The 60,948-nt window shown below is 41.7% G+C and overlaps 1 protein-coding gene across 8 annotated transcripts; it reads right to left on the bottom strand.

Moving 5' to 3' along the window:
• Positions 1 to 1,063: 1,063 nt before the first annotated feature.
• On the bottom strand, positions 1,064 to 27,044 carry LOC125303009 (CUGBP Elav-like family member 2). Of its 8 annotated transcripts, none has more exons than XM_048256455.1 (14): positions 26,897 to 27,044; positions 19,111 to 19,307; positions 17,557 to 17,639; positions 16,843 to 16,891; positions 15,902 to 16,039; positions 12,615 to 12,694; positions 11,642 to 11,800; positions 11,200 to 11,266; positions 10,662 to 10,793; positions 10,283 to 10,399; positions 9,168 to 9,344; positions 6,060 to 6,203; positions 5,740 to 5,915; positions 1,064 to 4,625 (listed from the first exon to the last, which is right to left on the bottom strand). In XM_048256455.1, the coding sequence occupies exons 1-13, from the start codon at positions 26,947 to 26,949 to the stop codon at positions 5,788 to 5,790; spliced, it is 1,524 nt and encodes a 507-aa protein (XP_048112412.1). In that variant the 5' UTR covers positions 26,950 to 27,044; the 3' UTR covers positions 1,064 to 4,625; positions 5,740 to 5,787. The 8 variants fall into 8 exon arrangements, with proteins under 8 accessions (XP_048112412.1, XP_048112414.1, XP_048112411.1 ...); XM_048256457.1 differs by having other exon boundaries at positions 15,902 to 16,036; XM_048256454.1 differs by lacking the exon at positions 26,897 to 27,044 and adding an exon at positions 25,246 to 25,611 and having other exon boundaries at positions 15,902 to 16,036.
• Positions 27,045 to 60,948: the final 33,904 nt, after the last annotated feature.

The following is a 60,948-nucleotide window of genomic DNA, read 5'->3' as shown; positions in this document are numbered from 1 at the left end:
TCTTCCCCCATGATCCGGGGCTCCGTACATTACTGTAACCTGACCCTAGCCAGATGAATTTCGTTCCGCTTAGCTTCACTCACATCCATCTGGGACCTCTTCCATTGAGAGTGATTTCTGCAACCGACTTTATGGTTCAGGCAATCAGGACGCAGGGCGGGAGTTTCACAGATGTGACATAGCTTAGAAGCGACTGTGAGACAGTTATTAGCGTCACGGGTTGGCTTCGATGTGAGTGGTTGAAGTAGCACGTCAATAGATGACGGACAAGTGGCTTATTCAATCATATGCAAGCATTTTTTTTATTAGGCCCAGCCTTCTGAAGCAACACTTCAATGGACCGGTTCCAGATGGATGAGTGGAGCTAGGCGGAGCGAAATTCATCTGGCTAGGGTCAGGTTAACAGTACTGTGCTCGACTGGGTGAAAACAAGCGAACAGTCTCTTGAGAAATAGAAACTTATGTTTACCTCTTCCCGTAAAAGTAACCTTGTGCAATCAGCAGGGGGCGGGTAGGCCGAATTCACAAACGGGTCTTTCCTGTTTTCAAATCCTACATTATGTGGATTGTTTGACTGAGTTTCTCTCTACTTGCCAGTGAGATTTTTGTTCATAGCATAAAAATACTGGTGTGAGTGTGACACAATTACTGTGAAATTGCAAGGCTCAGGCTTGTCTGTATCGATGGCCAAGGAAAACAGTGCTGGTCAATACACCTAGTTGGCTGATGTGGTGATGAAGATGAATTAGGATTATGGCAGTGAGACACCAAAACCCACTTCACAACCAGAAGACAACAGTGAAATCAGGCCAAACATAGCTATACAAACCCTGATAAACATGTCTATGGTTAAATGTAACTGGATTAATGAGGGGAGGTTAATTTTATTCAAACCTTCACAAATGTTAACCATCAATTAGGTCTATACCACATATTGGTTGGTGAAATAAAAAGGGGGAGGCTAAAAAGACAATAAAACAGAGGTCATAGACAAAGACATAGCACAATGACACCACCACAACACTGGACAAGCACGGAAACTAAACACACACAGACAACTTAGAAATTTGGGGAAATGGTTTAATATTGGAGACAAGGGCAGAGAACACCACACAAGAACAAACATCTACCAAAAGAAATCTATACTGTCCAAACTACACACATTGTGACAAAACAGTAAAAAACCTAAAACTACAAATAATTTACTTAACACATTATATAGTGACGTCTATAATTGCCTAAAGCTTCAGCTGTACAGACTTCACAGAAACAAATGACACTTACCGCTTTTGAGGTGAAGTGGCACAAGCAAAAAGAGACACAGTATTGTGCTCAATTAACAGACATGAATCAACACTGAGGTGATGCATAAGCAGTATGTGAAAATCAAGGTTGTGTAACTCAAATTCAGAATCAAACTGTCCTTGTACCACATATATGCCAAACCCGGGGACCAGTAAAGACAAGGCCGCAGGAAGAGGCCAGACATTTTTTTCCAATATAGAATTTTTCCTTTAATTTCCAATATAAAAACGATCCACCGGTACAAAATGTGTTAGTACAACCAGCTGTATAAAGAGGAAAGCCTTATATCCAAGGTCATTTGTTATGCAGGCAAAAACACCAAAATGCAATTCCTTTGGCTTTTCTCAAAACACATGTATCTATCAAAATCTTTGAAGGATAATAAAACTATCAGATTACATACAAGCTTAAATGTTACAAAGGAGAAAGAAAAGAAAGGACATTTATTCCACAATATCCAAAAGAGGCAAAGCAACTACAAATTTGATTTGAAAGCACTTCAGAGCACCAGAAAAGGACACATAAACAAACCATACAAGTCGAGTGTAGGGGATGAGAAAGTCACCATTGCCACTTAATTTCATGACCCGTTTCAATATTGTGCTTTTATCTTCATTTATGACATAGCTTAAACAAAGGGATGGGTCACATGGCAATCACTCACTCAACTGATTGACAACTTCTAAGTTTTTGTGGCAAAATTATAACATTATACAATACCTAGTATGGTATACGACACTAATGGTTCTTAAAATCAGATATTTAGAGATTAAAAGGTCAGACACATGGGTCAGTTTCACTGCTCTATTCAATATGATGTTTAATCCCAATCAGATCTATCATTTGAAACAGACACATTGCATTGAACCAAGTTTTATTGATGGAGGCCAGATTGGTGTTTCACCTCACTTTCATTATTTGTTTATCATTTGAAAGAACATCCACAAGACACACTGAAAAGTGATGGTTCACAGATAAAATAATAAAAAAAGGTGCCCCTTTCTCCATAAGGATTCAGCTCAAGTCCCTACTACTACCAATACCTTCTAGGCAGTTACTCCAGATATTATGGCACTTACTTTTTTTTTTTTGTATTTTAAACTTGACATGTGCACCATATATATATATATATATAAACCAATAACTAAGTACTGAATGCACACACCATTTATTTCAAACACAGGAAAAATGTCATGCATTTGTGGTTGAGAACACATTTCACTCTATATGCACATGTCTGATAGTGCACATACCCCCTACCTTGTGCTGGGACAAAATTGTGATTCTTTATTGGTGATCATACCCCCTTTTTTAATTTTTAAGGTCAAACGACTGAAGAAGAAAAACCTTTTTTTTTTTTTTTTTTTTAAAATAAAACCAAGTTATGATTTGAGAGCAACAGTTTTCATTTCATCTTGTGTCTGATTCTGTGGTCCCAAAGAGAGATATCGCAGAAGGTCCATGATAAATTTACTTGTTTTCTAAACAGAAATGAGTTTCCCCAGACACAATAGACCCTGAGTGAATGTAATAGTGCCACAACTATCATAGACATATCCTGATAGAATGCAGACCACTGGGGGTACTACAAGGGTAGGGATGGCTGTGCTATGTAAACTAAGCTTTTTTTTTTTTAGATCAAATGGAATGCTTTGGTAAAATATCTGTTCTGGAGGTTTATAGCATTTTTCCTCATAACACAGGCTATGGGCTTTGTTTTATAGCAAAGAGAAACAATAAGCTAATTAAGGCCTACAGCTGTTTTGCAAAGAAAATCATCTGAGAAAAAGGTGTGGTGCTCCTGTGCGTGTATGTAAACATTAATTTCTGGCAACCAATAAAGTATGTGCAACATCCTAAAAGTTAACTATGACACCGAAAAACTGAGACGCCTCATATATCCTGTGACATTTCAACCAGGGTGGCTAATACCTAATGTGCTCCGTCTGTACACTTCCGTAGAACTAGAAAACGCGTACCTCTGTGCCTGAACAACATCTCATGTGTTCTCATGGTTATAGAGCTGTAGAATACAGATGAACCGTCTTAGAAAAACTGTTTACATGTGAGCATGCTTCAGTGGAAATCTATGTAGACTATGAGGAAAAACAAGAGACTTCACATCTGTATGTAGATGGTTGCACATTTAACAAGGGAGGTTTAAGCATGTCCATCCCATTCAAATGACATGCTTACTGCTATTTCCAAACTTTATCTCGCAAACATAAACTGTTCATTAACACACAGAAAATTAAAACATCCATGTTAGACCATATAAAAGAAATGCACTTGAATTGTTGGCAAACCATTTTCTATATAAATCTCACACTTTGGTACAGAGATTTACACAGTAAGAGGAAATCGAAACAAAGCACTAGATTTAAAGACAACTAAAAATAAAAAAGTTCACAACAGCAATAGCAGTATTGTTAGAAAGCCTGTCATTCTCTAAAAAAAAAAAAAAAAAAAAAAAAACCTTTCTGTAAAACACAACACATTGGAACATCACATACAAATTAAGTCAATTTTTTTAAATCCACAGACACCTTTGTTATCGGGGCAGTTAGTATTTATCCTAATATTCTCCTTTATTTTACATCTCAACAGTAAAAATATAGGTATTCTAGTGTGCATTAAACCACAGATTGTCTAGTTGTGAATCAGTTCTAGAAAAAAGACTATTGTAGGTAGCACGTTCCCAAAATGGGTGTATTTTTTACTTTAAAAAAATGTTCTGTGCTTCCATGAGAAAAAAATCCCAGTAAACCTAAGCATGCTCTTTTCCTTCTGAAGAGGCAATAGCAATGGCCTTGGTCAAAGTATGGCAAATTCAGATACTAACCTTCTCCTCTCTTAAAACTGCTCAGTGTTTTTCTTAAGTCAATGAACAGTATTGCTAGTGGCATTAGATGGTTGTGTGCAAATCCCTGTATTGAACGTTCAAGTTTACTAAGATCTGGGATTAAAAGAAAGAAAAAAAGTATCCCCACAGATTTTTTTTGTTGTTAAATCTGTTTACAAAAATCCAGTCTTGTACAAACACAGGTTAGACTTCAGACCAGCTTGATGTGAAATTAAGTTACATGCAAAACCAAACCAAAAAAGAAAACCAAAACAAAAATGAAGGAAAAAAAAAAAAAAAAAAAAAAAAAAAATTTCACATAACATCTGAACACAGATGGAAGTCAGGCAATGACTAAACTTAAGAAAGCCTTCAGACAATGATGTGGTAGCGAGGCCAAAGGTTTGTTTTTGGTTGGATCTGAGAGTCATGGAGACATGCTACAACAAAGATGAGCAAACAGGGATGGAGGTTTCTTCTGAGGGAAGAAAACAAGAAAATCAAGAGGAAAAGGGGGGAGGGGGGCAAAAAAGAGGGGAAATAAGACAACAAAGGACAGGTGGAAGGGAGAGAGAGAGAAAGAGAGAGGGAGAGAGAGAGTTAGACACATTGCGAGACCACGACACACACAAATATAAGTACCTGTGCACATCCTATTAGGCTACAAACGCAACAATGAGATGTAAAAGCACCAAGTAGCAAGAATGAGGACAATAATGTGTCTGCAATAATGTGTCTGCATGTTACCCTTTAATAGTGAAAAAGGGCCTACAAACACTTACATAGATGAAGTCATGCATCTAGTCTACATTAAGTGGCAAACAAAATAATTTGAAGAAATTTGGACTCAAGCTTCAGTCGATGGTAGCAAACACTTAACAGCGGACACAGTTGGCAATGTGAGGGAACAGGAGGGCATAGCAGAGCAAATAGGCCAAGAAGAGGGCCATACTTGGGCCTTGGAATCCGGGATTTTTTTATTTATTTTATTTTTTTATTTATTGTTGCAAACAGCATTATAATACTGAGCTAAAAAAGTGAGTCCACTCTGTAAATGGAACTACTGCAAAAGTCCAATTTGAGGCAGTGCATTTTTGTATAAAAAATATACATTGTATGTTTTTTTCTAAACCAAAAGGTCAAGCCAGCAATCTCACTGTCCATTTCTGAATACAAACACACATTTTGTTCAGTTTCAATTGAAAGGAAGAAATAACCTTGGAATGAACAAGAACAATTTCTATGGGCAACAACAAAAAATGGTTTGTCGTGCCATGGACAAGTCTTTGACTTGGTTAAGAGAAGTGCAAAGTCTCTTCTCTAAATCATAATACTGTACAGTCAGTACCCATATTCAGTAATCAAGCATAGAACTTAAAATAAGCATAAAACACCTGTCTAAAACATAATTGGATTGAAATGTAAAAGAACCATACTTTCACCAAACTCTGTATTTCATTCACAGCTGACTTCATAAAGAATAAAACAAACTGGACAAATAAATGACAAATAAAAGTAATCTTTGTCCAATACCACAGCTCCTGCCCTTATCTACAGCAGTGTGTGCCTCTGGAGCGTCATAGAGGACTTACCCTTGCAGTGCTAACTTGACAGCAAGGGGTTGAGAACCCCAGCTGACATCAGTAGGGCTTGCTGTCATTCTTGGATCGTTTCAGCTGCACCTTCAGCCTCTTCATGCCGATCTGGAAGCCGTTCATGGACTGGATGGCTGCCTGCGCTGATACTGGGTTGTCATAGCTGACAAATCCTATTTTTTTCATTTACAGAAGTGAAGAAACGTGTTAAGCGTCAGCCTAAATCTCACTTCATTTCAAAGTCAGAAGACAAATGATAACAATTGGTTACTTTGCAGTATGACTGAAGCGAACACTGGGTAAGGAGGCACACGTACCAAAGCACTTGCTTAGATTGGTCTGTTTGTCGATGAAGACTTTGGCAGATACCACATTTCCAAAAGGCATAAACATCTGTAGGACGTCCTGGTCCCCAAACTCCTGTGGCAGGTGGTAGATGAAAAGGTTGGCCCCTTCAGGCCCTGAACGCAGGAGTGAGAAAAGTGAGAATATTACATGTGCACAAAGATCAGATACATTTTTGGTTCAATTTTCTGTGCCAAATACTGCAAATATGAGTATGAAATTCAGTCAGAGCAACAACAATGTTATAGTATAGGGAGGCCAAGAAAAAAACAATATGTACAAAGAGGCTACAAAAAATACAAAAATATTGAGTGTTGCAGAAGCCGCATAACTAAAATCACATTGAAAACAAAACAGTCAAAAAAGGATGTAATAATGCAATACCGCTTGAAGGAGAATTCCGTGGAAATGCATGGATAAAAATAATACCGTGGAAATGCATGGATAAAAATAATACCGTGGAAATGCATGGATAAAAATAATACCGTGGAAATGCATGGATTCCAGTTGCTGCTACTGGAAGAAACTGGAACTTATTTTTGGAATCTGATCCCTTATCATACCTGTTCATTCTTACTCGTCGCTTGACTTATCGCGACTAAATTCAAGATGGCTGCAAACGCTAAACTCCATGAAGATACTGTCTGTATAAATCGTCTTCTAAGTAAACTACCAGTGCTTTTTCAAAGTTCTCAATGTCTCGTTTTAAATGTCAAGGCCCTCGGAAGTCTACCAATGAAGTATGGAGCTACTTTGAGCCTCGTAAATGGTATAAAACAGTGATTTATTTGCATGGCTAGGCCGATGCCCGAGGCACCCCCATCGAAAAACTGTTGGTAGCATCGGCTAACTAGCGCCAGATTGCTGAGTGCAGGGGACAAGCAGAGATGAGCTATGAGAGACATGATAGAGTGTGAACGTATGTTTCAACACACTTTAGGTCAAAATCACACCGGAATTCTCCTTTAATTTCATCCTCTGTCTCATTACTTAAAAGTGGGAACAATCACGTTTTGGGACTACCTCATACGTAGAGAATTTATGAGCCATTAACAGACCTGCCAACCTTAAAGAATATTTTTGAGTAGCACCCGAGAAAAAAAAAATTGCTGAAGTCAGCCTTTATGCATGCAGCCAAAAACAGACATACCTACATGTATGCACACAAGATACATTTTGGATCGCGACCCTTTAATGTCTTATTTAATGTCTTACCGATCTTTAATGTCAGATATCTATCTAAATTTGATCCAATGCAAACTGAATCTTTTATAGTTTCTCTATAATGTTGACGATCTGTTTTAGAGCCCAATAATCCTGACATATGAAAAACACTTGTGTTGGACTGATGTGGATATGTTGTCCATTTTCTTGTCTCTATTCAGTCATGCCTGGTCTATTATGACCTTGTTTCAATCCATTATTATTAGCTATTTATTTTGTAACGAAATACAGCTATCCCTCATGCCAACATATTTAATTCACCTGAATATAGGCTACAGTAGATAGAGACTAATGGACATATCTGCCGTCAGTGTGCAGTCTATCCCTTAACTCACAATAGTAAAAACAAATATTTGTTTTCTTTAGTTTTTTTTTTTTTTTATACATTCAATGTTAAATTATTACCTGCTGACTAATGCAAATTACTGATTGCTTTTAAAGAATTGCAATTTCACATGCTCTCAGTCTCTTTCAGAAGGTGATGCCATTACCCCAGCTAAAGCAATAGGTGCGGAATGTCCATCTGGAAGCCTATTATTTGTTCTCACTTGTTTTCGTGCTCATACACCAGAACAATGATCTACATGCTCCAAAGAAAAAACAAATTGAACACAAGCTCAAGGTCCACTTTCAGACTCGTTAATGGCTGCATTTGACCTTGGAAAAGTTTGCGCTCCCTGAGCGCCTTTTAGTTACGAAAACGTTAACCATCAGCGACACATGGAAAATATAATGCTAACTGAAACAACTGATGAACAAGTAATTACTTTCCAAGACTACATCAAACTATTAGGCCTAGGTGAATTCACAACTCAGTTGAGATGTTTTAGTTTCACAAAACGACACCTGATGGGAGAACGCAAATTTGCTCACCTCATCAAGTCTTTCATGTAACCCACTGTTGGCTGAAGAAAATATAGCGGCCTCTAGTTATATACATAACGAGAGGCCACTATGCTTTGCCAGTCATCCTCACTTGTCACTTTCTCTCTGTAGCTCACCCTTGCATGAAATAGATTTAGGGGAGATTCTAATTCACATGCTCCAGTGAGCTTTCCGGAGAGGTTGGAAGTCTGCTTGTTTTTACGTAGTTTTAAGTAAGAAATCGTACCCGCTTACTTTGATGTGAAAGTGCGTGGTTGCTACGCAAAATGCATATAGGTTGGCAGGTCTGCATTAAGGTGTCAGTCATGGTCCAAGCAAGAGTATAAGTTACAATGTCTTCAACAAGCTTAACATTTTAAGCATTGAATTAGCGTAAACTGCTGAAGACATGTCAACAGAACAAAAAGTGCATGGCCTTTCGCAGTTATTTTTGTTGGTACGCTTATGTGAGGTGTCGCACATGTCTATCTTTACAACACCAAACAAGGAAGTGAGTGTGGTGACAACTGGCTCAACATTTTGCATGAGGGACTGCTGTGGTTGGTGATTTTTTTTTGAGAAACTATGATTGGTCACATTTGCAGAAAAGTTGCAGTAATTGCAGACGAAATTGCAAGGTCGCTCAGAATTCACGGGGATTGGTTGAATTTGCCTTAATTGTTGTGATTGCAACATTCCAAAGTCCTGCAGGGACTGATAAAATGTTGCGTAGATTAAAATATTAACGTTGACCAATTGTCAACATGGCCATATGCTTTATGTAGACTAATCGCAGCAGGCGTATTATTATAGACCCTTTCAACAAGGTAAACAAAAACAATGCTTGAACATTCTATTTGGGCCCCAATCTACTTCCTCTGCATTAAGATAACATATGGAATGTTAAAAAGGAAGTATTGTGGGGCCAACTATGATGCTGATAATGGAACTCTTGAAAGGGTCCATACGGTGTAATGGGACGGTGGCCTTACCTTCCTTCTGGCTTCCTGCAGCACCCTGCTGCAGCAGAGACTGGTTGTAGAGAGAAGGCAGGGCAGAGGCAGTGTACTGCTGCATCCCTGAGTACGCCTGGGTAAGGGCATCCATTGTACCTGCTGACCCGTTGTTTAGACTTGTGCTGCCCAGTCCACCATTAAGGGCAGCCATACCTGAGAGAAGAAGAACAACAAAGTCATTAGGACAGAGTTTGAACAAGCACAGTAGATGGTACCTCAGCAAAATCGGGGTAATATGAAAGACCAATATTTAGTGTTTCCAGTAGACAGGCAGGAGAGTCCGCAACCTTCAAACAATATTGCGCACCTGGTCCAATTCTGAGGCAGCGGTGGTAATAATTTGTGGCAGTGGACCAAATGTACATAGAGGAAACACTGAATACTGTTTTGGCAGATGACACACCAAACACGCTCATGTCCAATAACAATGTGTAAATAATTGTGTGTGCGTGCACAGAACCCCATTAGAAGTCATTGCTCTCCAAGCATTACATATCAACTACAAACAACTACATTTTAAAAAAGATAAGGTCAGCAGTGCATCTCTGGTGATGTATGGCATCAAACTATCGCACACTCTTGGGATGTGACGTCAAAACACAGGCTCTCTAATAAAAAGTTTACAACACTTTGCACAGGTAAGTTATGTGTGTGCGCGTCATCTCCTAACACTTCTAACCACCCAACACGCCCTCTTCTCTACTCCTCTACCACGGTCTCCAACACTGGACTAGTACTAACGTCCGCACCCTTACAGGGAAGCTACACCCGGCACATGAAGCGTTCCATTCGAGAATGAAGCGTTCCATTCGAGACTGGTAAAATCCATTTTAGAAGACTATTGGAATATATAGTGGAATCTAATTGTTGAAGCAGACGCAACGCGACTGGAATGCTTCAGTTACGCACCCAGTGTAGTGTCCCCGTCATCCTCCAGTAATAGCATTGATTGATACCATATTAATTCCTACCCAACGTCTTCTTTGCACTGCATCTTGAATGTTATTCCTTACTTTGGATAAAAGCATCTGCTAAATAAATGTAAATGTGTGCGCACGCAAGTGCCCATGCATGTGTGAGTATGTACTTACTGTTGACATTTCCCTGGAGGGCGTTTAGGCTGCCGAGCCCAACGGATGCCCCTGTAAGGCCCTGAAGGGCTCCCAAAGAAGCCAGAGAGCTCATAGCACTAGAGTTGCCTGCGGCACCTGATGGTTCAGGGGGAGATACAAATGAATGGCCATTATGTCATAGAAAAAGAGAATCATTGGGTAAATCAGGCTAAATCATTGTGCAACCACCAATTCTACAAATTACTTACATTAAATTTTAATGTAGAGAAGGTAAGCATTTCATATGAACTTTTAAAGTTATGTAGAGTGGTTACCCTAGGCCCTATATTTACACTGAACTGCATACAATGTGCACAGTGTACAAGAACACACAATGAAATAAAGGTATTTTCCGCACCTTGGCTAGCCAGACTCCCAAGGCCACCTCCGTTGGTGGAGGACGACATTGCGCTGGAGGGGTTGGACGTCTGAGCAGCGGCAGCTGCTGCAGCTATCGTGGCAAGGTTCTGCAGCTGCATGGCACTCATACCTGAGACATGTAAATAGTTTGAAATCAAGGTGCTGCATTTTCAACACGCTCTCAATCATTATCACATATCTTCCTATTTGGCCTTCTTCAATCCTGTACACATTCATATTGGCCTGGAAATAAGGTGAAATGGCTGCCATGTTACAAAAGAAGAGCTCTCTCCCAAGCAGTGACAACATTAAATAACAACGTGAAAGTTACAAAGTGGCTTTAAGTAGAGGTAATGGCTCAGGGAAAATACGAGAAAAAATGATGCCACTCAGCAGGGAGCAGTCACCCAAAGGGGCTCATCTGACGACAATCCGACTGTGAGGCTTGTTTCTTTTTTGACTGGCATGTTGGAGCTCACTGGTGGGTAAGGATTTTAAGTCAGGGTTTGCATTCTGTCTTAATCCATGTGACTCACCACCAAGCTGCTGCACGCCACTGAACGAACCAAGGCTACTGGAGGAGGCTGCTGCCTGCTGGAGCAACTGCAATGAGAGAAGAGATCACATGCTTCACCATATGAAATCCCCTCCATTTCAATACACAAACCCATTATCAACATGGGGACAAATGCCAAGTCATGTGGCTCATAGAGTGCTTGCAGTACTTATGATACATCATGCACGAGCACAGCTTAACAAGGTTAAGAGGTCCATCATCGCCCCGTTAATGATTTAGGGTGGGGTTTCTCAACCAGGGGTGCGTTTCCCAAAAGCATAGTTATTAACCTGTTAGCAACTTAGTTGGTTGGCAATGGGAAATTGCATTGCAACCAACAAAGTTGCTAACTTAGTTAGCAACTATGCTTTTGGGAAACGCACCCCAGGGTAGTGGTGACCATAGAAACGGCCTGCTCTTACTGCAAGGTATTGTGGAGTGAGGCCGCCCAGGCCTGAGAGGTTCCCCCAGGAGGAGGTGCTGTTGAGCTGCTGCATCTGCTGCAGCTGCTGCTGCAGGCGCCGCTGCTCCTTGTCCTTTTGGGTGTCTGCGAATTTCACCACCATGGGAGAGGAGCAGCCCTGCGGAGGACAAACAAAACAACACACACTCTTTTAGGACAGACAAAACACAGCGATTCCAGTGTTGTCATAGCTACCAGAGATGAAACACAGGCCTGTGTGTGTGGGGGGGGGGACCAAAAGCTCCTCACTAATGAATCAGCAAAATGGGACCAGTGGTTAGATAAGAACAGAGTGTGAACTAAAATCGTCGCTTTCCCTAGTTGTGGTAAAACATTACATCACAGCCACTTTTGTCAAGACATCAATTATAGGCCAAACACAACAATGCAGACTGGAGCACAGGCTGCGCTCTCACACACACACAGAAGTTGAAACCAGGACAATTACTGAGAGAAAAATTGGGGGAGGGGACACACACGGACACAGACACACAACACAAAAATGTACACAATTTCACAAACAAACACCATCAAAAGGTTCAGACAGATACAAAAAGGAGCATCTCGACACAAAGTATTTCTAAAGTCATTCATCAGGCACTTCTCTAATTGTCAGGCGCACATGGAAATGGCTCTTCTCTATTTCCCTACTCATTTCCATGCTTACTCTGAACACCTGACCACTGCAACAGACAACCGATTGAAAGCATGACCTTCGATCTTGGGCATAAGAACTTGTTGTGATCAAATCAAATGAGCAAATAAAGTGGCCTAGAGGGTGCTTGCACAAGAGTCAGCTGGACTCCCAAGTTTTGCATAGGTGACCAAACTGTGCACTGAGCTACTCTGGAATCCCAGAGGACCAGATAAGATGAGGTGTGTGTGTCTGAGTTGGGGGGGGGAATCAAAGAAAGGGCTGAGGGGTACAGTACCTCCATAGTCTGAGAGTGATGCATGGTTTTGATTGCATTCTGTGCCATTGCCCTGGTAGAAAACGTAACAAATGCACAGCCTGTAAGGGGAGGGGGGGGGGGGAGGGGAGGAGGAGGGACAATAGGAGAAAGGAGGAGGAGACAAGAGAGAAACAAAAACAAGACAAAAGGTTTTGACAAGCCATTATGAAAATAACATGACAAAAACAGAGAACAGAGAATGGCATTGAAAGCACACAGAGCCGATCTCATTGGTTAGCACACAGAGAGTAGACACACTCACACAAAGTTTGCGTAAAGATGTTTGAACATGCTGCCACTGGACTGGCATTAAAAGGTACAGTATGAAGTAAGCAAGGCACTCTCAGTTCCCTTTTAAAATCGCCAACAACGGACATTTCGGGCTGTGCGCCCTTCTTCAATGTATAAATGGCGATTTACGAAGTGCTGAAGAAGGGCGCACAGCCCGAAACGTCCGTTTTTGGCGATTAAAAGTTTGAAAGGGGACTGAGAGTGTGGTCCTTGCTTACTTCATACATTATCACTATATGAGGGATTCAGCACCTAGTTAAGTTAAAACCAGTAAGTCAGTTAGTGTGAGCGTGTTGCTTCAGATATTATTAAAAGGTACAGTCCGCGATTCTATCACCACCATACCCAAACTTTGCGGTCCCCTATCTGCGCTCCACCCCCGCGAGATTCATACGCACCCCTGGCTCTGCTGAAGCACACATTAGGCTAACACATTCGACTAACTATCCCAGCCAATCGATATGGTGCTTCAGAACCTTTGAAAGGAGAGGTGCAATGATTGTCTACTGAGCTCCAATAGCCAGTAGTTTTTGCAAAACCAAATTGCAGACTGCAAATGTACTAGATTTTTCCCTTTTACTACATAGAGAGGCCATTATCATGGACATGATCACTACTGCAATTTCAGGCTATGTGAGAAACAGGAAGTGTAAGCATGGAGGCGGTTATTCGAGAACAGGAAGATACTAACCAATGAAAGTCATCCTGGCTCTAAAATTTTTAAAAGCTCATTATTTAGTTCTTGTGAATGTATCATGTTGGACAGATGCATGTGCAAGTGCAGGGGGGACAAAAGACAAGACAACACAAGAGAGGCTTTCAGCATCCACACAGGTCTACAGTGGTCCAGGCACGAAGTGTGCTTTCCACAAAGCCCCAAGAGGTTGGTCAACACAAAGATAAACACCCAATGAGGAGAGGTCACATGTAAGCGACTGACTAGCAAATGTTTAACTTTCCACTACCAGCATAGTGAGACACCAATATTCCCACACTGCAACAGATAAAACGGGATGGACTTTGACTTCATCACATGAGGCATGAGGCAGTCTACACGTTTTGTGCCACTGGAAATCTAGCAGTGCTTTAGAAAAACAAACAAACAAAACAAAAAATGGTATAATGAGAAAGTATGTTTGCGTGATGGACTTTGATACACTGGGGTAATTGGAAGTTAGGGGACCATGTGTTGAGATATGAAAGCGACACAGCGAGCAAGTATGAATCGTATCAGTGGGGTTGAGACTCTGTACGTTTACCAGAAGCCAAAAATAACCTGGTGTACAAGAAAGTGTCCACAAATCATTTGGGGAACGTCTTACGTGATCATGACAACCTTAGCCTAGTTCAACACAGCAAGCACAGACAGACTGCCCATGCTGCAGCAGAGAATAAATCCACAGGCACGCAGTTGACTAGGAGTCATGACGTACACTAAAAATCACCAATTTAAACTACTGCACAGTTCCTGTAAAACTATTCTGATAATATTGACTGTTAGAAAAGAAAAACAGAGTTTCATTACTAAAAAGGCAATAATTATTTCATTTAATTTTATAGTTTCTATTTTAGCACTCATGTTTTAACAAAAGCAAACTCAGGCCTAGATGTTCTAAGAATTACCGTCATATTACTGCCCGTTTCTGACGCCATTTGCACCTTAAAACATGGCATTGTATTTATAAACAGACCGCACATGGATGAAAGAGCATTTTGCCTGCCACTGGAGTGCAGAATGGCAAACTGAGCTTTTCTTACTCATGCATATGCATCTGGTTCTCACAACTTTTTCTGTCATTCCTTGAGGTGGGGAATTTTCAAGCCCCACTTGACCCATCAACCCGGCAAAATGGTAACGTTCAAATATTATTTTTTTTGCATTTTGGTTCCAAGTTACATTTCCCGTCTCGGTCGGCTGGATCGGATGTTATTTTAATTCATATGTTCTGTTTATGTTTTGAATCTATGATAATCCTTGTCAAAAAAAGAGAGGCACATTTTTTTTTTATTATTATTAGCATTTCTTCCTGTTCCTGGCACCCCACCTGTCTATTCCCCACTAGTTGGGCCCACCCCACACTTTGAGAACCACTGATCTATGGGAAGGTCGAGGGGAAAGTGGGAGTATCGTGCGAAAACATGGGAGAAGTGTAATAGCAATTGATTAGGTATTCCGGCATTCATATGAAAACAGTGCAACAAAGTCTGTTTTGTGGTGAAAAATGTCTGCCTTTTAAAAGCAGATGTAATACACATTGCAGTTTGCATCAATTAAAGAAACTTTCAAGAACAATAGAATCAGTCTTCAGTGCACCAGTTTTTCTTACTAGGTCAAAAGTAATCTTAACTTTGGCTTGCCTTACTAGATTTGTTGGAATGAGACCTAGTGGGGGGCATCATGGTCATTATCATTTTTCTGCATGGGCATCAGAGTGTTGATTATCACTTATGAGCAAACAAGTACACAATAATGTACTGCTGTCATATACCGGTACAGCTCGCTCTCTTAAAATGCCCTAGTTCCATGTTAGTTTTTCTACTTCTTCCTTCCTGAGGATGGTTTGTAGTGCTAGGTTTAATCAATGCATCATATCAGAGATATTGCTTATAACAAATTGTTGAAGACAACTGGATGTGGATCTTTTTTTTCAATTTTCCCTTCCTACCCAAAACATCTGGGGGGCTGTATGAAACCTGCTGGTGGGCCTTATCTGGCCCCCGGGCCTCATGTTTGACACCCCTGGTCTAGATAGACTGTACATGTCTGTGTACGCAAAAATGTGAGCGAATTCTGCTTGAGTGTTCATGGTGAGCTGATCTGGGGACAGAATTGAGGCCAGAGCGCTCAATGCACGTGACAAACAGGATGAGGGCTGGCAGACCGGATGGTCAGAACAGATGATGGCCATGGGAACGTGATGCTGCAGTGGCCATTTTCCCCCCACAAACCATCAGAGAAACTGCAGTTTACCCACCTCGGCTTGTACCATCAGGTCCACGCAAAATCCGACATTCTTCGATCTGTCCGAATGGGGAGAACATCATCCGCACCTCATTCTCGCCATACTTTTTGGCCACCATGCCGATGAAGAGTTTGCGGTCCTCCACAGCTGCTGAAAAACAAAAAAAAAAAAGTACCGGAATTGAGTTCCATACTGCATGCTTGTAGCCTGTGTACTCCTGCCATTATGAAGCCTTCTCTTAAAGGAGAATTCTGGTGTGATATTGACCTAAAGTGTGTTGAAACATGATACCGCAACTGCTAGCAACTGGAATCCATGCATTTCCACTGAATTATTTTTGGAATCTGGTCCCTTATCATACCTGTTCATTCGTACTCGTCGCTCGACTTATCATGACTAAACTCAAGATGGCGGTGAACGGTAAACTTCATGAAGGTACTGTCTGTATAAATCGTCTGGTAAATAAACAACCAGTGCTTATTCAAAGTTCTCAATGTCTCGTTTTAAAATGTCAAGGCCCTCGCAAGTCTACCAATAAAGTATGGAGCTACTTTGAGCCTCGTAAATGGTGTAAAACAGTGATTTATTTGCATGGCTAGGCCGATGCCCGAGGCGCTCACATCGAAAAACTGTTGGTAGCATCGGCTAACTAGCGCCAGATTTCTGAGTGCAGGGGACAAGCCAAGATGAGCTATGAGACATACGTTCACACTCGGCATCATGTTTCAACACACTTTAGGTCAATATCACACCGGAATTCTCTTTTAAGTCTTCTGGGAATCCCCCCCCCGCCCAAAATTCTTTAGCCCTTCCTCCAGTCTCTTTGTAAAACCAAAGGCAGCTAAGCTCATCATTTAATCCCAGAAATGAGACCCAGAGAAAGGCTTCAGTGAGGAACCAAAATGTGCTGACAGGGTCCACAACAACTTCATGTTCCTAGCACAGCCGCTCACCATTTGTTTTGTCGGTGTCTGCAGGCTTCATCTGAATGGGATGATGCATCTAGTAAAATAGAGAAAAAAAAATTAAATGACAATTTCAGTAACTGTTGAGGTTACTTTTCAATCACTATACCAAAAACAATGTGATTACGCTCTGCCAAGGACTTATAGAATGTATTTTACATCCTAATGAATGCATTTAACTTCATCCAAAGGCGCTTCAGAGAAATTCCTACTGATATGCACCTGAAACTGTCCACACATCATGATCTTTGCTTAATATCAGCACAAATGTTTCACTGCTACTTACAGGCTGGCTGACACTGCTCTCAAGAGCAACACAAAAAATAAAGCAGAGCACCAGAACTGGCAATGTGCTTTTTTGGGGGGAAAACAGACCAGCATGGAATACAGATGGTCCTCTCAGCACGAGCGCTAACGTCAGGAGCACAACAATGCAGAGTTCGAGTTACGCCTTTACAGCCAATAGCACACTGCTCTCTGCACTGCATGGTTGAAAATGACGTCAATTATGTATTCTACATTAAACTATAATGAATGACTCATGTAAGAAAATAATACTAGATAGGTATAACTTGGCTTTGAGCTGTTCTATTAAGATTGTGGTGAAAAGCAAGATACATGAAGGCACATTTACTACATTGCACATACTACATTGATTTATGTTGCTCAAATGAGATGTAAAAAAAAAAAAAAAAAACTTACCCCAGCTAAGGTTTTTATGTTATGCAATGCATTCTGGGCCTCCAGAGCTGCCTTTCTAGTATAAAATGTAACAAAGCAGCAACCTGCCGGGAGAAGAGGGAGCATTTACAGAACAAGACTTAAAGAGACGGCAGAAAAGGAGCACAGAGTGGAGGCAGGATGCATACAAACACATGACAAGACAAACGTCAAAAAGGGATGCTATAGAAAGGATTACAAAGAGCACTGGACACAAACTGGTACAATGCTCCTGACCGTTTCAAACCTGACTGAATTAAAATCATGACAGAGGCCTGAACACTCAACACAGGCAGCAGTGTTTTACATAACGCAAGGGTGCTCATGCCCACACTCAGAGCAGGAGGAGGGGGATGCGGGTGGGGGTGGGTGTGTGTGTGTGCAACAGAGCAGGCAAGAGAAGAGATGGAATGCGCTCTACATCTTGGCGTCCCAGTAGAATGCCAGTGGCGACTCAGGCTGCCTGTCAGTAGCGCTGTAAAGTGGAGCACTGCAGAGTCTCTGACCTACATAACAGAGCCCTCCACTGCTGCTGATTCTGCCAGCCTCCACCGACTGCAGGAGCTACCGACTGGTGAAGGCGGCAATGAGCGCATGGTTCTCTTTGTGCGAAGGCTTCAATGGCTGTTATATTTAGCCGTTACGACATCAAGGTGAATAGGTGTGTTTATTCCTGCCTCTATTCACAGGCTTACGCTATATCTACATATTCAGTTCACATTAGCCATGGAAATCAATGACCGGTTATGCACATATGCAAAATATGTGGTCGTCATGGTAACGGCCTGCAGGAGAAGAATAGGAACATCTCGTCAATGGAAATTCACCAGCAAAATCAATCTGGATAAAGCACATGTTACGTACTACTGCAGATCCATGCATGTTGAGCTGAAAATGAGACAAACCAGCAAGAGCATTGAGTAATGAACCAGAGCTCTGCTGCTGGAACTGCTATCACAAGGATACAACTTGTGTTATTGAATTTCTGGTGAGAGATAATCACCTGCCCTGTTTAGTCGGTGGTATTGCTATGGATGTGACAGTGACACCTTAATCAATTTTAAAGCTCTAAAAGATCCACTATTGAAACCACTCCTACTAATAACATTGGTAATCACACGGTCAATTTAATCTAAAGCAACACAGAATCACCTGCCAATGCGTCAAAAAAAAAAACTTTCCTAAATAGATTTACGCACACTGACTGGAGGGGCACGGCTTGGCATGGCTTCAGATTCCATGGCATATAGCAGAGGCCAACTATGCCCTGGCATCTATGGACACCCTGCAGCATGACAGCCATGTGAAACTACTGCAAGCACGGGGTGAAGATCTTGACACTGTTGGTGTTATGGGCTTCACACATCAGTAAAGATCACAACAACAGTACGACACAAAAAAAAAAAAAAAAAATAAATAAATACTGGCTGTGATGTAGATACCCAGACCAGAGATAGGTCAGGATGAAATGAAACGAAAGTAAAGCAGGCCAGATGTGGTAGCAGCTGTGGTTGACATCAGCTAATGCAAGCTTACCTTTGCTCTGGGGCGGGTTCTGAGTGCGATCGCGAAGAATGTTAATTTGGTGAATGGCACCAAAAGGCTCAAACAATTCCTTCAGCTCTGTTTCTGTCCAGGACCGCGGGATCTGCCCAACAAACATCTTGATTGTGTCTGGATCGGGCTGGTCCAAATGCTCTAAAGACCCATTCATGTTGTTGCCAGTGCTGTTGCTGTGAAAGAGCAGAGAGTGGATTTTGTTTTACATAACGATAGCGACACATCAATTGTAAGAAGGGAAATTCGAGTTTATGTGCTTTCCTATTTAAACATTCAGACACTGACACTCCATCTAAGATAAATAAGATAAGATTTTATTAAATCCCACACCTGGGAAATTTACTTGTCACAACAGCCCAACAATGCATAAATAAAAAGTAAAAAAGACAATTGTAAAAAGAAAAAAAAAACATCTTTAATAAAAGTCAAAAAAAGTCAATGCAAATGTTACCCCCGACCCAAAAAGTAACCCCTTTCATATGATCGAGAGGAGAGCTGGCGTGAGAAGGAACCTGACTAACATGACACATCATACATGTCAGACTCACATGCCTTCATCTCTGACTGAGATGACATGGGGAACGTAATATTGTGGTAAGATGGGCAGCCATGAAATAGCCTTGAGTCTAGAAATACCTTTGAGTACATTAAGTGTTGGAAGAAAACATGAACAAATCAAACGAACCACACAAAGACAGAGGCGATGGGGAAACATGGGACTCAGATAATACTATACAGACCTTTGTGCTCGAGTTATCCATCTCTTACACATAGAGCTCAAACGTTCAGCTGAAACACCAAGATCCTTAAAGGACTTAAATGACATCGCCCAGTTTAAATGCTAACAAAAGGTAGCTGCTAACACCACAAGTGTGGCTTCCTGTTAGTCCAGAACCTTGCAAGATGCAGTCAAGTAATCAAACACCACAAAAAATGCCTGTGTCAATGTCCTCCAGAAGATTGGTCCTCTTGACAAACTCAATAACCATAATCCAAACATTTGCGGAGATGATGCTGGACCATATCTTCCTCAGTGGCTTGGTGACAGCACAGGGATCGACTTATGGCTCCCCTTACAGAGAAGGGCTAACAAAAGGGTATTGTTTGAAAAGGCTGGCAAATACCATTCACGATTCCCAGAGCAACACAATAGCCCAAGTGAGAGATGGACGTCATAAACACATCGAAGGCTGCCCCTGCCAGCCAGTAGTCCGGCTGCCCATGACAAATGTGCTGTGTTAGGGGGTCGAGTTGTCAGTGCTCATGCCCAAACGTGTGACAAACCCAGAATGCAACTCCCTAGAGGTCACCAGGTATGATCAACTTCGCCCTTAACAAATGTGTACGTTGTCTAGACCAAATACTACTCAGAGCCAGTGAGAGCCAATCCAAAAGCACAAGGCCTGTATAGGCAGCCCATGGCATCATTTCCTACTGCCAGCTGTGCTGTTGGGGACCTGCCAAAACACACCTAACAAATACATTACAGGTTGTGAGCCCTTGAATTTCACAAAACTCATCTCAATCATTTCAAGTTTTACCTGGAAATAACATGTTTATATGTAAATCAACTTTAGAGAACATGGCGGTTCGCAAAATGAGACATTTTGCCTTTTAACCTGGACTCATTAAATTGTAAAGACTAAGTTCTTCTACAAAACAGTTTTCGATTAAGAAGGCATGGTCTTAAGCAAGAGACAGATTTTTTTTACTTGTGGTTTGAGACAGGATTCACTCACAACCTTCTTCTACCTCACAGATTGTTGAAACACGCACTGGCACACCAGCCCACAAGTTTCTATTACCCAAAAATGGGTTTATATCAGAACGCGATCAGATAAATAGTAACTGCCATCTTTAATAACTGCCATACTGTATACCCCAATTAAAGTCTATGTCACTGTTTAACTGGCTTCCTCTCAAATACTTGTTTAACTGCAAGCAAATGACACCTCGTGCCTGGATAAGGCTGCGAGCCAGAACAGAAAGGTCAGGTTACTGCTACATACTCCTCCTCTCTCCTCCACACTCCTCGCCTCAGGTCTGATGAAAGCCTTGGCAGATGACTGTCTCAAAAGACTGTTGAAACTGAAAGGTATAGAAACAGTCAGCTTTGCCATCAAACTACTTGCTTTTGTTAGAATACGCAATAAATCCATTCAATTACAGCACCAAAGTGAATAAATGTAAAAGCTACTTCTATCAAAACTGACAAGTTATCAAAAAGCCTTCACCATTAAATTTGCATTGCACATCCAGGCATGTGGAAATTTGCCTTCGACTGTTGAGATAGCTCCTAGTTTTGGCTGTTTGCATCATCAGGTCATTACAGTGCCTTGGGGTTTTGTTTACCTACATGAACCTCAAAAACTCACCTACAAGCCACTGCATTGTCTTTGTCGTTAATGAACTATAAATTTAAGTGGGGAAATACTTCCACCAGTTTCACCTTGTAAACTTTTCGATCGACTTCATTGTTACCCCTCAAGGGATTTTTACTTTTACTTACATTTGATGCAAATTTGTCTTCAATTCAAGCACATCAGCATTATCTTTGTCATCCCATTTATAATCACTATCATTTTATCGATGTCTAATATATGTCTCCCCTTTGACCTATTTATTTATTTATTTACTTATTTAACTTTTAGGAACAAAGCCATACACCACTCAGCATCTTACCAAGCAAATGTATAGCAGACTAGCCAGCCAGAGCTTCAAGCATGTGATGCATCATTAATATATTGTGCACACATCTTCAGATTTCAGATTATTTTAAAATCATGTGTGTGACAATTATATATTTCAAAGTTAATCGAGTAAATAATTCCACACACTGGTTGCTTGCAAAAGAATGGAGTAGGCATAACTAGGACAGTCTTCCTGTAAACAGTGGCCTATCAAACCGTGATTTAAATCATTTAGTAGATTTGTACCAAGGTACTTGTATAAACACCATGATTGTGTCAAACGGTCAACAATCTTATTCAGTTAAATCAGTAGGCTTATTCTATTGTACGCCCAGGTGTGCCTTCCCAATAACACGTTGACAGTATCCTCAATGGCTTTATGGCTCAATCGACCTGGAATTGGCGAACCTGGGAATTGCTATACTTTCTACTTCCCCACTAGCTGAGCAAGCCGATATACTCAGCTTTTGTCAATTTCTGTTGACAGTATAGTGGACAAGAGATGCACTGATATGGAATTTTAGGGCCGATAACAATAATCAATATTTATCTGTTTGTTGTGGTAAAAACAATACAATTGCTATAACTACAGGGAGTTTCACAATCAGGGTAAGTGTTTTGACTAAAAATTAAACCTTATTGAAATATCATTAGTTACATAAATGAGAAGTTGCAATTAGAACGCCCCCTTGAAGTTGTAACTCTTTTGAACCCTGTGTACCCCGAATTCAAATGCCCAAGATAGCTGTGCCCAACTGTAAATGAAAGCCATAGGAATGTATTGTTTATTAGCAGTTCTGTCCTGTCTCCCATTTCATCAAATCAATTGTAGAGACAATAATGTTCAACCTCCATAAACCCAACAAAACTGAGCCTGGCTACAGTAGAGTCCCATGTGGGAAAGTTTCACCAAAAATAGTTACTGAGGCCTAGTGGAGGGTAGGCCTACTTAGCCTCATGACAAATTCAATTAAAACAGACAATCTAATTAGGTCTTTCACTCACTAAGGAATATATCAACGTATGAAAAGTTCTCAATACAAGATCAAAAAGATGAGGCAACTGTATAACTGAAAGGCACAGAATTGTGTTTACAAATAGACATGTAGACTCTTAGAGCAGTGAATGAGGTGGCTACATGCAATGAGTTCCGTCTTAAACACAATCTCATATGCTGCAATAACATAATTTTCACCAACTCCTGTATGAATAGGTCTATACCCTTGGCATTTTCGTGACCTTTGTCAAACATGAAGACCACTCTCTGGTTAGACCTAATTTTAGTAGTCTATTAAGCACTCTGAAGTTCACACTAATTAATCTGTTTTATTGCTATGCTTGACAGCTACATGCTCGGTCCTATGGTGTTAACACAAGGTATCGTGTGCAGTTTCATGTCTGATTAGTCTGGAGGCCTGGGAGAGCCAAACCACAGCATTTTAAACTTAAAACACAAGATCCTCTCAAAACCCAATGTGAATAATACAAAGCCCACAAAAATAACAAAGCTTCCATATGGAGCAGATATTCCCCCACACTGCTGTCAGCGTAAACAAGCTCTTACATTAGTGTACTGAACATTCACAGATCTACACAAATTATTGAAAATACTTCAACTGAATCTCAGACAAAACATGAAGACCCATGATATGAATTTTAAAAATCTGAGAAGAAAAAAAACAAGCACAAAACTATCTCTGATCTCTACAATGTTCAGGCTAAGAAACGTGCCTAACACCTTTTCTACCACTCATTAATTAACAACATTAATTAGCCTACATTGTGGAGATGCATTTCTATTTCAAAATAGGCAAAACCCAAGCTATACAAGTAGGAATCGTGAATCTAACCTACAGAATTCAATTCAAGTTGCTAACAGCCCATATGCTAGAGACTATTGATGTCACCAAGCATGTGGTTTGCAATGCTATTGCACAAGTTAAGTTAGGCTCTCACACGTCCTGTAATGTCAGCAAAATCCATTGCTTTACTAGTGCCTTAATATACAGCACTTGAAACAACAAGTTCTTATTTAGCTTCAAGAATAAGTTTACATGTAAGCTTATACATATAAAAAACATCTCTTATGATCACAATGTTGTAATGATCACGATGTATTCGTGCTGCGTGGTGTGGGAAGACACGTGTTATGAACAGCTGTGGGTTGACATCAAGGTGAAACCAGAACCCATGGACAGCAAAGAACTCCCAACCTTAATGGACATTAGCTAGATAGACTGCATTACCTACATTACCTGTCCTATATCTGCTCCCAGGGACAACAAGCGCACAGTACCCTAAACAAAAGCAGTGTAAAACACACCCAACTGAAATATTTGGGGAAAATGACACATAGTGGACGTATATAACACAGTTTGACAATAATGTACTGCAACAATATATATATGCATTGAAACACCACTTACACAATTGCATTAAGCAACTAAGTTAACACGTGCCCATGTGTCCCCAGCCTCCATTACGTGAGCCAAAGCGAGCTAGCCAACCTCAAAGCCCAAATAAATGCCAAGTTATAGATATCGTTAAATATTCGTATGAGCACAACCAACACATCCATTTAAATATTTTAAAACGGGTGTTCAGTAAACACTACAAAAAATATTTGGGTAACGTTAACGTTATTTCCAGAATACGTATATTATGTAGCATCATAGCTAGTTAGCTAACGTTAATTTGAGCAAAATAGGGGAGGTGGCCGCGCGGGCTGGACATTAATTCGCTTAACCACACACAGATGGACCGAACTGTTTATTCATATGAATTAAACAAGTTACATTTTCCTTTAAATCTATCAGGTGATCTTTTATTTAAATGGTAAATCATATGTTTCCTAATAAACATAGCAACCTCCATATCTCGCCCTTCACACTACAGTTAACGTTAGCCACTTCAGCTAGCATGTTAACAACGCACTTTAAAGTGAACTTAGCCAGAAGGTTAACGTGACTTCCTCATTTCCATACACAACCCTCAAAAATGGCTTTCGCCAATGCGCTAGTCTTCTTGATACACCCATCTTAAATCGGTTGATCAACACCACCGTGAAAACGACAGGCTGAATCACGAGACGCTGACTGCTAACAAACGTTAACATAACGCTATGCCTTTCACACATTGAAGTAGAACTAGCGAGCAAGCCAGACAGTCAAGGATTGATACGTTTTAACGACATAAATCATATTGGCCCAAATAATCCTAACATTACTTTTAATTCTATTGCAAGTTAAGATGTTCAATAACCAGGAGTTTCAAGTAGTTAGCATTTCAACATTAGCTAACGAGCTAGCTAGTGAAGGGTTGATACCGTTACGCTCCCTGGATAATTTGGGTAGCCCAAAATAACGCCACGCTATTACCCTCAGTGTGTTATTATTAAGTTTAGAAAGGCAAAATTACTTACATGGTATCACAAGAACCCAGCAATCGACTATCGGCTTTCATATCCGGATGGTATTCAAGACTATATGCAGAAGTCATGGTTGCATGTAGCTAACTAGCTACCACTGTGGTATACGAAACACGCGCGACTGTCTCCCCCCGCTTGTGTGATTCAGCTACTGCGCTAGATATGTCATAGAAAGACAGGTGCAAGGCCTCCCCTCCTCAGCCAAAGATTCTTTACTACTACCCAGTCCCTTCTCTCCGCTCTTTCATTGTTGTTCCCAAAATCCTAACCGAAAATTTGTCCTCATGGCGAAAGATGATGTTAGCTAAACTAAATGGGTCAGAAGAATGGCCTTTTAACGGAGGCGTGGCTCTCTCTCTGCAAACCATAGGCTACCGAAACACCCATTCTGAAACCACAGGGGGATTTGAATTATTTAAATATTTTTTTTGTTTTACAAATAACATTGCGATGTTATGCAAATGACGTTACTTTAATCGTGGGCACCATTGTAAACTAGGCTACATAGCAAGATGTTGTTCCGGATAGCACCTCGTGAAATACTGGAATAGACTGAAACAAGCTGCTAAATAAAGCAGGAGTGGGGATCAAATCATTTTGAAAATCTAAAACAACCTATCTTCTTAAAACAGCAAACAAATCATACACACACACACAGTTTGGACGTTATAGACGTTGTGGTGCTGGGGGTTGGGAATAGCCTGAAAAACCCAGCGGGACACTTCACAATTAGCCACTCGGATTATGCCCATTTCCAATACAAAAACATCAAAATGTAGCCTAAATGAACTCGCTGCGCAATCAATTAATGATTTGTTTAGGTTACTGAACCTGTAGCCAGTCTGTGATCTCACCTAATCCTATTTCACCATATTAAACCTAGGCCTACTAATCCCCTTACATTTATCCATAGTCTTACAATGTTGTTCATGTTTATGTTTTTGTTAACCTAGGTTACTCTACAAGCCTCACCACTAGTCTAGGAACCTTTAACCCTCTACATTTCCACATGACCGGCTCTGGCAAAGATGACACAGAAAACCAGTCACGCGTGTTGGTTTAGTTAGTCCATCCTTATGAATACTAGGCACCAATCACATAACATCAACCACACAAGTTCAGTAGTTCTTCACATGCTTAGGCCTATTTGTGGAAGGCAGAGGTTAATTAAAAGGTGTTTAAAACTGAATATTGTCTCACCCCTCAGCCAGATGTCATGATAGATGACATTTATCAGGTAATGTTGATTCAAATGTTGCTGATTACATGACAGGCAACACCATGATTCAGCCTAACAATGTGCATTATAACAACAAAACAAGGAGATACTTCAGTTACCTAATCCTGAGAAGAGATATATGCATCTTGTTATCTTTAAACAGGAAGATATTTTCACATATTAAACAGGACAATATTTTTAAATGTTATGCCTTTCAGGGACACTGTTATTTTTCTGTCTTTTAAGATTAACAATAGCAATTACAGTCCAGACCACAGTAAAATGCATGCCCAATTTCCATTGATGATGAAAAACAAGGCCTATAGGTAGAGAGCTGAAAGCAACACATCCTCAGACACAAAGAAAACACAAATCATAGGCGGGAAACCAGATTCTGCAACGATGGGAGGAAATGTGCACCCGTACCTTAACAGTAAGTCCTCACTTCTCACAGGAGTACAAGATGGGGGGCAACGCATGCTGTCAACATTCAAGCTCTACACCGAGGCCAGATAGTGGAGCACTCCAAAAGCACTGCTTAGTGTGTGATTGCCTTGAGAAATGGCTCCTTTCTTTGCTGTCTCTCTCTCTCTCTCTCTCTCTCTACAATGAAGAAGCCTAGATTCAGTGCAGTGAAGTGGAGCCCAACCCCTCTGCTGACTGGCCTGGCTAAAATAATCCTTTCTGACAGCTCATCCTGCACTAATGCATTGTGCTGCCTAAGGCAACCACATTCAGATACCATGAAACCTTTTTAAATCTTTTTGAAAAACAAAAGATTTTAAAAAATGTTTTCATATCACTACATTGTTATTATTATTATTATTAATAAGCATTATTTTAAAACATCATTTATGGGAGTTTTCATTTCTGATTTATTCATGAATTTTGATTCTGCTGCTGTCTCGCCATTTTTATGTCTGTTTTTAATTGCAGTAATACTACATAAATAAAAAAAAACATTTGTAAAGTATGGCCCATGCACTATCCTGTTTCATATCACCAAAGGGTAAAATGTCGACACCTGGTGGTAGCTTTAACTGCTACAACTGAGCAGAAGAAATACTGTGAATTACTCACTTTGAGCCTGGTTGACACCAAACCAATTCTCAAAAGAGACACTTTTAGCTCACTTTCAATGGGTGCTCTTTTAAGGGGCTTTTAATATAATTCAGCCAGCACTGTTGAGGATGAAGCTGGAAGGAGATGGGGTGGACTGCCACCTGGCTGCATGGATCACCGACTACCTCTAACAAAGTATGTAAGTGACTTTGAGTCTAATGTGGATCTAGTTGACTTGGATCATACTCAGGTATTCATTTGGAAGCCCAGATCCTACCCTAGACTAGTGATATGTATAATTCTTCTATGATATTACACCACCATGTTGCCATGTAAAGGATAATGGACGACACGCCGTTCGACTACTAGACAAAGTTAATACACATTCTAAATGGTAAAACGGCCCGACGCGAAGCGTAAGAAATCTGGACTGCATACAGGCCATTTTAGCACTTGGAGAGTGCAGTTTGTCACTGTTTTCCTGTAATATCCAAAGTCTTCCCTGAAAAAGACGGGAAAAGATTGGAGAATATGCTGCTCAAAACCTGTGTTCCAAAGACTGTGTTCATAGAGAATGGTTATCGGTTATAATAATTTTCTAGAAACAGTTCTGGTTTTGATGCAGTGCCATCTGAGGCCCAAAAGACCACGGCCATCCAATATGTTTTTTCAGCCTGTCCCTTGTTTAGAAAAAAAATCTCTGCATTCTCTGAATATTATGTACCGTACTAGAGATGATGAAATCCCCTGGATCAGGCAGGTAGGAACTGGCAGGCAGGCTCAGGACGACTGTCCAATGGGGCAGAGCAGGAACAATCATGGCAGACTTGAGCTGGGCAGGGCGCAGGCAGACTCAGACACAACAGACTCAGGCACGACAGACTCAGACACAGACACAACAGACTCAGGCACGACAGACTCAGGCACGACAGACTCAGACACGGACACGACAGACTCAGGCACGACAGACTCAGACACGGACACGACAGACTCAGACACAGGTTTAGGAATAGAGGTTGGGACAGCTGTAGAGATGGGAACGTAGACAGTGACTGGAATGATTACTGGGATGGTGACTGGAAGAATAATGGGCATAGGGACGGACTGGGAACCGAGACATCCAGTATAAGTAAGTATAAGTATATATACTCTTTTGATCCCGTGAGAGAAATTTGGTCTCTGCATTTATCCCAAGCCGTGAATTAGTGAAACACAGTCAGCACACAATGAACGCACAGTGAGGTGAAGCACACACTAATCCCGGCACAGTGAGCTGCCTGCAACAACAGCGGCGCTCGGGGAGCAGTGAGAGGTTAGGTGCCTTGCTTAAGGGCACTTCAGCCGTGCCTACTGGTCAGGGTTCGAACCTGCAACCCTCTGGTTACAAGTCCGAAGCGCTAACCAAACACAGCTGCCCCAAATCCTCGTCCCTCCGAGAGTTTAACAGGTGTGATAATTCATTTGCGTTGGCATCATTTTGTCTGCCTGCAAATGAAGGTTTAACAAACTGCAAATTCACACTGAGTGCAGATCCAGCTATCCACAAGTTTCTTACGTCCCATGTCTACTTAATTATAATTATATTTTAATTGGAAAGCCTACACACTGTTCGCAGTGCTCAGTCCGAGGGGCGGGATAATTGGTTGTCTTTCAAATTCTCTCTGCACGCAATAGGACAGCGCTATGAGTCCTATGCGTTTCCCACCAGCGGAGCTAGTTGGCTAGTTCAAACTTTTGCCAACTTAATAAAAGCTTAACTCGTGTCACACTGTTCGCCAACAGCAACATTATCTTATTTGTTTTCAAGTAGCAGGGAATTAAAGCCAAACCGTTGCAAATCTGCCATCAATCATGATATTAAGCCCGCCTAACGACTCTATACACGATTTGATTGGCCTGATAGAAGTTTAATTTTTCGAGCTCACAAGCCAACGGAGAGTTGCTAGACTAGCCCTGGCAGCAAATTTAATTTGCTGCCGCTAGGGTGCGTCTAGATTTCTAGGCTATACATATTGCACACTTAAAGGGATATTCCTCTATTTGGGAAATTACACTCATTTTCTTTCTCCAGTTCATCCAGCTGTTTTTGAGTCTGGCGATACCAGTTTTAGGTCCAGCCTAGCATAGATCATGGAATCTGATTAGACCATTAGCTTCTCACCTGCTGCTAGCATCACGTTTAAAAGATTTCCGGTAATTTTCCTATTTAAAACTTGTCTTCTCTCAAGTTAGAAAGTGTAATAAGACCAACTGAAAATTAAACGTGGCGATTTTCTAGGCTGATTTGACATGGAACTACTCTCATTCCAGCGTAATAATCAAGGAACACCATGGGCACAGCAGCACAATGATATCATGCAGCACCTGAAAATAGTCCCCGTAGGCTAACTTCCAGCAACAAGGTTGAGCTGCAGCAGACGAATTGGTTAGTGACTGGATTATTACGCCTGAAGTTCCATGCCAAATCAGCCTAGAAAATCGCCATGTTTCATTAATTTCTCCACTGAACTGGGGAATATCCCTTCAATAGCCAGTCCAAAGCAATTAGGTATCATTATTTGTACACCGTGTTCCAAATTATTATGCAAATTGTCATAAACATTTTTTTTTTTTTTTCAATTAAACTCATGGATGGTATTGCATCTCATGGCCACATTACACGAAACAACTTTGACAAGATTTGGGAAAGATTCTTGAAAGATTGTAGTCTTTTAACTAAAGCCCCCCATTCAAGTTTTCCCTCAAAAGACTCCAATCTTTCAAGAATCTTTCCCAAATCTTGTCAAAGTTGTTTGGTGTAAGGAGGCCATCAGGGCTCTGGATCATTGAAATCAATCTCAGACACCTGTGATAATTAGTTTGCTAGGTGAGCCCAATCAAAGGAAAACTACTTAAGAAGGATGTTCCACATTATTAAGCATGCCACAGGTTTCATGCAATATGGGAAAGAAAAAGGGTGAAAAAAAAGTGTGAAATTGTGCACTACCTTGGACAAGGTATGAAAACATTGGATATTTTCTGAAAACTCATGTGTGATCATTGTACTGTGAAAAAATTGGTTGCTGATTCAGAGCACAGGCGGGTTTGTGCAGACAAAGGCATGATAAGGACGGTTTCTGCCAGACAAATTCATAGGATTAAGAGAGCAACTGCTAAAATGCCATTGCAAAGCAGCAAACAGGTATTTGAAGCCGCTGGTGCCCCTGGAGTCCCGTGAACCTCAAGGTGTAGCATCCTCAAGAAGTTTGCAAGTGTGCAATTTGACCACACCTAAACAATGCTCACAAGCAGAAACGGTTGCAGTGGGCTCAGGAATACATGTAGACTAATTTTCAAACAGTTTGTTTACGGATGAGTGCCATGCAACCCTAGGTGGTCCCTAGGATGGTCAGTGAATGGCCACCATGTCCCAACAAGGCTGAGACGTCAGCAAGGAGGTGGTGGCGTCATGTTTTGGGCCGGAATCATGGGGAGAGAGCTAGTAGGCACCTTTAGGGTCCCTGACAGTGTGAAAATGACCTCGGAAAAGTATTAGGGGTTTGCACGGACGTCACGTTCTGGCCGGTAACCATGGTAACCCAGCACGCACGGCCATATTGGCGATACTCAGTGAATGGAGTATTATGCAATTTGGATATCTTACGTGATTGTAGCCGTTTCTAAACAACAGATAAGCTCATCAAAATGCGTCTAAGATGCAAAGGCATATAGGACAGGACTTGGACCACAAGAAAATGTGCGATATTTTGAGAAATTACGGTTTATTGGCAGCGCAGATCCATATGAGTTGGGTGAGGGAGACGAAGTACCAAGTTTAACCACAAGTGCCCGCCTTCCTCTGATAACTTCTGACATTCTCCTTTCTCCCTGGTTTTTTAATAACTTTTGGAAGTCGATACCTACACCAGATGTTTTTCTCAGTCGGACCTATTGGTACACCTAAAACACGGCAATAATTAACCATTTTCCTTGACTGTGTTTGGGATTTACTTCAGTGCCTAATGCTTTCTAATGAGGCGTGTATCTCCAATATGGCAACGTCCAGATCTGATGACACGCCGTGCAAACCCCTAATGTTTAGAGTTTCTGACTGACCACTTTCTTCCGTGGTACAAAAAAAGAAGAACGGTGCCTTCCGTAGCAAAATCATGTTTATGCATGACAATGCACCATCTCATTCTGCAAAGAATACCTCTGGGTCATTGGCTGCTATGGGCATAAAAGGAAAAACTCATGGTGTGGCCCCCCATCTTCCCCTGCCTCAACCCTATTGAGAACCTTTGGAGCATCATCAAGCAAAAGATCTATGAGGGTGGGAGGCAGTTCACATTCAAGCAGCAGCTCTAGGCTATCCTGCAAAGACATTAAAACAGAAACTCTCCAAGAACTCACAAGTTCCAGGAATGCAAGAATTGTGAAGGTGATATCAATGAAGGGGTCCTATGTTAAAGAAGCCCTATGCAGGTCTGGTTATTCCTTCGCTGTTTCTGGGTTTTCGCTAGCCTAGAAATCTAGACGCACCCTAGCGGCGGCAAATTAATTTGCTCAGCCTGTACGTCTAGTATCAAACCATAGGGATTTCTATTGGCTAACACCGTGGATGTTATTCAATCACAGCGCTCTATTTTGTTAGAGAGTCTTAAGGCGGGCTTAACAAGATAACGACAGTCCTGCGACGGTGAACAACAAGGAAGGTGGCTATGGCGAACGAAGAGCGGTTGTTTGAATCGGCATTGGCGTCAACTTTGGAGAAGTTGGACTTGTGCTTCTCTTTGTATATATATATATATATATATATATTTGCATCAACTATTTATGAAAATCTGAGAATGTAATTTGGAACGCAGTGTATAGCATAAAGTGAATCCTTACTCAATGCTCGCCGTGTTTATTATATTATCACATTATAGGATTTCGAGACAAGGGGCAAACTTCTACTAGCCTGGCTCCGCCCTCTTACATACTTCCGCTCAATTTTCATTTCCCTTCAGTACGTCGTCTGGGTCTGCGGTATATTCACAGGTTTTCTCCTGCAAAAATCTGCAGGTCCAATCAGCAAACAGAGGGAGTAGCTGAGAATGATGACGTAGGTCGTGCGCTAGTTTGAGCCATGACATACGCCACGACTAAACGTTAGCGATTGGTTATGGCCGATCCAGAGTGTCTCTGGGCAGATCCAATAGTTAACGCTTGGCAATGCAAAGTGGCCAGACTCTCCGTACATTATGAAATGTACGGGTCTGGTAGGACCAGGCTAAACTTCTACACCACCATCCCCAAAATGTTATCCCAACCAATGAAATACATTTGCGCCTGTAACGAGGGTAGGTGACCCAAAAAAATTATTTTCCTCTGAGGTAATATCCAATCTTCATAAACGACATACCATTGTACCTTATGTTGGCCCCGTCTGTAACGTGGAACCTAATTGGCTAATTCTAGCTGGTGCCAGAAACGAGCACCCATGAAACGCCATTTTCATAAAGATGGCTGCGGTCAATTTCAAACTTTATTGGCTGAAGTATAGACAGTAAAAGAAATGGACAAACAGATCCCATAGACTTCAACAGAGACAAGCGAAGTCAATTAGAAGCACTTTTCCAGTTGATAGCCAAGTGTACTGCGCAGTCTCACCTAGCGTTCATGGGCATCGGAAAAATCTTTTTCCCAGTGAAAACGTCATCATTCCGCATCATTCATGTCACGTAATGTGTGAGTCGGTTTACGGCAAGGGGGCAGGCGAATTCCCGGAAGTAGAAGAATCGACGTAGGCTGGAGGGACCACCTCTCTGCTAACTCCAATAGAAGCCCATTCATTCTAGGATTTTTGTGAAATACCATAACTTCATATAACATATATCCTGTGCCGATATTGTAGCTTCTGCGTAATCTACATAAACACTACAAAGGCAAAACAGACTCCACTACCTCGTCCGTAACGTTGGTTACCCGTAAGAAGAATGGTTAGCTTGTTTGGTTGGAGGGAAGCTAGCTTTGACGTAATCTCTCTTTCGCGCCGTAGGGAGATAACCGTATTGTTTGGATTCAAGTATAGATAGATACTTTACTGGGACCCCAGGAGGTCTCAGCAGAATCATACATACAACACAAACACATTCTTTAACAGCAGAAAGAGTAATTAATGTATATAATATAAAAACACAACTAAGCAGTAAGGACAGTAGAAGATAAAGAATATATTAAATATAATAAATAAATATATTAAAATACAAATTATACTAACACTTAATACAATATATAAAAATATACTAAAATACAAATTATACTAACACTTAATCTAAATCAATTCTAAAAACAGTATCCACACAGTGGTGATTAATAAATCAGAGGCGCTTGCAATGACTGAGGCAGGGACTGAGCCTGTGATTTCTGTGCATAGTAAGGTATGGTAAGGTGATCTGTGTGAATGAGTGTCATGGTGGTAGTGCAATGGTGATAGTGGTCATGGTGATAGTGCAAATTAGTAAGTCAACAGTGCAACAATGCAGAAATAAAGTAAAGTAAAGTCTATATATCTATATATTTAACTATTTAAGAAAATGTATAAGTGTGGCCACAGTTCGGCTGTGGCATGGAGGGGGGGTTATGCATATGTGCTGATGTGCTAATATAGCACGCAAACAGTGAGGCATAAAGACAGTGGTACAAGTGGCTAGTGGACAGACAGTACCAAACATGGAGGGGGTGAAGAGGCAGACAGACTATGCAGAGAAGTCTATCTCTCCTCTTCCCTTAAGTGAGGCATTGAACAGTTCAATGGACCTGGGGACAAATGCAGCTGTTGACGACTTAAAATAGAAAAAGAAAGAGGGAAAAGGAGATTGCATGTCAAGGGATGCAACAGCAGTTAAATAAGTGGACGGTAAAAGGCAACAGGTAGGATTTAAAGTGATGACGTCTGTACTTGGAGGCTCGCAAATATGACTAAATAGCATTTCTTAAGCATAATGCGTAGCTTAAGCGTAGCCTATTTCATTCAGATAGCTAGGTGGCTACCATGCTCATACTGCACTTTTAATGGCCAACTGCAAACAGAAATGTCATGCTAGCAGCAACTCATTACATGTTTCAATATCCTATATAACAATGAAGGCTCTTTGTAATAACTTAATATTGTGTTGTCAATGTGGTGCAAACAAACAAGGCTAGAGTGCCTATCAGCCTCATCCATTGTGAGCAATAGCTGGCAAAAGGACATTATGAGAACCGTTTAGACTCTCTTAAAGTGGCAATGCACCATTTATCGATACTTATCAAGTTAAACATCAAATTGGCAGCATTTCTTTAAAAACATTCAATAGACACTAATGCACAGTAATAGTGTAAATTATTGGCCTTTTGTTTTGCTTTAGTTGTTTGTGTTTTTTTTTTTTTTTGGGGGCGCCAATATTGTTGCATACCCCTCAAAAATGGGTAGCTGCGCCCCTGGATGGACGCAATGCTTACTGGTTAAAAATCCTGTCCGACTTCTGTCAGCCGGGGAGGGACTTACGACCGTGTCACCAGGAGGAGGTCATCGCGGGAGTCTTCGCCTACAGACAGATCTTGCAGTTGCCTTCCACGGTCTGCACGACCCCCCCCCCCCCCCTCATGACGTCGGTTCAAAGATGTGATCGGGCCATTTGGGAGGAATCTCCTCCATGACTATTTTGACGGGTGTCTCATGCTGCTTCCTTATGTTGGAATATGCGATAATGAACCAAAATCGAAGGGATACCTTCTTATATGGGATTTCTGCAACAATGGTAGGCTAGCCTACTAAAAACGTTTGGATTCTGTTATTTTCTGCTGTTGGTTAAATAGATAGACACACATATAGGGAAAACACTTGATATTGAATTTATGTGCTACAATGCAGGCCAGTAACTGTATGACAACAGTGGTTTATTTAGTTATGCTGTATTTATTGCAAACAAAATTCCGCGAGTCACGTCAGGCAGGCCTGTTTGTCCGGGATGAGCTGCCCTCTGTTGTAGGTCCTCCCGCCTCTGAAGATCACGTTGACGTAGCCAGACAGGCACGTGCAGAGAAGGCGGGCTACAGGGGCTCTAGCACCTGCCCTTTTGCCCCTTTGATGTCCAAGTGCTCTTTTGACAAGACCCGTTTTTTACTTTTTAAAATTTGTAATACTTCCACTAGTTCCAATGTGAATATTCGCTAAAATGTCTCATTAATAGTTTGTGAAATTTGAAATTTACAAAAATAACAATTGTCTGTGTTAATTGAAATGCCTTGCGGCCACCAATCCGTGACGTCATACATTCAGTGAACTCTCAGAAGGTGCACGCAGGCACAGTGCTGCAGGATACAAGGATACAAGGAAGTTTATTGTCACATGCATATAGTTACTGGAAGTAAGAAATGCAGTGAAATTATGTCTGGTGTCAGCCTATTTGTGCATTAATGGGGGTAAAAAGTGCAGTAGAAGAGGGGTTTAGTAGATTAAGTGGCAAAGGGCTGCATAAAAAAAGGTGGGGAGGATTGGGATTGGGTGGGGGCACCAACAAGGAGCACCCAAGAGCAACAGGGGCAAGGAAAAACTCCCCTTACCAAGGAAGAAACCTTGGGCAGATCCACGGCTCAAGGGGCTAACCTAACTGCCAGGGTCTTGGTGTGTGTGTTGGGGGATGACAGGGGAGATGGGATAGTGTGCTGTGTATGTGGGGAGAGGGCAGTGTGCAATATGTGTGTTGGAGAAGCTTCCTCATGAGACAATGTGCTGTGTATTGGGGGGGGGGGGGGGCAGTGTGCTGTAAGTATGTTGGGGATGTGTGTTGGAGAAGCTTCCTGATGAAATAATGTGCTGTGTATGTAGGGGGCAGGGACTTACTATTGCAAGCAGAGTACTGTATGTAATGTATGTGAGTGGGGCAGTGTGCTGTAAGTATGTAGAGGATGTGTGTTGGAGAAGATCCTGAAGACAATGTGCTGTGTATGTGGGGAAGTGTGCAGCAAGTATGTAGAGGAGTGCTGTATGTATGTGAAGTGATGACAGTGATGATGTAAGTGTGTGTGTGTTGGGGGTCAGGGACTTACTATTGCAAGCAGAGTACTGTATGTAATGTATGTGAGTGATGACAGTGAAGATGTGTGTGTGGGAGTGGAGTGGAGCAGTGACTGTGTGTGTGGGTAGGTGTGGGCAGTGTGCTGTAAGTATGTAGAGGATGTGTGTTGGAGAAGATCCTGAAGACAATGTGCTGTGTATGTGGGGAGGGGAGTGCAGCAAGTATGTAGAGGAGTGCTGTATGTATGTGAAGTGATGACAGTGATGATGTAAGTGTGTGTGTTGGGGATGGGGGTGGGGTGGGGGGGCAGAAAGGCTAGGCAATCAAGGACATGGGTAGATGGAGGAGAAATCAAAAGTAATAAATAAAAAAGTGTGCAAAAAGTTGGAGAAAGTCAGATATGTGTGTGTGTGTGTGTTTTGACGTGTGATGAAATAAGAAAAATAAATAAAAGGTCTGTAGCATAGGGAGAGGGATGTAAAAGTGCTAAAAGTCTTGTAGGTGTGTGTGGGTGGGTGTGTGTGTGGGGGGGGGGTCATGAGTGCTGAGGAGTGAATGAGTGCAAAGTCAGTATAGTGTGAGTTCAGAGTTCGGATGGCCTGGGGATAAAAACTTCTCCTGAGTCTCTGTTCTGGCTTTGTGACTACATAGGCGTCTTCTTGATTTCAGCGGTAGCCAAAAGATTCTGAAGGACTCTTCTCATCCTAACAATAATCCATTGTTAGGATGAGAAGAGTCCTTCAGAATCTTTTGGGCTCTTAGGAGTACTCTTCTGGAATAGATATCTTGTAGAGCAGGGAGTTGAGTTCTTATAGTACGTTCAGCTGAGCGCACTAATCTCTGCAGAGTACTACAATCTCTAACTGTGGAGTTCCCATACCAGGTGATGATGCTACCAGTTAGAACACTCTCAACCGCTGAAGTGTAGAAGGCCTTCATGATGGATGTAGAAACTTTGAATTTCCCTTAGCTGAAAGGAAGTAGAGTGGATTGTCTGGACTTCTTCAGAACATATTGAGTGTTAACAGTCCATGTTAAGTCTTCAGTAATGTGGACACCAAGGTATTTAAAACTTGTGACTCTCTCTACAGGTTGCCCGCTGATCATTAGTGGGGTGTAACTGTAGTTCTGCTGCTGCCTTCTGTAATCCACTACCATTTCCTTGGTTTTATTGATATTCAGTGTCAAGCTGTTAGATTGACACCACTGTGCCACCTCATCAACCTGATCCAAGTAGAACTGTTCATTGTTGTTACTAATCAGGCCCAAGATCACTGTGTCATCTGCAAACTTGATGATGGAGGTATGACTACTGTTGGCTTTGCAGTCATGTGTGTAGATGTTGTACAGCAGTGGACTCAAAACACAGCCTTGGGGAGCACCAGTGCTGATGGTTAATGAGTCAGATGTCAGACCCCCACTCTAACCACTTGTGAACGGTTGGTGAGGAAGTCAAATATCCAGTGACACAGGGTGGTGTTCAGTCCTAAGGCCTTCATCTTTGTGACCAAGGTGAGAGGTACTATCGTGTTGAATGCTGAACTAAAGTCAATGAACAGCATCCTCACATAATTCCCATTCCCCTCCTCCAGGTGAGTTAAGGTGGTGTGCATGAGGTTTGAGATGGCATCCTCTGTAGACCTGTTGGCTCTGTAAGCAAGCAAATTGGGGTCGAAGGAGGCAGGGAGGGATGAGCAGATAATGTTTTTCACAAGCTTCTCAAAACACTTCATCACTGTAGACGCCAGGGCTACTGGGCGGTAGTCATTCAGACATGATGGACTTTTGTTTTTCGGTACTGGAACAATAACAGACTGCTTGAGGCAAGTAGGAACTGTCTCTTGAGCCAATGATGTGTTAAAGATATAAGTGAACACAGGAGCTAACTGAGCAGCGCAGGATTTCAAAACCCTGTTAGAAATTCCATCCGGTCCAGTAGCTTTTCTACAATTTACCCTCCTAAAGGCATTGCTCACATCGACCTCAGAGACACAGAAAGGTGCATCCTCATTTGCTTCACATGCTGCAGCTAGTCCAATATAGTCTGTGTTTTTCATGTCAAAGCGAGCATAAAAAGCATTAAGTTCATCAGGGAGGGCTTTACTCACATTCATCATAGGAGGGGACTTTCTTTCAAAGCCAGTGATGGTTCGGAGACGTTTGGGAGCACGGTAAGGTCACTTGGCAGTTAGCCTATCTGAACATGCAATAGTATTCAGCTTAGAGATAGAGAATAAAATGTTTAAAGTTGTTTCATGTTTAATGAAGTAGGCTATCAAACCCGTTTTAACCATGTCATGGTCCATCCATTTCAATAACCTGGCAGCTTCGAAGGCTGAACGTTCATAACATATTCTGATTAGGTTACTATGTTATAGTAGTTTAGGTTAGTAGACCTAGTTCATAAAACAGAGTAGGCAAACCTTTTCTAAATTGTCATAAGCCATTTTAACTAACCCAACTCCACACGTCGTTGTTTACAGTAGGCTACATTTCACTCAGTGGCCACACGCACAGCACGTGAATCTGCAAGACACCAGTTTTCTAATGGTGGTAGTTCACTGTGATAAACATTAAAATTATAGCCTGACAAGCCAGACTAGGCAATAACATATTTGCTGCCGCTAGATTAGCGTCTAGATTTCTAGGGCTATTAAAATTAGCTTTGAATTTAATCAGTAAGATGTAGCCTTATAGCCTATGATCTCTGTGTAGACAAGAGACTTTTGTTCCATGTGCTCTTTTTTTAAATTTGAGCCCCTGCCCCTTCAAAGGTCTCTGCATGCCCCTGAAGCCAGACAAAGTCAGACGCAGTTGATTTCAAACAAGCCTATTGAGCAGTAGGAGTTAAAGGAACCGTATGTATAGAAATGTATTTCAGTTAATCATAAAATGGCCCAGATGTGTCACAAGACATTAAGAAATCATGTTCATTTCAAATACTTATATCACTGACAACAGCAGTCCGGCTAGGACATTGTCATTTCAAAAGTGAAGTTGCAGCCCTCAACTGATGTATATGTTGTTTTTTGTCATGTGGTGTTTTGGCCTGATGCGCCACCCTCCACCTATGTACTAATCACGAAGTCAGTAGTGTTTTGGCAACCTCGAGTCGAGGGGGAGGGGATGCACTGCTCTACAGTCATTTGAAAGTGATTGCAGTACCAGTTTTGACCACAATCTTACATATGGTTCCTTTAAGTCATTTAGAGACCGCAGACCTTCCGCAGACGAGTCCAGGAAGTGACGTCAAACACGTCGAAAGATCTCATACCTGGAAATGGGATTCCGGGATTCCGTAAGTGACATTACATATAAACAGCGGGAAAACTAGTAACAATAGGCTTGTTTGAGATCAACTGCGACTACCCAGCATGCATCACATCAAGTCAGATCTGAGCAGATCTGCATGAAGTCGAACAAGCCTAGTCCAATGGCGACGCACGCAGGTAAGATATATCCAATGGCGACGCTACAAGATATATAATTGGCATTGAGTAATCCACCACCTTTATAACATCCCTTTAGGAGGCTTAGTTTTAAAAATAGTTAGTTTTAAAAATAAGTATTATGTTAAATGGTTTAGGCTACATTGTTTGATTGTTCATTGTTTATTTTGTTTTTTCATCTTTGGTTGTTTGATTAGGTTATAGTATATAGTTTGTCTTACTTTCATTTAAATGTGTAAATAATACATTGATGGATTGTTTGGTTGGTTGTTTGATTGAGATTATAGCCTGTATATTTTGTCTTACTTTCATTTAAATGTGTAAATAATAAAAGGATTCATTGATGGATTGTTTGTTTGGTTGCTTGCTTGATTTGGATTGTATTGTGAAATATTATAAAGTAGGCTAATGTTATTAAGACTGAAGTCCTAAAGTATATTTTCTTAATTAATTAACACATTACATCACTTTACACACATTACACATCACTTTGACCATGATTTGGGGGGAAATATCCAAAGGTATTAATGCTTTTTATATAGGCAGGTTACCTCCGCTTCAGATTCTAATGCCTATGTTTGTGCAGATTGCTTTGAGTTTCTGAGAGGAAGAACTGCATGGAGGCACTGAGAACTGCAGGTACTGCAGGCAAACTGTCTTGTGCACAGCAGAACATATACTTCGACACTTAAAATATGCCATATATTTTGTTCGTGAGTATATTACAGATCCCATTCTTTAACAATGTAATATTCTTTTATTACTTTTTTATTTTATTTAACTACTTACTAGTCATAGCTAGACTATGGAATCCATGTCAGCAAAAGAGAAGGAACTCTCTTTCCTTACAGTTAAATTCACCATTCCCTGTCTTTGTGCCAATGGATGGCGGGAGAAGAACAGGTGCCACTGGCACTGTCCTAAGTGTCAGGAGGTTTTTCCCCGTACCAATGTCTTTAAGAGACACCTTTCCCATCACGGTTTGTACAAATGTGAGGTTCCAGTACTACCAGTCAGGATTTCACAATTATAACAAGACATTTTTAACAATTCCTCTTTGTACTCTGATGACATCTGGGCTAGGGGTAAGTGACTTCAAAATTCATGTTCATGGCATATACATCTTGACACATGTTGATATGTGGCCACAAATACAATTGTTGTTTATGGAACTTATTTGTAGACTCATATTGCTGTTGGGCGATTGCTTGAGATGATGCAGCACCATTTACCTTTATTTAACCAGGCAGATCATTAAGAACAAGTTCTTATTTACAGTGATGGCCTGACAAGAAGCACAGTAAGCCTCCCCACTACTGAGATTAGGAAAGCATTCCATCATTCCAGCGCATTGAGGGAGTATGAGTACTCCTATTCCTGTGTCAGATGTGGCCACAGCCCTCCTGTTCTCATTGCTGATGCCAATTGGGAGGTTGCGTTTGATTTGCCAGGTTGGACAAATTATGGAGTACTGTAACATTTACTACTTTTAGACTTATTTAAGTTTGTTCTGGTTACCCAGCAAATTATCCTTTACTGACATATTACAATTGACATGTAATACTTAACTTTGTAATGTAAATGGATACAGTATGATTTGTGCTTTATCATCATATTCCAGTTCACCTCTTTAAGCGTCCAAACAAGGACAACATTACCTCTGAGGACACCGAAGTAAATGTGCCCGATAGATGGCAGACCCTTGAGAAACGCATGGTGGCCTCAGGTTTTTGTGATGGTAAGAATTATGGCAAAGCTATGGTGGTTATACTGTAGCTATCACATTACACCTGAAATGGTAACTTACATTTGTATCCCAAAGCTCCGGAGGTTGCCAATCCATACGCAGTTCCCTTTCATACTCCACCTTCACTCCATGGCTTGGCGAGAATGTCAGAGTGAGCGATGTTGTCCCAAAGACAGAAATGCTGAAAGGTTTGTCTCAAAAGAACCGGACATCCACTTCAGGGGCAGCCACTGACATAGATGAGGACACCACTGAAAGTGTTGGAATCAAATCCAGTGAGGTTTTTTTATTTTTTTATTTATTTATTTATTTTCACTGCTGTCATAATGTTAATGTTGATATTCATCAAGCCAGTACCTTTCCGGAAATGTTGCTGCTGCAGCTGGTGTCTTTAGGGGAAAGTCCGTAGGAGTCGATTGCCGAGTGTGGAGTAACACGTTCTGGAAATTCACAATTTTTTTTTTTTTTTTTTTTTTTTTTTTAAACAGTCCAGTATTTCTTTCGAAATTGAAATGAAGTTGTATGGACTATGTTACTCCACACTCGGCAATCGACTCCCTACGGACTTCCCCTAGCCAGCTGCAGCAACATTTCGAAAGGTACTGGCTTGATGAAATTCATTCTGGACTCTCTATTCGACCACATAAAGGCGCCGGGATACTTCGGGTTTGGCTTTAGGGACCCTCTACTCACTACCACGTAAGTGTAATGTTGTTTGGAACTGTAGAAGAGGTATAAAAATAGCGTTTTGTAGCGTGAAATGACTTGCCCTGGTCACTTCCAGGCTAACGAAGTTTTGACTAAAAGCGGTAAAGTCGAACGTTCTCAAACGCGATCGAATGACATGATTTTGATGTCAACTCAACGTATGTACTCCCAATCATCTGTAAATTGATCTAAAGTGCATTTTACTCCGGATAATTCCTTTAACCAATCAGCAATGTTTGGTAATGATGTATGCTGTGCGCCGGAGTTCAGGCTCTTACGCTTACCACTTCCGCTTCCAGTTCAGGCTCTTACGCTTCCCACCTCCGCTCTCCGTAGTAAACAGACCGCTGGCTAGTTTGTAGGCTACCTGACCGCCAGGGCAGTCTCTTCGTAGTGGATATATCGCTGTTGCACCAGCCACAGACCGAGAGTTGTATACCAAAAGTGTCACGTCACCCGGTGACTTCATCGGAGCTACGTAGCTTACTTCGTCCTCCACGGGCTGTTCAGACAACACTCTCGGATAAGTTGGATTGTACTGACGACCTACGTGTTATTTAACCTGGAGCTTGCTCGGTTAAACTAACAGTTGTTCGGCATAAAACAACGCAGCCTCACCTTGAGCCATGCTCGGTGACTGGCTAACGTTACGGTCCACAAGCACGGTAGCCTCGCCTTGAGCCACAGGCTAGCCTCAACGGTTTACCTTGAGCCCAGCTCGGTAACCCCTAGTCCCAGTCAAGCACAATCACAACAGCCTTGCCTTGAGCCCCGCTCGGTAATCGGCTAGCTCACGTCAAGACACCAACCGCCTCGCCTTGAGCCCCGCTCAGGCTAGCTAGTAGCTAACATTCCATTCCCTAAGTAACATTGCCGCATTGATTTTGTAAAGGTAATTTGAGAGTAGGGGGCAGAATAACGAGCAGCAAACTTTTATTTGAAAACATAAGTACTGATGCATGTAGTACACTTGTGCTCAACTCAACTGTTCGCTGAATGGCTCGGTTTAGGTTTAGTTATCACCATCTGATAAATAAAACTTTTCCCAAAGCCAGTTAGAAGGAGAGCTACGACGTCCTTGCCATTTATAAAATTGACAAGACAAGCCTCTTGTTCTTGCTTTAATTGCATGATGCTCTCGAGAGTTGAGACAACTTCGCGGATAGCTTCTAGCGTCTCTTCCTCCGTCGCCATTGTTGCTATGCTGTTGAACGACAAGCTTCGCTGGACTACAAGCAACTCTGCAGGCGAGTTTCGCGTCATCACTCAACTGTTCTCTGAATGGCTCGGCTATACGCGAGCCGTATAATGTGGGTTGAGACCGAAATCAAATTTTGGGTGGAAGTATGTAGGATGGTACGTACCAGAAGTGGGACCAAGTCACTGTTTGGCAAGTCACAAGTAAGTCCCAAGTCTTAGCAGTCAAGTCCAAGTCAAGTCCCAAGTAAATACAGAGAAGGGCAAGTCGAGTCCAAGTCCAAGTCACATCAAAGCCAAGTCGAGTCCAAGTCCAAGTCCCAATCTTTTTCAAGTCCTGAACAAGTACTCTTCACTTCCTGATCAGGTACTCTTCACTTAATAATGCCGTTATTAGACTATCGATCAAAATTTTAGCACTTCCATCTAATCCACAGTGTTTTTTTTTATAAATACAGATTAAAATATGTTCAATGTTTCTGTCTTGTAATCTTTTACGACATATGCATGCGCATACCTTGTAATATACACATGTGCATACCTGAGTAATGGTAAAAAAAGCTGAGCTGGTAAAAAAAGATCATTATGAGAGCCGCTAGCAAAGCGGTCATATAATGATTGTCAAAGTGCCCCCCAATACATAATTACAAATTCAGTAGGATTAAAGGAAAACCAAATATTCATCATCATCATGGCTGCATTTCCAGTATTGGCGATATGTAGTCGTTTGTCCACCAGATGACGCATCGTTGCAGTGAGACATAATTTTGTTGGAAGTTAATCTAAAGTGGGTTGGAAAAACAATGGACGCTTCCTACAAAGACTGTAGTTTACTGCGTCTAATAAGGATAGGACGATTTTCACATTAAATGTAATTCCCATTTCTTCTTGAAGCCGAAATAAATCTGAGAATGTTTATCGGACATGCTTGGTTTTTACTGCAGGTACGTTAATCTTATAATATCAATAGCTATAGGACCTAGGTACAATAATGTTACCGTTAGCATTGGTTGAGTGATGGAGGCCAATTTGATTGCATTTGTAGAAAACTATGCGGTTATACGAAGCAAATTGATAGCAGCACTAATTGTATCTTTCGACTGTCATCTCATTTGCTTATGACCATAACCTAGGCTACTAACAGGAGCTAAGTGAGTTAGCCACAACACGTTAAGCTACTTGATGGTTTTTTTTAATGGAAAATATATAGGCTACCTGAAAGATAACCTGTCTATGATGCATCCTAAACACCGGGCTGGGACATTTCTGCTCAAAGTCTCAAAAAGCATCTGAGTCAACGTTCATTCCCAAACACCCATATAGGCTACTTCAATCCTCTATTTTCAAAGGTGATTCAAGTAAGGAAGAGCATGGCCCAAAGTAAAGTAACTAGGACTTTAACTACATAAATTCGTCAAAGTGAATAATTTGTGTCAACTCGTCGCAATGTAGATTTATTAACGCACCCGTGATCCATCTCCATTTAAACCAAATGTTTTAGAGCGCACGTTGAGAGATGTATCCAGGGCAGGGCTGTACCTACACATATTTGTTGCACGTGCTACAAAAATCATTCTTTGCGATGGATGATTTAGTACCAACGTTACACCGGTCCAATACAGTTTTGCCTATGGCTACCGTGAGACTGAGATGCTTTTTGTTTGTTCGAAGTGCGTGTTTAGGGTGTGAGAGGGGAGTCAATGTGCTTTGATTCCAGCTTGGTAGTTGTAGTCTAAGCGATTAAAAAACGTGTGTGTGTGTGTGAAGTATCCAAACAATGATAACGCTTTCATTATGGCTGCTTTAGCCACAGACCTTGAGCTACTGTACAGTGGGTTGGGTTCAATTTAGAAGTGTCCACTTCATTCACGCTTTCCGTGATTAACACAGCTGCGTGTAATGTATTACTACTGATATGCAAAACTTAACTTTTCGCCAAGAGGTGGCAGCTTAAGTCCGCTTGATACTGTAAGCCATTGGTTCCCAAAGGAGATTTTATTTGGGTCGCCAGCATAGCCTAGTGACCATTTATGTTGTGTAATAGGCCTAGCATAGGGCCTACCTTATATAGTTTGTTAACAGTCACGGTTTTGTCATAACTCCTCTATGCATTTTTGCATTTAGAATGGCTTTGAAACCGGGGGGCGAACACGTCGCAGGGGGGGCAATCGCAAAATTAAACAATATTTCTATCGGGTGCCTACCATGGACTATAGGCTGGGTGAACTCAGCCTGATCTGCCGGCTATTTCTTTTTCGATTTCTTAAAAGATTGAGCTTGGTCTGGCGAAAGCCAGACTAACCATGGACCTCATAGTTGCAAAATGCAAGGAAACATGAATCAGCCTATTATTTGCACTAACAATAACGGACGGTATCTCTTCAACTTGGCCCGTTAAAATGTGTATGAACAGTCTAGCAACGTATTTCATGAAGGCCCTTTTGGACATGTCAGTTATTTGCACCACTGGGTAAAACTACATTTTGTTTTAGACTACTGGTATTTAATTTGTGCATTGACAATAAAGCTGAATATCATATGAACTACTGTAGATGACTAAACTTATGCATATGTAGAAGAAGAAACATTCACAAAAATCCATGACATGACCTCTCTTCTTGATAGCTGTTGAAAACTGCATGGAACTGACAGGGATTGTTTTGTTTAATAATAAATAAATAAATAAATACATTATGCTGCTACCTTCTGCTTTTCCCAAATACAATGTAGCCTACAGGTGTACCTTACATCAGTCCAGTTGCAATGGATGGACTGTGATGAACTGCCCTACTTTACTTGTGATTGTTTAGAGATTTTAAAAGTTTTATAACAATGCTACAATTTTTTTTGGCAAGTGCTACAAATCTATTCACCTTTGCAGCGCCAGTAGGCGACTTTGTGTGCGGCCCGCACACACACATTCCAAACAAGCATACACAAAAGTTTCAAGAGTGGGGGATGGAGTAGAAGATGGAGACAAATTCATTAATATGATTTATTTTTGCGGAATGGATGTACAGTACAGTACAGGAGCGGCGGTCATATTTTGTACCGCTGTGCGGTACATCTAGTTAAGTGAAGAGTACCTGATGACTTATTCAGGACTTGAAAAAGATTGGGACTTGGACTCGACTTGGCTTTGATGTGACTTGGACTTGGACTCGACTTGCCCTTCTGTATTTACTTGGGACTTGACTTGGACTTGACTGCTAAGACTTTGGACTTACTTGTGACTTGCCAAACAATGACTTGGTCCCACTTCTGACCGAGACCACGTAAAAGTGGTCTCGAGACCAAGACCGGTCTCAAGACATCCAACTCTAGTTCTAAACGAGCCAGCGCTTGAGAGGTTGGTTCAGAGAATGTCTAATAAGGGGAGAACCGCCACTCTCGGGAAACTTCCGGTTTCTGAACTGGTTGCAGTTCCTTTTCTGGTTCCACATGAGGGCGCTCACGAATAAGTGCAGAATTAATGGAGGTCTATGGAGCTGTACCCCTCAAATCCACTTTTCTTGGGATATAATTTTTTGCCCAGAAATTTGAATGTTGCATGCGAAAGAGGGGACAGAGAAAATACACACCGCTGAGTTTTATATTTTTTGAGTCACTTATTTGTTCTAAAAAGCCTTTCAAATGCGTCAATGACCATTCATTAGCAGAAAGCTAGTGTGTTGTGGGCAACAACGACCCAACCTGTAAGAAATCGAAGGGACGTAAGTACTCGTTCATTAAACTTTTGACCTATAATCCATAGTGAGCTTGCAGAAACCACAATGAAATCTTCGATTTTTCAACGACAACCAGGTGAAGGAGACAAATTTAGCCGTCTAGCTCCATAGACCCCCATTGTTTTTGCACTTATTCGTGATCGCCCCTAGCGGAACTGCAACAGATTGCAGGTACAATGGAGTTAATATGTAGTGATCCGGCTCTCCGTAAACGAGCTCTGGTTGGTTGCTATATAACCAGACATGTGGACTCGAGTCACATGACTTGGACTCGAGAGACTCGAGTCATGATTTTAAAGGGAAACTTGGCAGGATTTCCCCCTCTGCTGGAGAAATTGTGCATTATGCTATTTCAAACTGTGGGAAAAGGTAACGATAAAGCACATGGATTTGTTTACAAGCTAGCGAACGGTTAGCATAAGTTTGGCAGAACTATGTGGATGTTACAAGGTAAGAAACACGATTTAAAACAGGTTTCTTGTTTCTCACTTCTCTGTCCGGGACGGTAGACTCAATGTTGCAAGGTTGGTTTTCCGCCTGGGGATGCTAGGCGCAGCGGGGAAAGTCACCATTTTCACCGGAACAGGTCATTTAACCATCCAAATGATTTCTAAACGGGTTTATTACTGTAGCGTTTCACCAAGAGCCAGAGTCTCATGAACTGGTTTATTGTCACCAACAGTGACGGGCCGGCCAATCACGTAACGGCATGCTTGTCGGGTTTGCGCGGCCCGGTTTCACATTATCTCTCGGCCCACTATCAAGCATCAATAGTGTTTGATGGCTTCGAATTAGCCATTTATCTCTAATTCCCTTTTCCTCCTTCAAAGTGAGAAACTGATCAGTATTTATACCAGATATGAGTCTCTATACTACAGTCATGGTCAATATTTACATCAGTCTACATTCTTTTGTAACCTTATTCAATCAAATGATTAAAATGTGCATTGTTTGAAATTGGAATACAATAAATATGCCTGTATCTTTTATTTTATTATTGGTTTACAAAAGTTAGGCTACATGAAGCAATGACTTCTGGGAATTTCAAAACCGAATGCCTCTACTTCCTTCGGCACGGGGAATTGTATGCCGATCTAGCATGCCTTGATCCTCAGAATTTTCCCCTTATAAAAGCTAATAAACTGCCCCCAAATGCACTTCGAAACATAAGAGAATGTCTGCTTAAATTCAGTGAAGGTGCTACGGTTAAAAATCTACAGTCGGAATTGACACATCTCGCCACGCACTGGGACAGCCTGAAAAAGTCTCCTCTAAACGAGTATAGCCTACAGTCAAAGCGTCGGACTTTGATGATGCCGCGGAGATATAGGAAGATACAGAAATAAACCTGGTGAGCAAGAAATGTGCTACCTGCAAGAATTGTGCAATCTGTTGCTATTTCCTTCTCCAGCGGTTAAACCTCTTTACCTGTGCCTACAACTATATATGGTTAGTATATGAATTCCTACTAACACTGTCATGTACTCAAGTGGCATGCAAACAGAGTTTTTCCACTCTGTCTCAAGAATCGCCTAAGGACACGATTGTCACAGGATAATTTGGAGGCCTTTGTGCTGATGGCGACAGAGAAAGAGGTCCTAATGAACTTGGATGCTGATGACGTGATAGACAGGGTTGGGGAGAAGAGTAAGCTCCTTTGCACCTTGTTAACTGCATGACGTTAATTAAGACACGTTTGTGGAGCGGCTGCTCTGGTGATCTATACATGGGTTTCCCGTTTACCAACAAAAGTACATTCGCGGGCAGCCGTGGGGCAGACGCTTGGTGGCCGTCCACAACGTTATAAACTTGACCTAAATAGTCGGCTGCTGTAAGCTACAATCTGAATTTTTTGTATACCCTGTTGTCTCAATGATAATAACATCTCATTTCAGGCTATATTTCAGAGTTTGCCGTCCATTTGCATTGACATCGTATTTTGTCATTTTTGGTGAAGACGTGCATTCCTTTAGGGATATTGAACATTCTCTAACTATCGTGATTTTGAATTGGTGCAGTTTTCAGCACAAAAACTTATTTTATTCTTTTCATGGAGAGCACTGCTCTATGCTGTTCTATGGTGCTTTCTGCCTCTTGCGCACGCATGTTTTCGTGACGTTGCATAGAAATCCATGTATTCTAGGCTATTCTTTTTTCATTTTCATATTTCATTATTTTTTTGGAGTTGTGCATTGATATATCCATGTTCTTGGTTCAGTCTTTATGCATATTAAAGTTAGAGTTCATGACCAATGGGGCTACAAACGTGTTATGTCCGTGCATGTGAAGTTATATCTGTGTGTTGCGGGCACATGCACGCGCGTCCCTGTGTGGGCCGCTGGTTGGTGAAAATGCCAGGGCCGTTTTTTAATCCCAGTCCGTCACTGGTCACCAGGCACACAATGCAGCATATAACACACAGCGGGCCGTGTCAGGCCCAGAACCGAAAGAGGCAGAACCGTAGCCCAGTGGTTCTCAAACTTTTTCTTTCATTCCCCACTTTGCCCCCTTGATCATTCTCGAGCCCTACCTGTCCCTCATCGCTCTAAGAAAGTGGTAGGTCAAGCTTAAACTTGTCAAATTTATTGAAATAATGACAAGTTCTAAATATATCCTCAACAGAGTTAAAATCAGCTGGTGCTGCAGATATAATAATAAATAAATACATAACACACATATTTCTGTTTTCCGGCAACATATTAGGAAGCATAGGCCATTTTACAGCATTGTACAATATATCCAATGAAATACCAACATGCTGCATTAAATGGATCCATAATCCAGTCACACTGAGCACTGCTGGTTGGGAAATATTTTTGAAATAAACTTTGAAGGGATGTGATGTAGGCCTACTGTTTAATACATGGGATCACAAGAGTGGCTCCCAATCAGACGTTTCAGCGATTTCGCTCAGAAATCTCAAAGGCATAATACTGTCGCAAACGAGGCGCCTGTCCCATACTCAAGTTTTTTTGGTGAATGTAGTAATCTTATTTGCTAGGTGAGGTAGGTGCTTGTCTTTGCCTTGTAACTGGACATTTAACTCAAATGTATCGCTAAGATATATCAAATATATCGCTAAGATAGGCCAGCTTCGTCAAGAAATGTTCATTAGTGAACGTGCTTGCAGATTCAAACATGCGCTCTTCTTCCAAGAAGAGGCGACTCGGAGCTCAAACACGCGCGACAGCACTTTACCTCGGGAAAGCCACCTTGCCTCGCTGTGAAACAGTACAGCCTTTTGGTCAGCTACCATCTCTTCGCAAAGTGCAGAGAATAGACGCGCTTTTAAGGGCCGGGTTTTGATGAAATTCACCACTCTCACAAGAACGTTCAAAATGTCATATAGGTCGGGACTAACTAAGCTGCCTTGACTCGCTTCCCTGTGAATAACACAGTGCGTCCATTGCGCATCGGGTGCTACCTTGGGCCCAGACTACAGATAAAAAAAAAAAAAAAAAAAAATCCTGTTTTTTACGTCAGTTCGCGCCCCACCTGGCATGTCTCCACGACCCACGGTTTGAGAAACGCTGCGCGTAGCCTATATTCCCCAGGGGTCCCGCCCCCCTCTCGCCAGGCTGCCAACCATAGACCTCTCCAGAATAAGTCCCGCCTCCGTAACTTCCGTATCCATCCAACCTTCGGTCGTCAAATGTCTATGGGAAATAACATGGTGTTTTGAAAGATCGTACCTGTCAAACTCTGTAGGTGACAAAGTAGAAAAAGCTGGTGGGCAGATTGGCCTACACACTTCTGCCATCTAGTTTCCACTGGATTTTTTGACTGTCGGTGCTGTTTAAGTAGTATAGTACTATCCAACTTATCCGAGAGTGTAGTCTGAACAGCCCGTGGAGAACGAAGTAAGCTCCGACGAAGTCACCAGTCTGCGTAGAACAACAATTGTCTGATAAGCGGCGAGAAGAGGTAAGAGGGAAAACTGTAGTGATGTTACCCGTGAACCCCCTGCTTCGAAGCGTGTATCGAAGACATGAACCAATTTGGAGAGAAGCTTTGTATCGGAGCTTGATTCGTTTTGTGATAATCACGTGATCAGTGGCGTCGAAGGCCGTTTCACACACACTCCACGTGACTGCTTCAAATTTAATTCAAAGCATTAAAGTTGCGCGACACGGGGAGTGCCGTTGTGGGTTGTTGAAGAAGGAGAGCCAACAGACTCAATAGTGCTGCTGACACGAAAGCTTATAGCCCGGGCTTTTAGCTCAATTATCAGCACGCTCGACTCCCGTTCTAAGGTGCGTCTGTTTCGCGGGTTCGAGTCCAGGCGTGTGCAGGACTGAATCGCACTGTTACAACACAACCCAGATTACAATTTGTCTAGGCTACGTACTCAATATAATCACAGAAATGTGTGTGCAATGTGCATGCCCATTCTTTATTCATCTCCCTTCTAAATTGATGTATTTGTTTACAAATACAAGAAATGTTCACAGCCAAAATTGGGGGCCAAGCAGCGAAGCTGCGAGGACCTCATTGTGTTTCTATGCACGTAACGTTCATGCACGTAACTTTTGACCTGTTGGTCCAATTTTCAAAAGTCAGGTATTGTTGGAATCCTTGGACCAAGCCGAGTTCAACGCACCCTATGACGTCATTTTCCGCCATGATGGATTTTCCGCCATTTTGGATTTCATCAAAAACACTTAAAATGTATCAGGGCTCACATACTTTCTCTGATTCCCACCAAATTTGACACAGATCATCTTCAGACCAAACCTCACAAAAGTTATCACTTTTTGTCTTCGGAAGTATTACCGTTCGCCCGTAAAAGCCAATCAAAATTTGCGGCAAAGCCGCCAAACAGGAAGTGAGCTCATATCTCAGCAACCCTTGCATGTATCAAAACCAAACTTGGTACATTGACTCATGACCCCATCAGGAGGACCTCTAGGGGGCGCTGTAATTCACAAACATGCCTTTTGGCCTGTACAGTGGGCAGTGCTTCGACTTGGCCAGCTTCACTCGCGGTCCGCGCGTGGGATCACGCGGTATCACGCGACTTTAATTTGTATTTTTCCAGTGAGACGCTGCAACAACCCAAACAACCGGTAGATGGCTCAAGTGAGCAGGGTGTCTCGTAAGAAGAAATGGAGCCTGGAAAACCCTACACAGACTTCACTACAGACTTTAGCAGACTGGTTTAGAAATAATGTAATAGCCAGAAATATGCCTGCCCTGCCCTAATAAAGAAATATTTGGTTAACTGCGAGTGAATCCCGTTTGCAGCCGTAGAGACGCAGGACAAATCAAACATTCTGGTTTTCTCCGAGTGCAACGATGATAGACAGACATCATTTGGACAAAATATAGAGTATTAACCTCCGTTGCTCAGCCAAATGCCTTCCTGCTACGTCCTGTTATCACGGAGTTACAGGCGATAAACGATTTTTGATGGTCACAAGTAGTATTTATTTAAGGGGCTACCGGAGGAGTTTTGGGAGCATTAGTCCAAAAAGACGTGACCCTCCCTCGCCAGCAATACATTTTTCTATGACCCTCCAAAGTGATTAGGAAAAAATCACTGTCAACTTTTGGGTTTGGGTTTATCGCCTACTGTATTTTAACGTTTTCACATATTTGGCCATAAGCCGTTTATCATCACGAAACCAAACTACAAAGGCGAACACTTTAACAGGGGGAATTAATTGGTGTTGAATTGAATGAATCATTCCGGTTTTCTCTGAGTGCAACGATGATAGACAGTCATCATTTGGACAAAACATGGAGCATATTAACCTCCGTTGCTCAGCCAAATGCCTTCCTGTTACGTCCTGGTATCCATCAATGGGTTACAAGTGATAAACGATTTTTGATGGTCACAAGTTTACTTCATTAGCGGTTTAGTTTTTTGGATTATTAAAGAGTGTTTTTCATTTAAAGGTTTGACTTTGTGCTTATTCAGTAGAGCATTTAGTGCTCTCCCCAATCCCAGACATTCACATTGCATGTTTGTTTGTAATGGATGCAACCGCGAGATAGGCTATGCGTTTGACAATGAGTTGTTAACAGAACCAAGACATATAGATCCAGCAGCAATCTAGGGACTGATCGTTATTTATTGAAGGGGCCAATTTTGAGTGCTTCAGTTGGAAGTTGCATGACCCTCTCTTGCCTGCTAGAAATTGTTCAATGACCCTCCGACAGAATTGTTAAAAAATACATGACCCTCCCCTGCCAATTGTCTTCCGCCCGCACCACAGCCACACACTTTGTGATAACGTTCTTAAATCAATCTTTCCCGTGAGCTTGCATGCTACCAGTCCTTCCTTTTCAAATGTGTTGCGCCTGTTTGCACAATTTCACAAATAATCATATGTGATTAATAGTATGACAAATAATCCCTGTGCACGGGACCAAACAATGCATGCCAACTTTTTTTCCGTGTTTATCACGTATTTTAACTTTCCCCGCTGTCTTGCCGTTTTAATGTTTTCCCGTAGAATATCCCATATTTTAATACTCTCATAACAGCCCTGCCATCGGGCCTGTCTCTGTGTTGCCCTGTTGCTACCCCTTGCCCTTCCAACGAAACAGATGTCTTCAAATCATTGTTTTCCTTGCTTGAAGGCGAACTTAGAGTGATGTTAACTTATTTAAGTTTAACGGCGTGATTGTCGTGAGAGCACGATTCATTGGCGCTTGCATGTTCGGCCTTATGTCTCACGCGGCGCACCTGAGGCTACTTAGCTGCAAGAGAAATAATTTCCCCTGTTTGTATGTTCACTGCAAGTTGGCCTACCATAACTTACCAACTCTGCACTGTAGACTGGCTATGTATATTTTTCTGTGAAATAAGCAAATGTATTTGTTCAACTTTATGAAGCAGAATTACGCATAGGGTACAAGGATACAAGGAAGTTTATTGTCACATGCATATAGTTACTGGAAGTAAGAAATGCAGTGAAATTATGTCTGGTGTCAGCCTATTTGTGCATTAATGGGGGGGGGGGTAAAAAGTGCAGTAGAAGAGGGGTTTAGTAGATTAAGTGGCAAGGGCTGCATAAAAAGGTGGGGGAGGATTGGGATTGGGTGGGGGGCACCAACAAGGAGCACCCAAGAGCAACAGGGGCAAGGAAAAACTCCCTTACCAAGGAAGAAACCTTAGGCAGATCCAGGCTCAAGGGGCTAACCCAACTGCCAGGGGTCTTTGTGTGTGTGGGGGGGGATGACAGGGGAGATGGGACAGTGTGCAATATGTGTGTTGGAGAAGCTTCCTCATGAGACAATGTGCTGTGTATTGGGGGGGCAGTGTGCTGTAAGTATGTTGGGGATGTGTGTTGGAGAAGCTTCCTGATGAAATAATGTGCTGTGTATGTAGGGGCAGGGACTTACTATTGCAAGCAAAAGTACTGTGTGTAATGTATGTGAGTGATGACATGTGTGTTTGCAAGGAGGGGGAGGAGCAGTGACTGTGTGTGTGTGTGTGTGTAAGGTGGGTAGGTGGGGGCAGTGTGCTGTGGGCATGTAAGGGATGTGTGTTGGAGAAGATCCTGAAGACAATGTGCTGTGTGTATGGGGGGCAGTGTGTATGCAGAGGAGGTAGCAAGCAGTGTGCTGTATGTATGTGAAGTGATGACAGTGATGATGTAAGTGTGTGTGTTGGGGGTCAGGGTGCAAGCAGAGTGCTGTAATGTATGTGTGAGTGATGACAGTGAAGTGTGTGGTGTGTGGGAGGGGAGTGGAGCATGACTGTGTGTGTATGTGTGTAGTGTGTGTGTGTGGGTAGGTGGGGGCAAGTGGGCATGTAGAGGATGTGTGTGTTGGAGAAGATCCTGAAGACAATGTCCCTGTGTATGTGGGGGCAGTGTGCAGCAAGTATGTAGAGGGAGTGCTGTATGTATGTGAAGTGATGACAGTGATGATGTAAGTGTGTGTGTTGGGGATGGGGGGTGGGGTGGGGGTGGGGGGCAGAAAAGGCTAGGCAATCAAGGACATGGGTAGATGGAGGAGAAATCAAAAATAATAAATAAAAAGTGTGCAAAAGTTGGAGAAAGTCAGATATGTGTGTGCGTGTGTGTGTGAGCGCATGTGTGTGTGTGTGTGTTTGTGTTTCGTGATGTGATGAAATAAGAAAATAAATAAAAGGTCTGTAGCATAGGGAGAGGGATGTAAAAGTGCTAAAAGTCTTGTAGGTGTGGGTGGGGTGTGTGTGGGGGGGTCATGAGTGCTGAGGAGTGAATGAGTGCAAAAGTCAGTATAGTGTGAGTTCAGAGTTGGGAAATGTTTGAGAGTGCTGAGGAGTGAATGTGTGCAAAGTCAGTATAGTGTGAGTTCAGAGTTCGGATGGCCTGGGGATAAAAACTTCTCCTGAGTCTCTCAGTTCTGGCTTTGTGACTACATAGGCGTCTTCTTGATTTCAGCGGTAGGAATAATCCATTTGTTAGGATGAGAAGAGTCCTTCAGAATCTTTTAGGCTCTTAGGAGTACTCTTCTGGAATAGATATCTTGTAGAGCAGGGAGTTGAGTTCTTATAGTACGTTCAGCTGAGCGCACTACTCTCTGCAGAGTACTACAATCTCTAACTGTGGGGTACTTGGAACATAATACATTTGACAAAGGACAGATGAATGTTGCTAGTGACAAAATATTAACTTTCAGTGTTTTACAATGTCTTTGTCATGGGGAAGTGTTTTTCCCCATGCATTTATTCTAGGTTACTGTCAGTGACTGCCGTGAGAGAAGCGGGTTCTGTGTTTCGTTCATGTCAGTGACTGACGCGAGAGAAGCGGGGTCTGTGTTGTGTTGTGTTGCGTTAATTTATTTTCATTGGGCATACCGTGCCGTGCCGTCCACAGCTCTTCAGTTCTGACAAAGCCAAAATTACTCATTTTGAAACAATGAGTGCAGGAAGCGCGTTTGTATGGTTATATTGCTTGACGGGGGGGTGTCCCAAGCAGCTTTCAGCCATAAGGCTACTTTGAGAACATTTCAATTCACCCGACACTAATATTCAAAATGTTGAAAACTATTTCGGCATAGCCTATAAAGCAGTTTAATTAAATGGAATGTTAGTTGTAAACAAACGAGCTACTTGGTGAGGCTTGGCCTCACAGATGCGCTCGTGCCTTAGATGGCAGGAAAAATCTTCACGATATGCCTATTAACTAACCACTCGATTCACGTTGGCTGGGGGGAAGGGGGGGCCATCAGACTATTGTGCCCAGTTAATCCGGCCCTTCCCCCAAAAAATCACACCTTCCCACCTCTGACAGCTTAAAAGAAGTCAAGAGGACTCCTTACTCACAGACCTATTCACAAACCTGCGGTTTTGAAATTCTATGCAGCTACAGGAGCTTCCAATCGCGAGGAAGCAATTTTGCATTGTAGGCATAACTAACCTACAATACCGCCGCCAACAACAACCAAAACTAGGCTAATCATTGTCAACATGTAAATTAAATGTAACATTATTGTGAATCAAATTAAAATGTTCTCTTTTGCAAACGTAGGCATAGTAACAGAATAATTTAATAATGTTACAAAGATACTACATCAATCCGTTATGTTTCATTGGGCTACTAGGCTATTTGTTTTGCCTTGATTCATTTAGGCTAGGCCTTTTTATTCAGGGGTCGTATTCACAAAGAATTTTAAGGCTAAAAGTAGCTCTAACTGGCTTAATTTAGGAGCAACTCCTAAAAAATAATGGGCGTGTCACTCCTAACTTTAGGACTCCTAATTTTTTCACAAAAAGTAATTCACGAAGCATTTTAGACCTAAAAGTAGCACCTAAGTCTGGGACAGCTTAAGTCGAGAGGACTCCTAACTCACTAAGACCTATTCATAAACAGCTTTTTTGTGGCATTTTACGTTGCGATGTTTTGAAATAGCCTATGCACAACATGAGCTTCCAATCGCAAGGGAACAATTTTGCATTCATAAAAGGGATGCAATAATGCCACCAACAACAACCAAAATTACTCATTGTTAACATGTAAATGAAATGTAACGTTTCATTGTGAATCAAATTAAAATGTTCTCCTCTTTGCAAACGTAGCCTAGGGATATGGTGACAGATTAATTTAATAATGTTGCAAAGGTAGGCTACTGCATCAATCCATAGGCCTATGTTTCATTAGGCTACTAAGCTATTTGTTTTGCCTTACTCTTTATTCATTTAGGCTAGGCCTTTTATTCAGTTATTAATCATCTTCCGTCCTTCGTGACTACTTGTGTAGCGACGCATTCTCCAACCTGTCACCTGTCAGTCATCATCGGAAGAGAGGTGTTTGGAATTCCCAGCGTTACAATCGTCAGCCAATCAAGGTGGTCACTTCAGTCAAGCTCGTGCATGAGTAATGGCGTCATCCATAGCCACGAAGACTCACTCCTAGTTTAGGAGTTGTCTGAAAGGCTTTGTGAATAACTTTTAAGAGAAAACTCCAATCTAAAATCTTTAAGAGCGATTTAGGAGTAGCCTACTCCTAGTAGTAAGATAAAAGCCTTTGTGAATAGCCTACGGCCCCAGTTATTCATCATCTTCCGTCCTTGTGTAGCGCCACGCATTCTGAGACCTGTCACTCATCATCGTAAGGGAGGTGTTTGGAATCATGCCAGCGTTACAATCATCAGCCAATCAAGGTGGTCACGCTTGCCCATTTACCCAAATTAATGGTCGAATATTACTGATGATCATTGTTATTTAGGAACATGCAGTGTCGTGAGGGTACCAAAACATCTTGCTCGTAAAAAGCATAACGCACATTCTGGCGGGTCTGTTATTTAATGTAGGCTGCGCAAACCACATGCCTTTATTTTGGGCAAGCCTGCATTCATTCATTCATTCAACCTTATTTATTCTCGGAGGGTCATTGAGGGAAGCCCTCATTTTCATTGAAGCCGAAATTACAGAAGCGAAGCAAAGCGCTCCACAAACAAGAAAACATTCGAGGCCTTCTGTTGAAGAATTTTATATAAAGCCTGCGCTGACAGTAATCCTCCTGCCCCTGATAGGCCTACCACAGCTGTGGATAGTGTGGAATGTTCAAGTAATAACACAATCCAATGTGTGTCTCAATTGTCCCCCGCTGACCACCTCACACATTTCTCTAGATTTTGCAACGAACTTACATGACACAATGCCATAAAATATGCCAGTTTTAGGACACAGAATAATGTTTGTAATGATACCAGGTGGGCCAGGTATTGTCGAAGGTGCATGGTGAAGTGAAATTCTTACTTTGGAAAACAAACATTTGCCGATATCATCGCCGATCATCAGAATATTGCAACAGATTCTGTGTTCTGGACTGTAGGTAACTTGTTAAGTCAGTGGTTCTCAAACTTTTATTTCATTCCCCACTTTGATCAAGGGGCATGACTGATGATAGTGGAGATAACGTGTTATCCCAAGGCTTTTGCAAGTCAGAATCTTCGACGGTAGTCTATTAAAAATATAAGTTTTCGATGTCCCAAACGGAGAGCCATACTTCATTGTTTTTAACGATCTCTATGCTACTCACAAAAATGTAGGCATGGGGACATGATGAAGTAGGTTATCCAACTGTCGTGTGTTAAATTATTGTGATTACGAGCCAGTGGTTTTCAAACATTATCATTGACTGGGACATCTAACTAAATGCAACAGGCTCATATCGTCCCTCGCATTAAGCAAAATGAGGACCAGTGTTTTGTCAAATTGCAAATAGCTATTCGTTTTAACAATTTTTTTTATGATGGTAGCCTATACAAAAGCACTTCATACTATCTTAATCTTGGAATATGGGGAGGGAAGTGGCGTCTGCAGTCAGCCAAATATGAATGTAATTCTGCGGCATAAAGCAGATGTAATTGTTTATTGTACAGAAAAATAAAAATGACATGTTAAGCAGTCAATTGACTACATTGCAGTCAAGAAGTAGGGCAAATTAATTCTGAAACCAAAGCGTGTGTCATAGTTGTCTAAGCTTCTATTCGTAGCCTGTTAAAAGCGCCGCCAGATAGTATTAAATCGGCAACAACATTGTTTTCTGCAGAAGCCTACCCAAGGCTACAGATTAATTCTGAACAGTTATTTCTCTACTGGCTCAATTATCACACCACTGTTTTGATTTGCGTGAAGTTCGTTAACCCCAACACTGACAATAATGTAGACAGCAAATTTCGATTTCGATTTTTCGTGTAGTCAAGCCTTAAGCCATACCCAAGTAGCCTAAATCAAGGTAATGTTTAATTATGCATGATTTATTTTGTTATTGAATTAAGTAGGCTGGGATTACTCTCGGCAACAATTATGTAAGGGACGGCAGGCAGAGCGATGTACAGTGGCAGAGCGACGCACAGTGGCTGAAAGTGGTACTAAAGCTTCACGCAGCTTCACGCCACGTAATGCGCGAATGAAGTGGTCATTTCAAAGCGATGCCCACTGTAGCTGCTGCTGTGCTTAGAATTAAATTGTACTAGTGGTGTCTAGTAATACTGTGAAAGGTCCTTAGGTCAACTGAGGGCAACTTGTCACATCAATATAATTTATTTGGCCGCCATATTTGATTTGATCAAAAACACCAACAATTTTGCACAGGTCACAAATTTCATCTGATCTTCACCAAAATTGGCACAGACCATCTTCAGACCATGCCTTGTCACTTCATTTATTTCTGTAACAACTGATAGAAGCGTTCGCCCGTCACATCCAATCGAAATTTGTGGCGAAGCCGCCAAACAGGAAGTGAGCTCATATCTCAGCAATCGTTGCATGTATCAAAACCAAACTTGGTACATGGACTCATGACCCCATCAGGTGAATGCCGAAGAAATTTTGTGACCTTTGACCTCTAGGGTCACTGCAATTAGCAAAAATGCATTTTGCCTTGTAACTTTTGACGTGCTAGACGTGAAACGTCTACGTCTGATTGCAGCATTGAGCTAACAGCATTTCGTTGCCATGGTTACTCCGGCCTATCTGCTTGGCCCCCTCATTGCTGCTTGCAGCTATATTACTACCTTTATTGTTTTTGTAGAGAAGGCAATTACATTTGTATTCATGCAGGGTACAAAATAGGCTTAGTTAGGCCTATTTATGACATTATTTATTTATCCATTAATTCATGCTCAACATTTATTCATCTTCGACTTAAAGACATTCATGGCTAATGTCTGAAACACTTTGTGACACAATGCTATCCTTAACTTTCACCAGCAGAGGTCCTCATAGAGTTCTGAAGCGGAGTGTTGGGGTGGGGATGGGTATACAGGGGATCCTGGGGAGTTTGAGTGGGTGTTGGGGTGGGGATGGTAATGGGAGATTAGGGGGGTTTGGGTGGCCTGGGGAGTTTGATTGGGTGGGGAATAAGCTAATCTCCCAAAATGTTGCGTGTTCCTTTTTAAATTTGGACTCCACCTTAAAAAGTGCATTTGATTTTTTGTCGCCATTAGATGGCAATGTTGACCGCATTTCCTCAGAGCATGCCATAGCTCTGCATTTCCTAATTGATGCTGAAGCATTAGTCAAGACAATCATTACATGCCTTTTTCTTAAAAACATAGAAATTGTGTATTCATGTAATATTACAACTGTAATATTTACTAATTTACTAATTATGAA

The sequence above is a fragment of the Alosa alosa genome, chromosome 11 (assembly GCF_017589495.1).
Source record: "Alosa alosa isolate M-15738 ecotype Scorff River chromosome 11, AALO_Geno_1.1, whole genome shotgun sequence".
Taxonomy (NCBI): Eukaryota; Metazoa; Chordata; class Actinopteri; order Clupeiformes; family Clupeidae; genus Alosa; species Alosa alosa.
This window is presented reverse-complemented; position numbering and strand designations above follow the sequence as displayed.

Bases quoted from the DNA above. Each gene is read 5' to 3' on its own strand.
- LOC125303009 (XM_048256451.1), bottom strand. From the start codon at position 19,960: ATGTCATTTAAGTCCTTTAAGGATCTTGGTGTTTCAGCTGAACGTTTG. The intron at 19,308-19,874 runs GTCTGTATAGTA...GCTCTTTCACAG, and splicing joins TGGATAACTCGAGCACAAAG to CAACAGCACTGGCAACAACA. The intron at 10,400-10,661 runs GTGCGGAAAATA...CTGAACCATCAG, and splicing joins TGGGAGTCTGGCTAGCCAAG to GTGCCGCAGGCAACTCTAGT.